Source organism: Dama dama, chromosome 18, assembly GCF_033118175.1.
Source record: "Dama dama isolate Ldn47 chromosome 18, ASM3311817v1, whole genome shotgun sequence".
In the NCBI taxonomy this organism is placed as follows: domain Eukaryota; kingdom Metazoa; phylum Chordata; class Mammalia; order Artiodactyla; family Cervidae; genus Dama; species Dama dama.
The window spans coordinates 73,716,523-73,772,638 of NC_083698.1; the positions used below are offsets into that span (position 1 = coordinate 73,716,523).

Here is a 56,116-nt window from a genome sequence, read left to right on the forward strand (position 1 = left end):
CCACCCTGAAGAGGATGGATGACAGAGGGCACCTGGAGGAGATGAGGGCAGGACCAACCTGGCATCACCACCAGAAACTGGGTCAATCCCAGGCACCCAGTCACTCCTCGGTCCTCATCTCAGGTGACCCTCCAGGCATCTGATAGAATCGCTCATACCTTCTGCTGAGAAAGCCTTTCCATTTGGACACCACCTTACCCAGTTGCCCCTGCCCCACCCCCTGCCCTGGGGGACAGTCTCTAACCTCTAATGTGGGGGAATCCGGGGTTCAGTGCTTGCACATCTTCTATATCTGGTGACTTCCTGGTCTCCATCAATCCCTAATGTGTAGCTATAGACCTCGCCTCTCCTGGGGTGCTGGCTGCAGCTGTCAGACTGGAATCCTGGCCTCTGTTTCTATTGAATTTCAGGGGACCTGGTCTGCAGCCCCACTCCTGAGCTCCCCACAGGCTGTCCCATCTCAGGACATGGAGCATGTCTCTGACCGTCAGATCTGACCCGCTTACCAGGTTGGTCTGTTCTACTCACATGCTTCAGCCTGGTCCAGTCACCCCACCTCCACCTCACCTGGATCAGAGGGGTCTCCTGGCTTCCTCTCTTGCCCCTCAGTCTGCTCTCCAGACAGCAACAGGGGCAGGGTGGTCTTGTGAATGGGATCACATTCCCGTATCCTCCAAGTTCTAGGTAGACGTCAGTCCTGCCTGTTGCTGATGGGCCTCCCTTCCTGTCCCGCCCCTGCTCACTCTGCCTGGCCACTCAGCTCTTTGCTCTTATTCCTAAGTGCCCAGCAAACATCCCTCTTCTTGTAATTCTTCCAGACCCCTTAGCCTTTCCCCTCCCATGGCTAATCATGTTGAGTTAGGGTTGGTTGGATCAATGAACTCTAAGTGCGTGTGTGCTAGGTTTCTTCAGTTGTGTCCGACTCTGTGACCCTATGGACCATAGCCCGCCAGGCTCCTCAGTCCATGGGATTCTCCTGGAAATAATACTGCAGTGGGTTGCCATGCCCTCCTCCAGAAGATCTTCCTGATCTAGGGATCGAACCTGTATCTCTTATTTCTCCCGCATTGGCAGGTGGGTTCTTTACCACTAGCACCATCTGGAAAGCCCCTAATGAACTCGAAGGGCCTTCATTTTAAGGACATCTCTTCTCCATCATTTTCAGGCTAATTTCCCATGGTGGGAGGGAGTCAGGGATTCTTCTCCACCCCTTGGTCTGGTCTTCCAACTCCAGATCCTGCCCACAGCCAAAAATGTTTTAAATATAAAAAATTTAAAAACCGTAAAAAATGTAAGCAAAGTGGAAGGGACAGAGGGAAGACAGCCACTGGAGATGGGCCAGAGGTTGGAGGGATGCAGCCTCAAGCCGAGGAATGCTGGGAGCCACAAGAAGATACAAGGGGTGGGAAAGATAGTCATCTAGAGCAGGGGTCCCCAATTTCCAGAACCTAATGCCTGATGATCTGAGGTGGAGCTGATGTAATAATAATAATAATAGAAACAAAGTGCACAATAAATGTAATATGCTTGAATCATCCAGAAACCATTCTCCCGCCCCCGCCACCATGGACCGGTCTGTGGAAACGCTGTCTTCCACGAAACTGGTCCCTGGTGCCAAAAGGTTGGGGACCGCTGCCCTAGAGCTTTCAGAGGGAACATGGCTTAGAATTCTGGTCTCCAGAACTGCTAGAGAATGCATTTCTGTTGTCTTAAGCTACCCAGTTTGTGCTTATTTGTTATAGCAGCCACAGGACCAAATACACCGGGAGCTGTGGGCTGAATTGTGTTCCCTCCAATTTTTCTGTTGAAGCCCTAACCCTCAAAATGACTGTATTTGGAGAAAGGGCTTTTAAGAGTAATAAAGTTAAATGAGGTCATGGGGTGTGGTCCTAATTTGATATGACTGGTGACCTTAAGGGAGAGGAAGAGATCTTTCTCTCTCCACGAGCACCCAGAGAGATTGTGTGGGCACACAGGGAGATGGTGGCCGCCTGCAAACCAAGAGGGAAGGCCTCAGAATGAAACCTGCCTTGCCACACCTTGATCCTAGATCGTGGCCTCTAGAACAGTGAGAAATGTTTCTTTTGTTTAAGCTGCCCTGTCAGTGGTATTTTGTTCTGTCAGCCTGAGTGGACCAGGTAGGCCAAACCCACAGAGATGCGGTGAGTAGCTCAGGAAAGCACAGGGCCAGCACTTGAGGCCAGAGCTTTGGACCAGTGGCCCACAGGCGCTCGGGTCCAGCAGCAGCATCAGCAGTCTGACCGCACGCCCTCTGGAATGCTGCTGGCAAGTCGCCGACAGGGGACGGGAACCGGCAGGGGGCGGGTTGGGCCTCAGAGCCAGGGCAGAGTCCTGGCCCCAACAGGCCAAGGATAGGCGCCAACAGCACTGAAGTGAACTTCAAAGAAGGTGCTCCGTGGGGAGGTTTTGCGAAGGTCACAAGGCCTGAAAAATCACCCCCAGGGGCCTTTTCTGAACTGGAAGTGGGAACAGGAAATAGCTAAATGAGATTCATCTTGGAAAAATGCAAGCTCATACATCTGGGTAAAACTAATCCAAAACACAGCATGAGATACCACAGTGCAGAGCAGGGGGCAGACTGCAGCCCTCAGGGCCGCTGAGTGGGCTTTTACAGCCTCTGATTTTTCCCGGGGCTGGTCTCAGTGTGGGCAGCAGGAGGCCGGGGACTTAGACATCTGGGAACTCCAAGCCAGGTTTACTGGAAAGAGAGGGCTGAGGTCTCCACTTCTCAGCTGGCTGGACAGTGACCTAGTGGTCCAGGAAGGGGTGAAGAGGAAAAGGGCAACCATCAAGGCCATGGCCTTGTGCGTTGGTGCCCAGGCCTCCACTGGGTGGCTACCAAGGATCACCCTTCATAAAGCCTCCCTGGGCCCATGGAAAGCCCTGTGTTCCTCATTTTTGCAAGCTGTCCAGTGTTTTAAGTATGATGGGTCATTAAAAGTTGCCTCTGCCTCCCCAGGAGAGAACTCAGGTACCCAAAATGGAGCCAGAGGCCATTAAAAGGAACAGGACTGGTTTCAGGGGGTAGGCTACTGCTCCCTGAGGAAAGGCAGCACCGGCAGATGGGGAAGTAACCCCTTACAAAGAACCTGTGAGCTCCCCCTTCCCACATGGCAGGAGGAGAAATGAGCATGGGAAATGAGAGAGGGGCTGCATCCCAGGCCTCCCAGCTTCACAGTGTGTGTGCTGGGCCCAGGAGGGCAGACTGGGAGCTGGTGGGGAGGCCCAGAGGGGACCTGGGCTCAGGCACCTGCCTCCCTCAGCCCTGTGTCCACTGACTAGTGAAGGGCTGTGGGGTATGGGGAGTGGGGGAGGGAGATGAAGGATATCAGATGATATAACAAAGAGATTCCAAAATGTAATGCCTGAAAATAGGAGAGACACACAGAACATTCAATGTTGTCAAGATGTCTGCTTTCCCAACCTGATCTAGAGATTCAATGCAATACCAGTCTTGGAAAAGGAATTGTGGGGTGAGATTTCTGTTTTCATTTTGTTGGGTATGGTTGCTAAATCGGCTTCCAAAAAAGTCCCTCCTACAAATTGCCAATTCCCTCATGTGTGATCAATTTGTAAACATTGGTTAATGTGACAGGTAAAAATATTCATTTAAATTTGCCCTTGTGTGGTGATTGGACCCATCAGGCAATCTGGTATGTGCTTTTCTGTTTTTAAAAGGAAAAAAAAACATAATTGTTTGGCTGTGGGACACAGGGGAATCTTAGTTCTCCCACCAAGGATGAAACCTGCACCCCCTCCAGTGGAAAGGTGGAATCTTAACCACTGGACCACCAGGGAAGTCCCTAGTACGTTTTTGAGAAGCCTTTCTTCTGTAAATTGCCTACTGGTGTTCTTGCTCATTGTATTTTCCTTATTTATCTGTGAACAATTTCTTAATTACAGGAATTAAATTCAAGATGTGTCATAGTATCCCCCCGTTTGCCTTTAAATTTTTAAATAATTTAAAATATGTATGTCAAACATCATTTTTTTCCTTTAGTGTCTCCAGGTTTATTGTGATACTTAGGGCTTAAAAAACATTCATCGGCTCCCCAGCACAATTTTTGTGTTGTTTCTTTCTTAGATTTGAATGTATGATCCATCTGGATTTTATTTTGGTGTTAAGCGCGAGGGAGGGAGCCAACTTCTATTTTTCCAAATGGCCGGCCAGCCGTCCTAACGCCGTTCGATTGAAAAAGACTGAAAAATCTTTCCCGGGGTTTGAAGCGACCACTCCACCAGCATACTTCAAGCTAGCGCGTTTGCCCGGGCCCGTGGTCCAAAGACCCCTCGCCGCCAGGTTTCCGCGGCCCATCTGTCCCGCCAGGTCTAGTCGGAGGAGGCGAAAAGAAGCGGGTGGAGTGGATATTCCGCTCCTGAGAACTATTCCACTCGTACGAGCCACCGACCGACCACTAACCCCCTTTCCTCACCCTTGCGCCCAGGACAACCCACAGACACCACTACCGCGACTTCACCTCCACCCTCCAAAGACAAAGCCCCCTGACCCACGTCGAGGAAGTCTCCCTTACCTCCCACCTCCTCGCTCTCAGCTCCCACCCTCAACCCTAGTCTCTCCTCCCGGGTGGTCCCAGGAATGGGAGGGGACTTTCTACGAGGGTAATTTAAATAAAAGGTGTGTGCTCTGGTTCTATTTGCATAGAGGCGGGGCCTCTAAAGCCGGCCTCCACCTCGCTCCGAACGACCCAGGGGGAGAGAACCACCCTGAGACTTAATTTGCAGGGGGCGGGGCCTGCCTCTTTAAGTGGAGCCGGGAGCCACTTCCCCTTCCAGTCGGCTTCCGCTAGCTGTCGCTTCCGGCTTCTGTGTGCCTTCCCCACGATTTCTTTCTGGCTTCTGTCCAGGCTTCCGCTGCTTTCGCTGGGCGCTGCGGGTGGCCGGGGCCCTAATGCTACCGAAACGACGGCGAGCGCGGGTCGCGTCCCCCAGCGCCGCCCCCTCCTCCGCGGCGCGCTTCCCGGGGGTCACTATCTACCTGGCCGAACCACACATGGGCCGCAGTCGCCAGGCTTTTCTCACACGCCTGGCTGTCTCCAAGGGTTTCCACGTCCTTAATGCCTACAGGTGCGCGGTCGTGGCGAAGCTCACTGCTAGGCGGGGGCACCTGCCTGGGGCCGCCTTTCCAGGGCTTGCTTTCCGAGGGGCGCGGGGCGGGTGCCGGCCAAAGGCCTCGCCTTACCGAGGAATGTGGCACGCCCATATCTATCACCGCGCCGTCGCGCCAGGCCGGCCGAGGGGCGCTGCTGTGTGGCGTGATGGCCTGAGCACAAAATGCCCGTCCTAGGAATTTTGCAGCTGACCAGCCACTTGTATACACGGTGTTACCTTAGAGCTGAGGATACGGAAAAGACTCCCAGGCAGCTGACCCCGGGGCGGAGGGGCACCTGAAGTTTTTGGATTCCAGGTTAACCCTGGCACTTCATGGTCATATGGCTTTTGTTAATTTCCTTTTTTGTAAAAGGGTGTTAGCAGTTATGTCCAGGAGTGGTTCTGTAGGACAAGGAGAGAACATGCCAGAGGCTTTGTAAAAGTCGTGTGGGTGTGTGTTGGGTTAGTAATGCTTCATTAGGTGAATTCATCTTGCCCTGTTAGCTAAACAGATCTCTCTCCTCAGAGCTGAGAAAGTGACTTAAGTGAGACTTCCAAGAGTAGAATTAAACCAAACAAAACAGTCACAGAAGCAATGCTAAAAGTAAGGGAGGAGGGTTCCAATCGTTTTGAAGTTGAGAGAGCAAAGTGAACCAGGGGCCAGTCCCCCTGAAGCTTAGTTAACCATACCCAGGGTTGTGGCAGACCCACTCAGGATGATGACAGCAGCCTAGAGTGTACTGGGCACTATCTAAGCCCCTTTGCTTATTACTAGCTCGTTTAATCTTTACAGCAAGCCTACAAAGTAGATATATTAATATCTCTGCTTTGCAGAGTTGGAAGTCAAAAGTACAGAGATAAATGATGTGCCCAAGGGCACAGAGCAAGTGTGGGGCAGAGCTGAAGTTCAAAGCCAAGTAGTCTGTCTCCAGCACTTGGAAGTATGACCCACCACCCCCACCCACCTTGCTTCCTGGACCCCAGGCCCCTGGCCTCTCCTTTCTCTGGGTTTGAGGGAGAAGAAGACAGACAAATTAACAAAAAAGGATTGGGCTTGTGATCCTAGCTAGAGCAGAGAGCCACAGCTCGGCAGATGCTGGAGTGATGGAGATGTTTGGCTGCCAGGAGGAGGGGCTGAAAATCTGGAGTGAACAGATGCTCACCAGGCAGAGGGGATAGTATTGGCGAAGGCTTGGAGATGTAGAATGGAGCAGGAAGAATGGCAGGCCTGGGAAAGGGCTTCAGGCCTCACATTGTCTTCCCTCCCCCCAGCCCGGAGGTGACACATGTGGTGATGGAGGGGACCTCAGCGGAGGAGGCTGTCTGCTGGCAGGAGCGCAAGACGTCGGCTCTTCCCCCAGGTTGTACCCGCCCAGCGCTTTTAGACATAAGTTGGTTCACAGAGAGCATGGAAGCTGGGCAGCCTGTCCCTGTGGAATGCCGGCACCGCCTGGAGGTGAGCTGGGTGGAGGCTTAGGGTAGAGCCACTGAGGAAGCCCCAGTGCTGGCCAGACCTCAGCTGGGACAGGTGACATGGCAGCAGTGCCTCAGTGTCCTTCCCGTGGGTTGGGCAGTGAGGGCCCCATCCAGACCACCACGGGGAAGGTCCCGGTGCTTCCTGGGTGAGCACAGTGGAGGGGTTCAGGTGTGGGCTCGGAACAGGGCTGCCTGCATTCAAATCCTGGCTCTGCCCATGAGCCACAAGGTCTCAGAGTCCCCAGCTGTGACGTGAGGGTGATGGGCACGCCAGGCCCACTTGATTGAGAGGAAGTGACAGGACACGTGCCCTGTGAGAGGTAGCATTGTACCGCTACTGCTGTTCTGGCCTCTACCCTGTGCCTCTAGCAGTTCTGCCCTCTCAGAGTTGGCTCCTGTCCTGAGAGCCCGAGGTGACCCCCCTGCCAGGAGAAGTAGGGCTCGGGGGGGCTGCCTGGTCCTCTGCCAACCCTGCAGCCTCAAAGCAGCCTGTGCATTGCCCATCCCTAGGTGGCTGTGCCCAAAAAGGAGATGCCAAGCCCAGCATGGATGCTGCCCTATGCCTGCCAGCGTCCCACACCCCTCGTGCACCACAATGCCAGCCTCTCGGTGAGTGTGGCTCTCCCGCCTCCCTGGGATGGAGCCAGGCCCTCCCGTGTCCCAGCCTTGGAGGGAAGGTTAGGGTAAAGCACCCCGCCATCCCTGCCTCTCACCAAGGACCCTTCTCTGCAGGAGGCTCTGGAGACGCTGGCAGAGGCCGCTGGCTTTGATGGCTGTGAAGGCCGCCAGATCGCCTTCTACAGAGCGGCCTCGGTGCTCAAGGCCCTCCCCAGCCCGGTCACAGCCCTGAGCCAGCTGCAGGGCCTGCCCCACTTCGGAGAACACTCCTGCAGGGTTGTCCAGGTTTGTGCTCACTGCATGTAGACAGGCAGAGCTGTGAGTGTGAATGAGGGGTGGCGAGGAGGCCTGGGAGCCTGGTGAGGGCAGGTGACTGGGTGGCTCAGAACCCAGCTGTGGCCACTGATGGTGCCCAGGCAGCAGCAAACCACCCCGTTCACCCACATTCCTCATGTGTAAATTGGGTCGGCACCACCTGCCTGAGGCTGACTGAGAGGTCTCAGCCAAGGGAGCTGCCAGGAGTCTGGCAGGCTGGTAGCTGACATCGTGGGCATTGGCCCAGACTGTCAGGGATGGTGGGAGAGGACCCCTGAGCATGAGCCCTTCTTTTTAAAATGTGAAGTTGTCCTTTTGTATGTTACCACTGAGCAAATTTATCATGACAGAAAAAATACTTTTGAATTCACCTCTGTGTGTTTTTTTTAAATTTATTTTATTTTTTGGCTGCATGGCATGTGAGATCTTAGTTCCCTGACTGAACCTGCACCCTTTGCCTTTAAAAGAAGTCTTATTGAATTCACCTATGTTTTAAAAAAGCAGTTGTTGACATACCCCGGGGCTTGTTGTTTATCTGAGAGGTGGCCCTTGTTCCTCTCCCAAGGGGCTTGGAGGATCCCTGGTATATTCTTCATTACAAGTTCCCTGGGATGCTGGCCCCACAAAGACGCCGCTTCCGGGTGTTAGGGGTTCTGCTGAGGCCTTGGGCCCCCCAGCCCTCTTCTTTCCAGTGAGGCTATGTCTCCTCTCACAGGAGCTGCTGGAACACGGAGTGTGTGAGGAGGTGGAGAGAGTCCGGCTCTCAGAGAGGTACCAGACCATGAAGGTATGCAGGGCAGCCCCCAGCAGGGGTCCGCAGCTCCACAGTGTTCCCCCAGAGCCACAGCAAGGTTACCACCATGTCAGACAGCAAGGGGGGTGGCAGGTCCCACCCTGGGGTCAGAGAGGGTCTTATTGAGGACACCTGATAAGCATGAGGCAGCCAAACAGATGGGCAGTGAGAAGATTGTTTTGAGCACAGGGAATTTTCTAGATCACTCAGCAACATCTGTTCTTATTTGACTATTGATGGCATATTGTCCAGGATATTACATGCCCTGGCATCTTAAACAGAGCACCCTGAACAGAACAGAACCTTTCTCTGGGTGCCACAAGGACGATTCAGTCTGAGGGGCTGCTCGTCCTTGCACTGTCTCTGCCTTTTGTAATCTCACATGCTCATTTGTTGGTGTCGTCTTGCCTGTGTCCACGGCACACCTTCTCGTTATTCCCACCCACTTCTGGTCTTGTGGATGCTCAGTCATGCTTCTCAGACACTCCAGTTTTGTGACTGGAGGTTGTCAGACCAGCGACTGGTCATGTAATTGGGGCTTCCCTAGCAGGATGTGTCAGGTGCCATGGAAGGTCACCCAGAATGTGAGGATCAATGAGGTGGGGAGCTTCAGAGAGGTAGAGGAGCCATGGATGAAGCAGGGGCTCAGGGGTGGGGCAACACAGGAGTCGTTGAGTGGAGAGGCGCTGAGAGGGTGCAGAGCCATCTGTCTCTTCCTGGGTACCCCTGAGTCCCAGAAGGCATCCAGGCCAGGAGAGAAGGGTGAACAATGAGAGGTTTATTGTTATAAACGTTGATTAGGTTATTTTCAGCATCTTTCCTCTCAGGAGTCTGTTGGTGAAAGTGATCCTGTTCATGCTGTTGGTTCAGGGGATAACACAGCCCAGTCTGCAGGAAGTAGGACTCAGGGACATGAGCGCCACCCAGCTGTTCTTCTCTGTGCACGCCAGCAGCCTCCCCATGAAGGTGCCCCTGGCGTGTACTGCAGTCTGTACCACTGCAAGGTTGCCCTTTTGTTTCAGCCCCAAAAGTTCCTGAGGAGGGACTCTTAAGTGGCTGACCTCGGGCAGGTGCCCACCCCTGACGAATGAGCTATAGTCAGTGAAGAAACAGTGAGTTTCTAGGGCCCACCCTGCGTGTGGAAGACCCATACAAGGGCAGGCGGCCACCCCATGAGAGGTCAGCTCCAGCAACATAGTTTCCACTGGCCTGGACACCTCTGCTGACCCATGGCCAGGCAGTGGCACTTGCTGTGTTTGTTCCTGGAACAGAGCCATAGCCAGCCCCCAGCTATTCCTTCCAGATCCTGGTAAAACAACCCCTTAGCTGTTAACTGCCTGTTTTTTCTGTTTTAAGAGGCAGAGCCACAGTAACAAGTCCCAGCTACTCTTGGGTGGGAGCAGTATGGTTTTCCCAGTGAGTGGACAGACTGTTAGGATGACTCCTTTGATGATGTTGGAATCATGGGCTAGAACTGTACAAGTTGTGAGGAGAGATCATTTTCAAGGAGGGGCCCGCTCCTTCCCTGCCGTCCCCCGACATGTTTGCGTCAGGGCCAGGCTCAGGGTTTGAGTCCTGCCTGTGCACCCACTGTGTGGCCTGAGCAGATTATTTAAACATGAGAAATGTGAGTAGGGTGCCACCTGCCAGACCACATGATGACTTAATGAGGTCATTTGTGCAGTGCCACAGGGGTGCTGTCCTAGGACATGCCTTGCATACATCAGTGGCGCCCATCCTCATCTTGCACCAAGAGCTTTGCTCCTGACCACACTGTACTCATCCTCTAAACAGCTCTTCACTCAGATCTTTGGGGTCGGGGTAAGGACTGCTGACCAGTGGTACCGAAAAGGGCTCCGGACGCTGGACGACCTCCGAGAGGAGTCCCAGAGACTGACCCAGCAGCAGAAAGCAGGTGAGCTTTCTGAGAGAGGGCAGAGCCCTGGGCTTCCCCAAAGCACCAGGGCCTGAAAGCCTCCCACACCACAGAACCCTTAGCTCTGATGCATGGCATGTGCTCATGGCTGCCTGTGTGGCAGGGAGCAGGGTGAGTGTGAAAACAGGCATCTCTATTTGGTGGCTTCCTGAACCGGTGGAGTCAGGACCCATTGCAAGCCCTTCTCAGTGAATGATAATGGTCACAGTAGCTGCCTTCTGGTTAGACTTGGACCTGAACCAGGAATGGACCCTGTACTCCTGATTTCATGGGAGGGAGAGCAGGTCAGAGGAGCCCAGGCCCTGGACACACTTACCAGTGTGGTGCTTGGTGGCCTGGCCTGCTGGCTGTTGCTCAGTGGGGAGAGGTTCGGTGAGGACCATGCTAGTGGGAGGTAGCACTATGCAATGGAAAGAACGTGAACTTGAGAGTTGACTAGGCCTGGATTTGAGTTCCATCTCTGCCGCTTACTAGGTAGGAGACTGTGGCCCTGAGATTTGACTTCTCTGAGCCTCAGTTACGTTCTCTCTAAAGCATGGGATTCTGTGAGCTCTTTGGCGTGGAACCAGCATGTAGCAGGTGTTGAGCAGATTCTCCGTCTCCATGTGGCCTGGGTTGGGGGCCTTTCTGAAGGAGCCCCACAGCCCAGCACTCCTTGCCTCTTTGAACCTCCTCCCAGGGGCTGGGGGAGGGGAGGCCACCTTGGGGTCCTGGGAGAGCTGTCTGGTTGGTCAGCAGGAAGTGAGACCAGAGAGCCGTGTGTCCAGTGGAGCGTTATGAAGTGACATCTGTTGGTTCCACTTATTCACCCCTCCCCAAGGAATGGCCAGCAGTGCTTACTGAGCTCGCCCTGTGCCAAGGGCCCTAACTCCCACCCTTAGTCCCCTCCTAACACTGTGTGGAAGGTGCAGTGATTTCTCTGACAGGTGAGAAGATGGATTTGGGTTCAAGTGAGGTGTTCTTAAGTGGCAGGGTCATCTTCTTCACATCTAATACCTCCTAGTCCCATTTTATGGATAGGAAAACAGAGAAGTTGAAAAAGATAGTCTATATCTTGATTGTGTCAATGTCAGAATTCTGGTGTGGTGTACAATAGTCCTGCAAGATGTTACTGAGAGCACAGAGGACCTCTATTATTTCCTTCAACTATATGTGGATCTACAATTATTTCAAAATAAAAGTTTAATATTTAAGAGAGAGGAGGGGTGGTGGTAGATAGCTGGAGAGGGCTGGGTTGGGCCAGTGAGGAGAGCGGTACTGTCCACAGGACTCCAGCACCACCAGGACCTGAGTGCCCCGATCCGGCGGTCAGATGTTGAGGCCCTGCAGCAAGTGGTGGAGGCAGCCGTGAGGCAGGCCCTTCCTGGGGCCACTGTCACACTGGCTGGAGGCTTCCGGAGGTAAGGGGACTCGACACGCTCTCCGGCTCAGCTCCAGGCCCTCCTCAGGGAAGGCGTCTGAGGTGGGACCACTGAGGCGGGCCTTCCCTCACTGAGGGGTTTTGGGAGAACATGGAGGCTGTGAGTCAGACTGGCCCCCTCAGGGGGAAGTTGCAGGGCCACGACGTGGACTTCCTCATCACCCACCCCCAGGAGGGCCAGGAGGCAGGGCTGCTGCCCAGAGTGATGTGCTACCTGAAGAAGCAGGTGAGGGGCTTCCCGCTTCCCCTGCTGAGAGTCCTGCTGGGATTCCAGCCCCTGGTTTCTCAGTCCCACATGGCAGTGCCCGGCCATGTCTGCTCTCCTCCAGGGCCTTGTCCTGTACCACCAGCACCAGCACAGCTACCAGGGAGACCTGACCCAGCAGAGCCACACCATGGATGCCTTTGAGAGGAGTTTCTGCATTTTACGCCTGCCACAACCCCCAGGGGCTGCTGTGGGTGGTGCCCAGAAGCCCTGCTTCACCTGGAAGGCGGTGCGGGTGGACCTGGTGGTTGCCCCTGTCAGCCAGTTCCCCTTTGCCCTGCTTGGCTGGACTGGCTCCAAGGTAGGGAGTGTGCTGCTGGGGCTGGCCGTGGGAGCTGGGGTTGGTGGTCCTGCTGAGACGTGGTCACTTTTTCCCCAGCATTTTGAGCGGGAGCTACGCCGCTTCAGCAGGAAGGAGAGGGGCCTCTGCCTGAACAGCCATGGTCTGTTTGATCCGGAGCAGGTGTGTTGCTGTGATGAGAGGTCTGGGGGCTAGAAAACAGCTTTCTCTTTGGCCCACAGTATGAATCAGCCCCAGGTCCCTCAAGCCTGGAACCCACAGGGCCCTCAAGAGGCATCTACCACAGGGCTGGGCTCTGCCAGCATTTCTAGCCTCCTCCCCATACCTTTCTCGGGGAATCTGCTGCAGTGGAGGGAACGGCCCCCAGGCCCTAATGCCTGCGTTCTGTTGCAGAAGACGGTTTTCCACGTGGCCTCAGAGGAAGACATCTTCAGACTCCTGGACCTTGAGTACCTTCCCCCAGAGCAGAGAAATGCCTGATCCTATCAACCCCACCTCTACTCTGGAAATGGAGGGGGTCATTTGAGCCAGACTCTATTGATGTTTTTGGCCCCTAACTATTTCCAGTCAGAAGATGTGCTGCTGCCCCAAGTCCTTACCCCTTCCATGTGGGAGCCCTGTCTGTGAACCACCACTCCCCCACCTATACCCAGTTCAAGATGTAATGAAATTAGCATGTGGAACAAACAAAGCTGTATTTTCTGAATGTGCTGCTGGTGTGGGTGACTGAGGAGCACGGTGCCTGGTTCTGCCCAGAGGTCAGCTTTGGGGTGTCAGTGAGGGTGGAGGATGTTGACCCAGCAAATAGACTTCCAGTTATTTCTCCAACAAAAATGGGTTTATTCAGGATCAGCGGAGAATCAGTCTGTAACCATGGCAAGCCATGTGCAAGTCCCCAGCAAAAATGGAGAGGAAAACTTTTATAGAGGGGAAAAAGGAATTTGGGAGGCCTATAGGTAAACATGAGTCCATGGCTTTTTGTTGGCTGAGTCCTTGTCAGGAAAGAAGTGGAAGTCTTTCTTTCTGTTGGGCTCTTGCTATCATTATAGGGCATGAGTGCTCACCCTTCTGGTCTCCTAACTCTTGAGGTTTCTGTTTATTTTTTTTTAACACTTCCCCCTTTCGATCAAGATCTTTTTCTGAAAGCATCACTAATCTGAGTCAGGTTTTCTAGTTTCAGGGTCTTATTGACCTTCTGTGCAAGGAAAGGCTTTTCCTCGGTGTAGTGTCCCACATCAGGGAGAAAATGCACAGATTGGAGATCTGTTGAGGTCATATTTAAGAATCGAGGGGTAGGAGGGAGAACTCTTAGGCACTTTTTATCGGAAGTATATGTTACCAAGATCCTCGATGTTAAAGAGCCTGTGTAGCATTATGTCATCAAAGGTTTGGTGACAAATTTCCAACAGGCCTGGTCTAGGTATCTTTGGAAAGCTGTCTCAGCAGATGTCATCTGCTTCAATTCAGGGAAATCTACTTTCAGGTCACCAGATGATTTGAAGGTCCGGACAGGGTTTGGTGCTTTCCTTAGGTGTATCATATGAAAATAGGAGTTGTATTCCTTGGAGTTTTGCAGCACAGGGGGGTTAGCAGTACTGATAGCAGCCTCCTTCTCTTGGTGTCTTTTCCAACAGATGAAATTGCCAGGTTGCAAGATATGATGATCAAGGTCTTTCTCTCCCAAGCGTGCACTGTGAAAAAGATTGTTTTCCCAAAACATGACTTTGTTTTGTTTTTTCATTAAAATATTTATTCATTTGGCTGCTTCAGGTCTTGCTGTGGCATGCAGGACCTTTCGCTGGGGCGTGTGGGTTCCTCTCCAGTTGTGGCACTCGGGCTATAGAATGCACAGGCTCAGGAGTTGCAGTGCATGGGCTTAGTTGACTTGTGATATGTGGGATCTTAGTTCCCCAACTAGGGGACCATGTCCCCTGCATTGGAAAGTGGATTCTTAACTACTGGACCCCCAGGGAGGTCCTAAAACATGCTTATTTAAAAAAAAAAAACAATTAGGCCTTTGTAGTATTGATGTACCCCTCCTTTTTTTAGTTGGGGTCAAAAGAGGCAAGAGTCCAGTGCACTGCACATCCTGTGATTATCTCAAAGGGTGTGAGAGCTCAACAGGAGGTGGCTCTTTGATTTAGAGAGACCAACAGCAATGCTTTTGTAAAAGGGATTTGGAGGGTCTCTACAAGTGTTGCCAATTGAATCTTAATAAAGCTCTTAGGTTATACCTGAATGGTCTAGTGGTTTTCCCTGCTTTCTTCAATTTAAGTCTGAATTTGGCAATAAGGAGTTCATGATCTGAGCCACAGTCAGCTCCCAGTCTTGTTTTTGCTGACTGTATAGAGCTTCTCCATCTTTGGCTGCAAAGAATATAATCAGTCTGATTTTGGTATTGACCATCTGGTGATGTCCATGTGTAGAGGGTCTTCTCTTGTGTTGTCAGAAGTGTTTGCTGTGACCAATGCATTCTCTCTATTAGCCTTTCCCCTGCTTCATTCTGTACTCCAAGACAAATTTGCCTGTTACTCCAGGTATCTCTTGACTTCCTGCTTTTGCATTCCAGTCCCCTATAGTGGAAAGGACATCTTTTTGGGGGTGTTCTAAAAGTTCTTGTAGGTCTTCATAGAACTGTTCAGCTTCAGCTTCTTCAGCATTATTGGTTGGGGCATAGACCTGGATTACTGTGATATTGAATGGTTTGCCTTGGAAATGAACAGAAATCATTTTGTTCCTTTTGAGATTGCATCTAAGTACTGCATATTGGACTCTTTTGTTGACTATGATGGCTACTCCATTTCTAAGGAATTTTTGCCCGTAGATATAATGGTCACCTGAGTTAAATTCACCCATTCCAGTCCATTTTAGTTTGCTGATTCCTAAAATGTCAATGTTCACTCTTGCCATCTCCTGTTTGACCACTTTGCCTTGATTCATGGACCTAACATTCCAGGTTCCTATGCAATGTTGCTCTTTACAGCATCAGACTTTACTTCCATCACCAGTCACATCCACAACTGGGTGCTGTTTTTTCTTTGGCTCCGTCTCTTCATTCTTTCTGGAGTTATTTCTCCACTGGTCTCCAGTGGCATATTGGTCACCTACTGACCTGTGGAGTTCATCTTTCAGTGTCCTATCTTTTTGCCTTTTCATACTGTTCATGGGCTTCTCAAGGCAAGAATACTGAAGTGGTTTGCCATTCCCTTCTCCAGTGGACCACATTTTGTCAGAACTCTCCACCATGACCTGTCCGTCTTGAGTGGCCCTATAGGACATGGCTCATAGTTTCATTGAGTTAGACAAGGCTGTGATCTATGTGATTTAGATTGGTTAGTTTTCTGTGATTGTAGTTTTCAGTCTGTCTGCCCTCTGATGGAGAAGGATAAGAGGCTTATGGAAGCTTCCTGATGGGAGAGATTGACTGAGGGGGAAATTTGGTCTTGTTCTGATAGGCGGGGCCATGCTCAGTAAATCTTTTATCCAATTTTCTGTTGATGGTCGGGGCTATGTTCCTTCCCTGTTATTTGACCTGAGGCCAAAATATGGTAGTAAAGATAATGGCAACCTCCTTCAAAAGTTCCCACCACACACTGCTACACTCAGTGCTCCCAACCCTGCAGCAGGCCACCACCAACCCACACCTCTGCTGGAGACTCCTGGACACTCATGGGCAAGTCTGGGTCAGTCTTTTGTGGAATCACTGCTCCTTTCTCCTGGGTCCTGATGCACACAAGGTTCTGTTTGTGCCCTCCAAGAGTCTGTCTCCCCAGTTCTGTGTAAGTTCTGGCAGCTCTATGGTGGGGTTAATGGTGACCTCCTCCAAGTGGGCTTATGCCATAACCATGTCTACTGCACCCAGAGCCCCTGCCCCTGCAGTAGGCCACTGCTGACCGGCACCTCCTCAGGAGACACTCAAACACAGTTCTGTCTTAGTCTGTGTGGGGTCTCTGTGTCCTGGTGTGCACGAGGTATGTTTGAGCCCTCTGAGTGTCTCTGGAGGGTGTGAGCTTTGATTCTAAACATGATTTTGCCCCTCCTGCCATCTTGTTGGGGCTTCTCCTTTGCTCCAGCGCCACGCAGCCGCTGCTCTAGCACCTACCGTCTTGCTGGGGCTTCTCTGCTCTTGGATGTGGGGTATCTCCTCACAGTCACTCCAGCTCCATCCCCAAGAAAAAGAAATGCAAAAAGGCTAAATGGTTGTCTGAGGAGGCCTTAGAATAGCTGTGAAGAGAAGAGAAGAGAACAGCACATGACAAAAGGAAAGAAATACCCATTGAATGCAGAGTTCCAAAGACTAACAAGGAGAGAGAAGAAAGCCTTCCTCTGTGATCAATGCAAAGAAATGGAGGAAAACAATAGAGTGGGAAAGACTAGATATCTCTTCAAGGAAATTAGAGATACCAAAGGAACATTTCATACAAAGATGGGGCACAATAAAGGACAGAAATGGTAGGGACCTAACAGAAGCAGATTTTAAGAAGAGGTGGCAAGAATACACAGAAGAACTATACAAAAAAGATCTTCTTGACCCAAATAATCATGATGGTGTGATCATTTACCTAGAGCCAGACATCCTGGAATGTGAGGTCAAGTGGGCCTTAGGAAGAATCACTACGAACAAAGCTAGTAGAGGTGAGGGAATTTCAGTTGAGCTATTTCAAATCCTAAAAGATGATGCTGTGAAAGTGTTGCACTCAATATGCCAGCAAATTTGGAACATGCAGCAGTGGCCACAGGACTGAAAAAGGTCAGCTTTCATTCCAATCCCAAGGATAGGCAATGCCAAAGAATGCTCAAACTATCACACAATTGTACTCATCTCACACGCTAGTAAAGTAATGCTCAAAATTCTCCAAGCCAGGCTTCAGCAATACATGAACCATGAAATTCCAGATGTTCAAGCTGGATTTAGAAAAGGCAGAGGGACCAGAGATCAAATTGCCAACATCCGTTGGATCATCGAAAAAGTGAGAAAGTTCCAGAAAAACATCTACTTCTGCTTTTATTGACTATGCCAAAGTCTTTGACTGTGTGGATCACCACAAACTGTGGAAAATTCTGAAAGAGATGGGAATACCAGACCACCTGACCTGCCTCTGGAGAAACCTGCATGCAAGTCAGGAAGCAACAGTTAGAACTGGACATGGAACAACAGACTGGTTCCAAATAGGAAAAGGAGTATGTCAAGGCTGTATATTGTCACCATGCTTATTTAACTTATTTGCAGGGTACATCATGAGAAATGCTGGGCTGGATGAAGCACAAATTAGAATCAAGATTGCCGGGAGAAATGTCAATAACCTCAGATATGCAGATGACACCACCCTTATGACAGAAAGTGAAGAAGAACTAAAGAGCCTCTTGATGGAAGTGAAAGATGAGAATGAAAAAGTTGGCTTAAAACAAACTCAACATTCAGAAAACTAAGATCATGGCATCTGGTCCTGCCACTTCATGGGAAATAGATGGGGAAACAGTGGCTGACTTTATTTTTGGGGACTCCAAAATCACCACAGATGGTGATACAGCCATGAAATTAAAATACACTTACTCCTTGGAAGGAAAGTTATGGCCAACCTAGACAGCATATTAAAAAGCAGAGACATTACTTTGCCAACAAAGGTCCATCTAGTCAAGGCTATGGTTTTTCCAGTAGTCATGTATGGATGTGAGAGTTGGACTATAAAGAAAGCTGAGTGCCAAATAATTGATATTTTTGAATTGTGGTGTTGGAGAAGATTCTTGAGAGTCCCTTGGACTGCAAGGAGATCCAACCAGTCCATCCTAAAGGATATCAGTCCTGGGTGTTCATTGGAAGGACTGATGTTGAAGCTGAAACTCCAATACTTTGGCCACCTGATGCGAAGAGCTGACTCATTTGAAAAGACCCTGATGCTGGGAAAGATTGAGGGCAGGAGGAGAGGACGACAGAGGATGAGGTGGTTGGATGGCATCACTGGCTCAATGGACATGTGTTTGGGTAAACTCCAGGAGTTGGTGATGGACAGGGAGGCCTGGCGTGCTGCAGTTCATGGGGTCACAAAGAGTCAGACACAACTGAGTGACTGAACTGAACTGAATGCTGTTAGTGTGTTTGATCAAACCAGAGAATTGAGGGTGGTAAGTACAGTAAAAGTGTTGTAAAACTGGCCAAACTGTGCAGACTTGTTGAAGCACCTGGACAGTGAAATGAGTTCCTCGATCATTATGAAATTTACAAAAAGTTTCCCAGGTAGGCATAAATCTATTCCAAAAGTACTTTAGTCATAGAAGAGGGTAGTAACCTATCTATAATGGAAGCTTTAGCCCAGTGTGCCAACATAACAGACCATGACTAACAGATACCTATATCCATGATCTGAAGGAAGTTGCATGAAATCCATCTGCCAGAACTCAGATGATCCATCAGCAATCTAAAATTTCCAGGAGCAGTACAAACAGGCTTCCCTGGGTGTATTTTAGACAAAGGGGACTGTGAGATAGGTACTTTCTGGGGCTTTGTTAATGTTTCCCCAACAATATTGACTCATGAAACCTATCGTTTTGTCAGTGTGAAAGAAAGTGAAAGTCACTCAGTTGTGTCTGATTCTTTGTGACCCCATGGACTATACAGTCCATGGAATTCTCCAGGCCAGAATACTGGAGTGGGTAGCCTTTCCTTTCTCCAGGGAATCTTTCCAACCCAGGGATTGAACCTAGGTCTCCTGCATTGCAGGAGGATTCTTTACCAGTGGTTTAATGCATGTACAGTGGTGAAGAGTGGGAATTTCAGTCTCTGGTAGGACTGGGTAATTGTTTGGTCTGAACCAGAGTTTTCTCTTTTTATCAAACCAACTGTCATTGAATTTCCAATCTTGTTTCTCTTTTCCTGGGGCCAATTTTTGGGCTTCTTGGGCTTAGAGTTCTCATTCAGGGGAATAACCCTTTGGACCAAGACAGAAGTTTAGCTGCTGTTCCTTTAAAGACAGAAATCCTTGCAGAAATTTTAGCAAGGTGATTTACCTTAGTTTCCAGAGAGTCAAGTTTAGAATAGCCTGGATCTTACTAATCAAGGATGAATAAAAGTGTTGCATCCATCAATTCCTGAACATTGGGGCCATTTTAAATTTTATTTCTGCTGGAATTTGGGAAACCACATTGCTTCCACAATATTCCAAAATCATAAGCTACTCCAAAAATGTATCTATTATCAATATAAATATTGGCGGTTTTGCTCTTGGCTGAAGTACAAGCCTGTGTAAGAGCACATCATTCAGCCTGTTGGGCCAAACTGGAAGTGCAGGTGAAGTCGCTCAGTCGTGTCCGGCTCTTTGCGACCCCATGGACCATAGCCTACCACTCTCCTCTGTCTGTAGCCACAGGTAAAGATGCTGCCTCAACAACATCAAAAGAAGTTGCGATAACATACCCAGCACAGTATCTGCCATTGTCTCCTTTTAAATAAGAACCATCAGTAAACATGAAAAGTCAGTGTTTCCCAATGAAATTTCCTACAGATCATCATGAGTCAGGAGGTGGTCCGTCAAGGTTAAGCCATTGTGGGATACTTCATTGGTGACAGAAGAGTAGCAGGGTTCAGATTATCACAGTGTAGAAGAGTTATGTGAAGAGCAGCTAACGAAAGGACTCCATTGGAGGTGAGATGACTGGCTGAGAAATGAGTGTGATGAGAATTCGTGAGGACTATTGCATGAGGTTTGGAAAGGAGGTCCCACGATGATTTTCTCAGCAGCCTTAACAGTAATGACAGTGGCCATGATTGCTTTAGGGAAGAAGGGTATTTCTGTGTGACAGGGTCCAGTTGCTGGCCATAGTGGCCTATGGGTTGATGGTGGTCCCCATGTTTTGGGGAGAGTATCCCAAGGGCAGTCCCTTCCTTTTCATATACAAAAAGGGAATCTGATCATGGGGATGCCCACAGGCAGGTGGGTTCATCAAACTTTCCTTTAAGTCCTTAAAAGCTATGTCATTTGGTTCTTACCTTAAAATTGGGTTGTGGTTTTGCTTTGGTAAAACATACAGAGGTTTGGCCATAAGAGAAATTTGGAACTCAGTTTTGTCTGTATTCAACTAACCCAAGAAAACCTCACGGTTGGTGCTTCCTTTTGGGTTTAGAGAAACTTAGGATACCAGGAAGTCTAACTGGATCTAAATGTTGTCCTTGTTCTGATATCAGATGCCCTAAATAATGAACCTAGGTTTGGGGCAGATTGCTGTTTATCTTTACCACCTTATGTCCCTTTAAGGCTAAACACTTCAGGAGGTGGATGATGACTTCTGCAAGAAGGTTTGAGAAAGAGAGTAGAGAAGCAAATCATCTACATATTGTATCAAAGTTTAACCTCTCGGAAACTTTGTATCATCAGATCAGCCTTCAGGGTTTTTGAGAAATAAGGAGACTCAGTAAGCCGGCAGGTATTACTGTTCAAGTGGATAGTTTTTCTTCTTCAGTGAAGGCAGAAAGGTATTTAGTTGTTTCAGTTGGAATGTTACAGAAATGTACTGTATAAATCAATTACAGTAAAGAATTTACCTTCTGTAGGAATGGCTGTTACTAACACATGAGAAAAGCAACAAGGTGTCAAGGGTTAACAGTGTTGTTTAGTACTTCCATGTCTGGACAAACCTATACCCTTGGCTTTTAGGTTTCCTTACCTGTAAAATGGGAGTGTTATAGGAGCTAATACAAGGGATAATGAGGCCTTAAACTTTGTATCTTCTGTTATGGCCTTTATGCCTGGAATGGCTTCTTTACGTATATGGTGGTGATTCTGGGAAGAGGTTTTGAGAGATTTGTTTGAATCTTGATGGGGGACATCTGTGAATTTTGCCAATATCAGCTGGAGATTTTGCCTATAAGGAGGATGGTAGCTGATTCAATAGGGGAAGATAATCTGTGCTTATAGAATCAGCTCTAGTATCATCAGAGATGGAGCAGAGATATTGAAGAGTCATTTAATTCACCTTGTTGATTACTTTGATGAGTACTGCCAAATTCTGAAATCATTTCCCCTTTTAAGGAGAAAGAAATTCTGGCATGATACTTCTCTAAAAAGTCTTGCCCTAATAAATGGATAGAGGGGGAAGAACTAAGGAGAAAAGAGTGTATTTCTCAAAGGGCCTAAAACAACATGGAATAGATTCCTTAGAGATCCCTGCTATTTGAATTGTTTACTCGAAGGCAAGGGCTGCTTTTATGGTAGTGGGGCTGATCAGTGAGAGGGTGGCTTCAGTGCCAGAACTGGAAGAGATTGACCCCAATCTGGAGAAATATTTCTCTAAGCCAGTTAAGAGGAAGGATTGGGAAGAGCCTCTAGAGTTCTTTGGAGTCCAATCATTGAGAATTGGGAGGATGTTGAAAAGGCTTCCCTGGTGGCTCGGAGGTTAAAGCGTCTGCCTCCAATGCAGGAGACTGGGATTCGATCCCTGAATCGGGAATATCCCCTGGAGAAGGAAATGGCAACCCACTCCAGTATTCTTGCCTGGAGAATCCCATGGACTGAGGAGCCTGGTAGGCTGCAATCCATGAGGTCGCAAAGAGGTGGACACAACTGAGCTACTTCACTTCACTTCACTTCACTTGAAAAGGCTAATTAAAAGACTGAAGGTGCCTGAAGCACTTAAATTTGTAACAATCTCTTTCCCAAAGTCCTGAATCTTTGCAATAATAGCAGAAACTAGGAGGGTTTTTGTTTCATTTAGGAGGCTTCATTTGCTGGAGTTGAAGATAAAGGATTTTAGCTGTCTCCATTTTAGGTGACTCTTCTACAGTGTGAGAGAGCTGGTTTGCCAGATTAATTAAATCTGGAATGAACATTTCCCCTTCCATCTTGGTCCTTTTTGCTAAAAGGGAATGGTCCTGCTTCAGCCCACTAATAAACATGGAGTTAAAAGCTGCTTGTGTAGGATTAACATCTGAAGGAAGATCAGAATTTTCTTTAAAAACAATCTGAAGTCAATTGGAATAGTCATGAACACATTCATTAGGTTATTGTGTATAAGCCTGCATTTTATTCCAATCAGCAGGCTTTGGAAGAGCTGTAGGCATTGCCCCAGGAAACCACTTAGCGACTGCCTGAGCCTGATCATAGAAGTTAGGAGGGTAGGCTCCCAGTTATAATTCTAAAGGCCTTTGAGGATATTCCCAAGTAGCAGTTTTCATCCAATGCTGGGCCTAGCCTTCGTGACAAGCTATGAACTAGCTGATTCAGTTAAAGAAAACAAGTTGCTGAGTTTGAAGGACTGTATTAAATTCCTCAGCAAATCTGTGAGGCTCTCCAGTTACTTGAGAAGAAATCTTTGACTATGTCTCAGAGTTCAGCTTTAGTCCAGGCAATATATAAAACAGAGCGTTTATCCTCTGGATCCTCAGGAGGCTTAATTTTAAAGGGACAGGTTCTGAAAAGTTCAAAGGAAAAGGGAATGGGAAGAGTTTTAGAGACAAGGGGAAGTTCAGTGGGAGAATACGTGCTGGGGAACTGAGGGGCAGGAGCAGGTGCAGATGGTCTAGGAGAGAAGCAGGAAGATGGCATTGGAGATGGGACCTGAGCACAAGCAGCTGAGGGAAGAGAGACAGGATGGCCCTGGAGGCATAGCCTGAGGCTTGGGGAGCCAGTCTGTCTTTTTGATCATTTGTTTGCCTCAGTCTTATATTAGATCAATTTTAGTCAATTTTAGGCTGCTGATAATGTTTGGAAGCCTCAAAATACCAATCAAAATAGGCATTCCATTCAGTTTTGGAAATTTTAGGGCTCTGATAGTCCCATTCGGTTTTAAGAAAAGTAAGTTTGGGGATTTCTAAAGTTCCCCATAATGGCCACATGATGTTCTAGATTGCCTTAGGTTGGTTGGCCTAGCTAGAAATTCTCATGAGGAAGGTTTACAATTTTTAAGCACAAAATCAGCCAGAGTCCTTATAGAAGGGTGCCCTCAAAATATTTAGGTAACTGGAATCCCATTTCTCAGAAGTTTTTTCCTAGAGTAAGAGAAGAATTTTTTAAAAGCCTCAACAGTTCAAGCAGCTTATAGCTTAAACAGTCTGCTTGAACAGTTCAGATGTCTCTAACAGCCTGCAGACCGAATACCCAGCCAGTTCTAAAGGAATAGGTTGGTCCTAGTGGAGCCAGGCCGAAGGCTTCTCAGCAGAGTTCCAATAAAACAACCTCTGTCTATTCCAGAGGAATGGCCTGAAGGCTGAACTGGCACAATCCCAATGAAATAGCCTCTGTGCTCAAAGGAATGGGCTGAAGCCTAGCCAGTTCCAGTTGGAACAGTCTGACTTCAAAATCAGACTGAAGTTCCAAACAAGTACTCGAGTACAGAACAAGGCCTTAACCAGAAAGGATAAAACCTTGAAACAGATCCCAGGTAAAGCTTGGAGAGCTTCAAAATGCAAAGAGGGTGGAGGCTCAGATACAGGAGAAAGAAGACCTTCAAATTCCAAGGTCAATGAGAAAATCATCAGTAATGGGCTCAGGTAGGCACATCACCCGTTTACTTACCAGCCCATCAGAGGTCTTTAGATCCCAGTAAAAGCCATCAAAATGTTGACCTAAAACAGACTGTCAGTTACTTCTCCAGCAAAATTGGGTTTATTTGAGATCGGCAGAGAATTGCAATTCAGGGTCTGCAACCACAGTGAGCTGCAGGCAAGTCCCCATGTGACAAGGGAAGGAGGCAGGAGAAATGAAGTTGGCAGGGCTTTTAATTGGCTGGGTTGTTGTCAGGATTGAGAAGAATCTTCTTCCCAACAATCTTCAACAGTCTGCTATTGTAGAGTGTGAGAGCTCCCCCTTCTGACCTCCCAGCTCTATTTAACTGAAGTTTCTGTTTATTAATTTTTTTTAACAATGGCATCATAGCTGAGTGACCCTGGGCCAGAGGCCTCAGGCTTTTCCTCTATAGAGTGGGGACCTGAATGGGGCTTTGTTTCTGGGGTTCTTATAGAGCCTGGATGGCAAGTGCTTTGCACAATGCATGATTCAGCTTCTACCTTCCAGGTCTGTGACCTGAGGAGTAGAGGCAGTTTTCTTGCCTGTTAGGAGTCTGTGTTTGGTCTGGGGCACTAAAGGGTGTGCTAGGGCATCTGGAGAAAGGGCCCAGGGGTAGCAAAGTGGGAGGAAGAGAACTTTCAATGCAGAGCCATTGCCTTCTGCCCGAGTTAAGCTCACATCTCCCAACCAGGCTCCCAGGCTTCCTGTTTCCACCCTTGTTCCTTTAAGGTCTGTCCTCAGAAGTCTTAAAAACAGGTTACATGGTGGTGTCTTTTACTTCTAGAGCAAAGGCCTCCAGCATTTCCCCACCTCTCAGTAAAGCCAAAGTCCTTACAGTGGCCCCTGGGGCTCTAGTATTTCTGTGTCCATACACCCCCACTGGCCTTATCTCCTGCACTACCCCTCTCTCAAGTTCCAATGTCCTGTGAGGAGCCAGGTGCATTCCTGCACTCATTGCTTTCCCATTTGAACTGTCCCAGACACCCACAAGGCCAGGGGGTGTTTCATCCTCTCACTGGGGTGCTGGCCATGTGTTGTCCTCTGTTTCTCAAATCCCCAGGCATGCTGCTTGCCTCAGGGCCTTTTCCCTTGCTGCACTATCCACCTGGAATTAGTCTTGCAATTCAAAACTTTATTGAGCGAGGACTTCCCTGGCCAATCACCCCATAAATTTAATTTGTAAAATTAACATTCAGGAAAATGGACTCTTTCAGTATAGATTTTAACACATATTTAGACCCCTTCACCTCAACCGAAATCAAGACATCCCCTTATTCTGTCCCATTGTGGTCATGTGTCCCTGCTCACCTGGTTGTTCTGTGTCCCTATAGTTTTGCCTTCTCCAGAAGGTCATATAAATGGATCCTGACTGTATATAACCTTTTGAGGCTAGCCTCTCTCACTCAATATGTCTTTGAGATTCACCTAGGTTGCTTTTATTTCTCTTTCTTGTTGCACAACATTCCATGCCATAGATAGTCCACAGTTTACCCATTTACCTGTTGAACATTTGAGTTGTTTCCAGGTTTAGGTGATTATGAATAGACTTCCTATAGAGGTTTTGTGTGAACAGAGCTTTTCATCTCTCTTGGGTGAGACATAGGATTTACAAGGTTATACAGTTAGTGTTTGTTTAACTTTGTAGGAATCTGTAGAACTGTTTTCCATAATGCTTGTTACCGAGTCCAAGCTCACTCTACTTGCCACACAATAGGCCAGTAAATTCGAGACAGAAGGTGTTGAGACAAGGAATACTTTATTTGGAGAGCCAGCTGATGGGGAGATGGCAGACTAAAGTCTGGAAATAACCATCTTGTCGGGGCCTGAATGCCAGGTTCTTTTATGAATCAGAGATGGGGGGTGGGGGGGAGGCAAGGAAACAAAGTAAAAAGACCATTTAATTATTGCAAATACCTCCTAAAATGGCAAGCCTCAGGCAGGGGGGTGTGTTAGTTTCACATCCTTACATTCATTTCACGGGTAGGGTGAAATAGAATATTTCCTGTCATTATCAGTAAACAGAGATGCCACAGCTATCTGCAGTTCTGGCCCCCAAAATGTGAATTTCTGAGCCATGCCCGTAAGTAGCAGACGAGGGGCGCCATTTCCCACATGAAGAACTCAAGCGTGTCACAGTCCTTCACAGGTGGGCAGAGTCAGGCTATCTCCCTGTGAGCCAAACAAAGGCCCAAGTGTCAGGCTGTGGGGTGGGGGACAGGCAGGGCTCCCTGAGGCAGGCCATTATGTTTGCCTATAGTAACAAAAGCGGCAAAATGATAAAGTCACAGGAGTAGATCCAGTATGGAGTCAAAATTAACCCTTCCAGGTTACACTTATATCACCAGTGAGGAGAGCCACACGTGTAGGTTAAACATGTACCAGATGCCAGATAGTCTGTATCCTTGCCAGCACTTAGTATTTTGAGTCTTTAACCGCCCTAGTAGGTGTATAGCAGGGATGGGTTTCTGGCTGTGTCAGATCTTAGTTATAGCACGCCGGATCCTTTGTTGCGTCATGCAGGATCTTCATTGTGGTGCAGGGGCTCTCAAGTTGTGGTGTAGGGGCTCAGTAGTTGCAATGAACAGGCTTAGTAGCCCCATGGTATATGGGATCTTAGTTCCCTGACCAGGGATCAAATCCATGTTCCCTGCACTGCAAGGCAGAGTGTTAACCACTGGACCACCAGGGAAGTCCCACTCACTGTGGCTTTAATTTACATTCTTCAAATATCTTACGATGTTAACCATCTTTTCACTGGCTTATTTACATCCGTATATTCTCTCTGGTGCAGTATCTATTCAAATTTTTTGCCTATTTAAAAAAAATGAATGGTTAGTTTTCTTATTGTCAAATTTTGAAAATTCTTTATGTATTTTATATAAGTCCTTTGTTAGTTATGTGATTAATAAATATTTTCTCCCAGTGTGTAGGTTATCTTTTTATTCTCTTATCAGTGTTTTTTTTTTCAGTATAATTTTTCAAAGCCAATACATTAATTTTTGATGAAGTCTAGTTTACCAGTTTTTTTTTCTCATTTTTTTCCCTTTTGAATCATGCCTCTAACCTCAGGTGACTCCAAGTTATAAACATTTTCTCTGTTTTCTTCTATAGTTGTACAGTTTATATCTAGAATTCATTTTTAGTTAATTTTTGTTTGAAGTGGGAGGTTTAGGTTGAATTCATTTATTTGCTTATGGATGCCCAAATTTTCTGACACTATTGTTTGAAAACACCATCCTTTCTCTACTGAATTGCCTTTGAACCTTTGTAAAAAGTCAGCTAGCTATCTCTGTGGTGCAGTTTCTGGACTCTATTCTGTTCCATTTATCTCTAGTGTCTTTTCCTTTAAAAATACTGTGTAAACTCGATTAACTTGAATTTTAGAGTAATGCTTAATATCAGGTAGTGTGAGTCCTCTCATTTTGTTCTTTTAAAAATTGTTTTGGCTATTTTATTGCCTTTGACTTTCCAAAGACATTTTAGAATCAATTTGTCTATAAAATGCTGTTTTGGAATTTCAATTGGAATTGCCTTAAACCTATAGAACAATTTGAGGAAAGTTCTTTGGCCTTCTTTGATTTCTTTCATGAGTGAAATAAATAGATTTTCAACGTATAAAACCAGTACCTGTTTTGCTGGATTTATACATGTTTCATTTTCTTGAAGCTGTTATAGAATTTTGTTTGTTTCAGTTTCCAGTTGTTTATTGCTAACACATAGAAATCAATTGATTTTCATATGTTCATCTTGAAACTTTACAACACTCACTTTAAATTTTAAAAGATTTTTGGTAGATTCCATTCTGTTATCTACATAAATAATCTTGTCATCTGTGAACAGAAACAATTTCATTTCTCCTTTCACAATCTGGTTGCCTTTTTTCTTTTTCTTGCCTTATTGCACTGACTTGAATTTCCAGTTCTATGTTGCTTAGGTATAGCGAGAGTGGGCATCTTTGCTTTGTTCCCAACTTTTGGTTTCAGTGTTTCACTATTAAGTAAAATGTTAAATGCAGAGCTTTTCTAAGTGCCTTTTATAAAATTAAGGAAACTCACCTTTACCATTAGTTTTCTGACAGTTTTTATAATGAATGGTTGTAAGGTTTTGCCAGATACTTTTTCTGCATCATGCCCTCATAGCTCAGTTGGTAAAGAATCTGTCTGCAATGCAGGAGGCCCTGGTTCAAATCCTGGGTCAGGAAGATCTGCTGGAGAACAGATAGGCTACCCACTCCAGTATTCTTGGGCTTCCCTTGTGGCTCAGCTGGTAAGGAACCCGCCTGCAATGTGGAAGACCTGGGTTTGATCCCTGGGTTGGGACGATCCCCTGGAGAAGGGAAAGGATACCCACTCGAGTATTCTGGCCTGGAGAATTCCATGAACTAAGCCCATGGGGTCGCAAAGAGTCGGACACAACTGAGTGACTTTCACCTTCACTTTTCTGCATCAAGTTATATGATCATGATTGTTTTCGTCTTTAGTGGTTAACATTGGTTGATTTTTGGAATATTGAGCCAGCTTTGCATTCCAGGGGTAAATCCCATTGTGTATCCCACCAATACACAGCCTTGGTGTATTATTATTTTTTGTATACTCCTCGGTTTAACTTGCTAGTATGTTACTGAGGATTTTTGTGTCTGTGTTAATGAAGGATATTGGTCTCTAGTTTTCTTATACTGCCTTTGTCTGGTTTTAGTATCATTATTGTTGACTTTATAAACTTTTTTTGGAAGCATTCCCTCCTCTTTTATTTTTTGGAAGATATGTAGAATTATTATTTTTTCTTTAAATGTTTAATAGAGTTCACCAGTGGAAACTTTTGGCCTGGAAAGTTCTTTTTTGAAAGGTTTTAACCTATGAATTCAGTTTCTTTAATAGATACAGACTATTCAGGTTTATCTACTTACCTTGGGTGAATCTTGGTAGTTTTTTACTTTAAAGAAATCAGTCCATTTTATCTAACCTATTGAATTTATGTATGTAGGGTTGTCCATAGTGTTGTATTCTCTTATTGTTCTTTTATTATTGTTGTCTGTAATGATTTGTAGTAAGAGAGTTCTTTTTTTTGTCTCAATGACTTTTCACATTTATTACACGTTGATATAGTATTTTTGACACATGATTTGTAGTAAGAGAGTTCCTACAAGCCATTTGCAAGCTGTGTTCGGCAGTGTTCTTTCAGTGAATGAATGTACTCATTTTGTAACACATATACTGAAGTGTTTAATAAGACTTGTACACAAATGTAATGCAAGGACTGAAGTGTTTAAAAATATTTGTAATAAATGTGTTTCTTACAGTTGTTGTCCAGTCACTAAGTTGTGTCCAACTCTTGGCAACTCCATGGACTGCGGCATGCCAGGCTTCCCTGGCCTTCCCTATCTCCCGGAGTTTTCTCAAACTCATGTCCATTGAGTTGATGATGCCATCCAACCATTTTATCCTCTGTTGTCCCTTTCTCCTCTTGCCCTCAATGTTTCCCAGCATCAGGGTCTTTTCCAATGTGTTGGTGCTTTGCATCAGGTGGCCAAAGTATTGGAGCTTCAGCATCAGTCCTTCCAATGAATACTCAGGGTTGATTTGCTTTGTGATTGACCAGTTTGATCTCCTTGCTATCCAAGGGACTCTCAACAGTCTTCTCCAGCACCGCAGTTGGAAAGCATCAATTCTTTGGTGCTCAGCCTTTCTTATGGTCTAACTCTCACATCTGTACATGACTACTGGAATACTAACCTTTGTCAGCAAAGTGATGTCTCTGCTTTTTAATATGCTGTCTAGGTTTGTCATAGCTTTTCTTCTAAGGAGCAAGTGTCTTTTAATTTCATGGCTCCAGTCACTGTCTGCAGTGATTTTGGAATCCAAGAAAATTAAGCCCTTCGCTGTTTCCCATCTATTTGCCATGAAGTAATGGGACCAGATGCCATGTTTCTTACAGTACTACTTGTAAATTGCATTCAGATGAGTGGTTATACTCCAATTAAAAAATAAAACAAAATAGCCAATGACCAGTGACTTAAACAATCATATCTAGGTAATAAAGCTTCCATAAAACCCCAGAAGGCCAGGGTTCGGAGAGCTTCTGGGTTGAGGAACACATGGAGATTTAGCGAAGCTACTCATTCTTTCCCTGTACCTTTGCCCTGTGTGTCTCTTTCATCTGGCTGTTCCTGAGTTAGATCTTTTTATAATAAGCTAATCTAGAAGTAAAAAAAAAAAAAAAAGAATTTCTCATCTCTAGTCTTTTTTAAAAAATTATTTTGGTTGTGCTGGGTGTTCATTGAAGCATGCTGGTTCTCCCTTGCAGTACATGGGGGCTTCTCTCTAGTTGCAGCATGCTGGCTTCATGGGTTGCAGAGTACACGTGGGCTGTAGAGTGAGTGGGCTTCAGCAGTTGTGGTGCACAGGCTCTAAAATGTGTGAGCTCAATAGTTGTAGTGCATGTGGGCTTAGTTGCCCTGCGGCCTATGGGAACTTAGTTCCCCAGCAGGGATGGAACCCATGTCCCTTGCACTAGATGGCAGATTCTTAACCACTGGACCACCAGGGAAATCTCTAGAATAATTAATATTGTTAAAATGTCAATACTACTAAAAGCCATCTATAAATGCAATCTCTATTAAGAGTCCAATGACATTTTTTTTGACAGAAAAACTGTCCTAAAATTTATATGAAACCAAAAAGGCCCAATTAGCCAAATGAATCCTGAGAAAGAACAAAGCATAAAGCATTACACTTCTTGATTTTAAGCTATACTATGAAGCTTTAGTCATCAAAACAGTATGGTATCGGCATTAAAAAAATAGGCCAATGGAACATAATTGAGAGATCAGAAATAAACCTAAGCATACATAGTAAACTAATAATTGACAAGGGGGTCAAGAATACTCAGTGGAGAAAAGAGAGTCTTGATGTTGGAAATAGTCACATGTTAAAGAGTGAAATGACTTCTAACTTACACCATTCACAAAAAAATTAACTTGAAAGGAGTAAAGACTTAAATGTGAGTCCTAAAGCCCATTAAACTCCTGGAAGAAAACAGAGGGGGAAAAAAAAACTCCTTACTATGTATGGCTGAGTCCTTTGTTGTCCACCTGAAACTATCACAACATTGTTAATTGGCTATACCAATATAAAATAAAAAGTTTAAAAACAAAACAAAATTCCAGACATGGGTTTTGGTATTGGTATTTAGGAAATCACATCTAAAGCTTATGAAACAAAAAATCAAAAAGTGAGACTACATCAAACAAAAAAGTTGGAGAAGACTCTTTGAGAGTCCCTTGGACTACAAGGAGATCTAATCAGTCCATCCTAAAAGAAACCAGTCCTGAATGTTCATTGAAAGGACTGATGTTGAAGCTGAAACTCCAATACTTTGGCCACCTGATGTGAAGAACTGACTCATTTGAAAAGACCCTGATGCTGGGAAAGATTGAAGGCGGGAGGAGAAGGGGACGACAGAGGATGAGATGGCTGGATGGCATCACCGACTCGATGGGCATGAGTTTGAGTAAACTCCAGGAGTTGGTAATGGTCAGGGAGGCCTGGCATGCTGCAGTCCATGGGATCACAAAGAGTTGGGACACGACTGAGTGACTGAACTGAACTGAACAGAAAGAGACCGTAAACAAAGTGGGGACAATTTATTCAATGGGGAAAAATATTTGCAAAAGATATATCTGATTAGGGATTAATAAACCAAAATATATAAAGAACTTGTGAAAAAGTTGGCTTAAAGCTCAACATTCAGAAAACTAAGATCATGGCATCTGGTCCCATCTCTTCATGGCAAATAGATGGGGAAACAGTGGAAACAGTGTCAGACTTTACTTTTTTGGGCTCCAAAATCACTGCAGATGGTGATTGCAGCCATGAAATTAAAACACGCTTATTCCTTGGAAGGAAAGTTATGACCAACCTGGATAGCATATTAAAAAGCAGAGACATTACTTTGCCAACAAATGTCCATCTAGTCAAGGCTATGGTTTTGCCATCTCACATCATGTATGGATGTGAGAGTTGGACAGTGAAGAAAGCTGGGTGCCAAAGAATTGATGCTTTTGAACTGTAGTGTTGGCGAAGACTCCTGAGAGTCCCTTAGACTGCAAGAAGATCTAACCAGTCCATCCTAAAGGAGATCAGTCCTGGGTGTTCATTGGAAGGACTGATGTTGAAGCTGAAACTCCAATACTTTGGCCACCTCATGAGAAGAGTTGACTTGGAAAAGACCCTAATGCTGGGAGGGATTGGGGGCAGGAAGAGAAGGGGACGACAGAGGATGAGATGGTTGGATGACATCACCAACTCGATGGACATGGGTTTGGGTAGACTCCGGGAGTTGGTGATGGACAGGGAGGCCTGGCATTCTGTGATTCATGGGGTCTCAAAGAGTTGGACATGACTTGGTGACTGAACTGAACTGAACTGTAGAACTCAATAGCAAAAATAAAAATTAAAGTAATCCAGTTTAAAATTGGGCAAAGGACCAGAATAGACATTTATGATTTGTGTTTATCATTCTCTTCCACAGAACCATAGAATTTTAGGGTTAGAAGAAGACCTGTTTACTAGGTAACTTCTACTTAAGCTTCACTTCCCCACTTGAGTCCTCTCTTGTATGAATTCATTGTCTTCTCTTTTCTACTGTATGCACGTAGGTGGTGAGCAATAAATAACAATGGCTGTCGTTTTCTTTAATTTGGGTGATATTTCTGTCATTAGTATACATGGAAAAATAAGCTTTTTTGTAGGCCTCAAATCATACTTTTGTTAAATGGTTGCCTGTATTATAAATTAATATAATTATAGTTTTTCTTTAAAAACAGCTTACTCCTAGAGCATAGCTTGTAAACCCAGGCTTGCCTAGAGTGTTGACAGCCTGCCAAAGCGATAATCACAGACAGATGGCAGATGTAGGAAGCCGCATTTTCACATTCTTAACCAATGACTCTCCAAAAGCTCAAACATAAGAGACAACTCAAGAGTTGTTCTTTTTTTTTCCAGTTTCCATTTTTTTCCCAGCCCTTTTTCTAAAAAAAAAAGAAAACTTTTTTTTAGATTAATGAATTAAAGAAGTAATGTATATTATTCCTCAAATTTATAGTGAGCAAAATTATTTTGTTCAAGTTTTCTTAATACTAACTTTGCTTTTTCTTCAGACACAATTATTCCAAACAGTTGGTTCGGTTCAGTTCAGTCGCTCAGTCGTGTCTGACTCTTCGTGACCCCATGAATTGCAGCACGCCAGGCCTCCCTATCCATCACCAACTCCTGGAGTTTACTCAAACTCATGTCCGAGTCGGTGATGCCATCCAGCCATCTCATCCTCTGTTGCCCCCTTCTCCTCCTGCCCCCAGTCCCTCCCAGCATCAGGGTCTTTTCCAGTGAGTCAACTCTGCATCATGTGGCCAAAGTATTGGAATTTCAGCTTCAGCATCAGTCCTTCCAATGAACACCCAGGACTGATCTCCTTCAGGATGGACTGGTTGGATCTCCATGCAGTCCAAGGGACTCTCAAGAGTCTTCTCCAACACCACAGTTCAAAAGCATCAATTCTTCGGCGCTCAGCTTTCTTCACAGTCCAACTCTCACATCCATACATGACCACTGGCAAAACCATAGCCTTGACTAGACGGACCTTTGTTGGCAAAGTACTGTCTCTGCTTTTTAATATGCTATCTAGGTTGGTCATAACTTTCCTTCCAAGGAGTAAGCATCTTTTAATTTCATGCCTGCTATCACCATCTGCAGGGATTTTGGAGCCCCCCAAAATAAAGTCTGACACTGTTTCCACTGTTTCCCCATCTATTTGCCATGAAGTGATGGGACCAGATGCCATGATCTTAGTTTTCTGAATGTTGAGCTTTAAGCCAACTTTTTCACTCTCCTCTTTCACTTTCATCAAGAGGCTTTTTAGTTCCTCTTCACTTTCTGCCATAAGGGTGGTGTCATCTGCATATCTGAGGTTACTGATGTTTCTCCCAGCAATCTTGTTGGTTAGTTTTAAAAATGATGTAAGATAGGGGCTTCCCTGGTGGGTCAGTGGTATATAATCCACCTGCCAATACAGGAGACATGGGTTCGGTCCCTGATCCGGTAAGATCCCCCATGCCACAGAGCAATTAAGCCCATGCACCACAACTATTGAGCCGGTGCTCTAGAGGCTGGGAGCCACAACTCCTGAGTCCACATGCTGAAGCTACTGAAGCCCAAGCGCCGTAGAGCCTGAGCTCTGCAAGAAGAGAAGCCACTGTAAAGAGAAGCCTGTGTGCTGCAACTAGAGAAAAGCCAGTGCAGCAACGAAGACCCAGCACAGCCAAAAATAAGTAAGTTCTTTTAAAACATAAAAATTATGTAAGACTGACTTCCCTGGTGGTCCAGTGGTTAAGATTCCATGCTTCTTCTCCAAGGTGGCAGGGTTCAATCCCTGGTCAGGGAAGTTTCACATGCAATGTGGCCAAAAAAAGAAAAAGAAAAAGTCATATAAAGGAGATTGGGGGATATAAGTTTTGAATAAATTTCTAAAATGAAAATGGCAATCCATTGTGAGTATCCTTAAAAACTTCTATGTGTGCATTGCAGAGTAGGTGTAACTTCCATTCACTAGTATAAGACTTCTTAACACAGCAAGCAAGCAATAACACAACAAGCAATTCCTTCTTAGGAATATCTTTATTACTAGAGCTTTTAAATACTTCTGTACAGTTACTACAGAATAGCCACCAGGGAAGCCCAAGAATAGTGGAGTGGGTAGCATATCCCTTTTCCAGCGGATCTTCCCAACCTAGGCATTGAACTGGGGTCTCCTGCATTGCAGGCAGATTCTTTACCAGCTGAGCTACCAGGGAAGCCTTAGGTATAAGTCTAATCACAGACATAAGACTGTTCTCAATGCAATAAGTAAGTACTACTCTTGAAAACATCTTTATAGCTAGGTTATTACTTCTCTACATGCATTACAAAGTGAATTTTAAAAAAGAAGGAAATCTTTGCCATTTATGTTAACATGGATGGGCTTTGAGGGCATTACACTAAGGGAAATAAGTCAGACAAAGAGGGACAAATACCTATGATCTTACTTATATGTGGGATCTAAAACAAACAAACAAACAAACCCAAGTTCATAGATATAAGGAACAGATTGGTTGCCAGAGGCAGGGGATGAGAGGAGAAATGGATGACCGGGGTCAGAAGGTGCAAACTTCCAGTTGTGAATAACTACTGGAATGTAATGTACAGCATGGTGACTATAGTTAATAATCCCGTAGTGTGGGTCTGAAAGTTGCTAAGAGTAGATCTTAAAAGTTCTCATCATAAGAAAAAATAGAACTATGTGTGGCACTGGATGGTAACTAGAGTTGTGATCATTTCACAATATATATACAAATATCAAATAATGTTGTACAACTGAAACTCATATTATCTGTCAACTAAAAATAATTTAAAACAGGTATAACTTTCATTCACTGATAACAACACTTTGAAGTGTAAGCTACAAGTACTTTTAGGGAAATATCTCTATTATAAGTGTACTTACACACTACCACACATGTACAGAGTGGGTAGGACTTCTCTGGTGGTTCAGTGGTTAAGAATCTGCCTGCCAATGCAGGGGAAATGGGTTTGATGCATGTCCCCTGGTCAAGGAAGATTCCACATGCCTCGGGGCAACTAAACCGGTGCATCACAACTACTGAGTCCGCATGTCGAAGCTACTGAAGCCTGTGCACCCTAGAGTCTATGCTCCACAAAAAGAGAAGTAGCATGATGAGAAGCCCATGCACCACAACTAGAGAGCAGACCCCACTCACTGCCACTGGAGAAAGCCCACTGACAGCAAGGAAGACCTGTGTGTGCATGCTAAGTTGCTTCAGTTGTGTCTGACTCTTTGTGACCCTCTGGACTGTAGCCCACCAGGCTCCTCTGTCCATAGGGATTCTCTAGGCAGGAATACTGGGGTGGGTTACCATTCCCTTCTCCAGGGGATCTTCCCCACCCGGGGATTGAACCCGCGTCTCTTAAGTCTCCTGCATGGGCAGGTGAGTTCTTTACCACTAATGCCACCTGGGAAGCCATAACACAGCCAAAAAATAAAATAAATAAAAAGAAAACTCTTAGCGTGGGTAAAACTGATATGACACTGTATTCAGCAAGCAAGGTGCATTCTTAGAAAATCTTTATTACAGTTTTTCCTAAACATGTAAGTGCAGGCATTACAAAATAGGTATAACTTCCACTCACTGAATGAAACGGTTCTCAATACAGCAAGCACAAGAAGTTCTAGATAAGTCTTTATAATTAGGGATTTTTTAAAGTTTATTTTTTTATTGAACTAAGTTGATTTACAATATTGTGTCAGTTTCAGGTGTACAACAAAGTGATTCAGATATACATATTCTTCTATATACATCTTTTCTTCAGATATTTTCCATTGTAGGTTATTACAAGATATTGAATATAGTTCCCTGTGCTATACAGTAAGTCCTTGTTGGTTATCCATTATATATATAATAGATATAGTACATAGATATAATAATACCTAATATATAGATAAAATATATATATTATATATAATTAGGAACATGGGATTAACAGATACACATTACTATGTATGTGTGTGTATATATATATATATAATATATATACACACACACGTGTTCCTAATCCATGTTTCTAGTTAATTCCTCCCCCCACCCACTCCTTTCCCCTTTAGGTAATCACACTTTGTTTTCTATGTCTGTGAGTCTGTTTCTGTTTTATAAATAAGTTCATTTGTATTATTTTTTAGATTCCACATATAATTGACATCACATAATATTTGTATTTCTCTCTCTGACTTACTTCACTTAGTATAATAATCTTTAGTCCATCCTTGTTGCTGCAGGTGGCATTATTTGATTTTTTACGGCTAAGTAAATAGTCCATTGTATGTATGTCACATTGTCTTTATCCATTCATCTGTTGATGGACATTTAGTTTGCTTCCATGTTTTGGCTATTGTAAACAGTGCTGCAGTGAACATAGGGGTGCATGTATTTTTTTTACTTATAGTTTTCATCTTTTCTAGATATATGCCCAGGTTGCTAGATTGTATGGTAACTCTATTTTTAGTTTTTTAAGGAATCTCCATACTGTTCTCCATAGTAGCTGCACCAATTTACATTCCCCCAACAGTGGAGGAGGGTTCCCTTTCTCCGCATGCTCTTCAGCATTATACATAGTGATCTTAATAGTTCTCTCCATTCATTGCAGAACAAATATCGCTTCCATTCACAGAGATAACTGTTCTCAGCACAGCAAGCAAGTAGAATTTTTAGAAACATCTTTATTACATGTCCTTAAACACTTCTCTACATGCATTGCACAATAGGGGCCACTTTTATTCACATATAATCCTGTTCTCAAGGCAGCAAGCAAATGGTTAGAAACATTTTTATTTTAAATATTCTTAAACACTTCTCAGGTCAAGGAGACCCAACCAGTCCATCCTAAAGGAAATCAGTCCTGAATGTTCATTGGAGGGACTGATGTTGAAGCTGAAACTCCAATACTTTGGCCACCTGATGCGAAGAGCTGACTCATTTGAAAAGACCCTGATGCTGCGAAAGATTGCAGGCAGGAGGAGAAGGGGACAACAGAGGATGAGATGGTTGGATGGCATCACCAACTCAATGGACATCAGTTTGGGTAAACTCTGGAAGTTGGTGATGGACAGGGAGGCCTGGTGTGCTGCAGTCCATGGGGTCACAAAGAGTCGGACATGACTGAGTGATTGAACTGACTGAAACACTTCTCTAACGCCATGCAGAACAGCTTAAAGCAACAGCTCCTAACCTTTTTGTCACCAGGGACTGGTTTCATGGAAGAAAATTTTTCCACAGACCAGACGGCTGGGGGATGGTTTAGGATGGTTCAGGCACAATACATTTACTGTGCACTTCATTTCTATTATTATTGTGTGTGTGTGCGAGTTGCTTAGTCATGTCTGATTCTTTGTAAGCACACGGACTGTAGCCTGCCAGGCTCCTCTGTCCATGGAATTCTCCAGGCAAGAATACTGGAGTAAGTTGCCTTTCCCTTCTCCAGGGGATCTTTCCAACCCAGGGATTGAACCCAGGTCTCCTGCAATGAAGGCAGATTCTTTACTGTCTGAGTTACAAGGAAAGCCCTGTTATTACATTGTGATACATAATGAAACAATTATATAACTCACCATATGAAGAATCAGTGGGAGCCCTGAGCTTGTTTTCCTGAGCTCAGGTGGTAATGTGAGCAATAGGGAGCAGCTGTAAATACAAATGAAGTTTCACTTACTTGCCCACTGCTCACCTCTTGCTGTGTGGCCTGGTTCCTAACAGGCCACAGACCAGTAGCAGTCTGTGACCTGGGGATTAGAGACCCCTGTGTATCACTCTTAGAAAACATTTTTTATTACAAGGATTCTTAAACAACATGTCTAAATGCTTGGCAGAATGCCTACCATTTCCATCAATGATGTAACACTATTCTCAATGTAACAGGCAGGTAGCGTTATTAGAAGTCTCTTAGAAGTGTTCTTAAAAATTCTGTACGTGCAGTTACAGAATAGGTGCTACCCTTTCACTGATAAAACCATGTTCTCAATGAGGCATGCAAGTAGTGTTCCTAGAAATACATTTTTGGTTTGTTTTTTATTTTTTTTTAATTGTATTGAAGTCTGGTTGATTTATAATGTGTTAATTTCTGCTGAACAGATAAGTGATTCAGTTGTATATATATATTCCTCTTCATATTATTTTCCATTATGGTTTATCACAGGTTACTGAACATATTTCCTTGTGCTATACAGGAGGACCTTGTTTATTCATCTTATATACAATATTTTGTGTCTTCTAATCCCAAGCTTCTAATCCACCCTCTAACCCCCTCCCCACTGGTGAACTACAAATCTGTTTTCTGTCTGTGAGCCTTTTGTTTGTAACGCCTTTATTACAAGTGTTCATAAACACTAATCTACAATGCATTGCCAAATATATGTCTCTCATTCACTGATAAAACTCACTGGTCAATGCAAAGAGCAAGTAGTGTTCTTTGAAACATCTTTTGTACAAGTGTTTTAGAACACTTTAACATGATTTCCAAATGAGCATAATTTCCATTAAATGATATAATACTGTTCTCAGGGCAGCAAGCAAGTAGCATTCTTAGAAACATGTTCTTTTTTATTTTTTATTTTTTGTTGAAGGGTAATTGCTTTACAGAATTTTGTTGTTTTCTGTCAAACCTCAACATGAATCAGCCATAGGTATACATATACCCCCTCCCTTTTGAACCTCCCTCCCACCTCCCTCCCCATCCCACCCCTCTAGATTGACACAGAGCCCCTGTTTGAGTTTCCTGAGCCAGACAGCAAACTCCCGTGGCCATCTACTTTACATGTGGTCATGTAAGTTTCCATGTTACTCTCTCCATACATCTCACTCTCTCCTCCCCTCTCCCTGTGTCCATAAGTCTATTCTCTATGTCTGTTTCTCCACTGCTGCCCTGTAAATAAATTCTTCAGTACCGTTTTTCTAGATTCCATACATATGCATTTGAATACGATATTTATTGCTCTTTCTGACTTACTTCACTCTGTATAATAGGTTCTAGGTTCATCCACCTCATCAGAACTGATTCACATGCATTCCTTTTTATGGCTAAGTAAGATTCCATTGTGTATATGTATCACAACTTCTTTATCCATTCATCTGTCGATGGACATCTAGGTTGCTTCCATGTTCTTAGTTTAGTCACTCAGTCATGTCCGACTCTTTGGGACCCCATGGACTGCAGCACGGCAGGCCTCCCTGTCCATCACCAACTCCCAGAGCTTGCTCAAACTCATGTCCATCTAGTCGGTGATGCCATCCAACCACCTCATCCTCTGTCATCCTCTTCTCCTGCCCTCAATCTATCCCAGCATCAGGGTCTTTTCCACTGAGTCAGCTCTTCGCATCAGGTGGCCAAAGTATTGGAGTTTCAGCTTCAACGTCAGTCCTACCAATGAACACCCAGAACTGATCTCCTTTAGGATGGACTGGTTGGATCTCCTTGCAGTCCAAGGGACTCTCAAGAGTCTTCTCCAACACCACAGTTCAAAAGCAACAATTCTTCAGCACTCAGCTTTCTTTATAGTCCAACTCTCACATCCATACATAACTACTGGAAAAACCACAGCCTTGACCAGATGGACCTTTGTTGGCAAAGTAATGTCTCTGCTTTTTAATATGCTATCTAGGTTGGTCATAACTTTCCTTCCAAGGAGTAAGTGTATTTTAATTTCATGGCTGCAATCACCATCTGCAGGGATTTTGGAGCCCCCCAAAATAAAATCTATCACTGTTTCCACTGTCTCCCCATCTATTTGCCATGAAGTGATGGGACCGGATGCCATGATCTTAGTTTTATGAATGTTGAGTTTTAAGCCAACTTTTTCACTCTCCTCTTTCACCTTCATCAAGAGGCTCTTTAGTTCTTCTTTGCTTTCTGCCATAAGGGTGGTGTTATCTGCATATCTGAGGTTACTGATATTTCTCCTGGAAATCTTGACTCCAGCTCATGCTTCATCCAGCCCAGCGTTTCTCATGATGTACTCTGCATGTAAGTTAAATAAGCATGGTGACAATATACAGCCTTGACATACTCCTTTTCCTATTTGGAACCAGTCTGTTGTTCCATGTACACTTCTAACTGTTGCTTCCTGATCTGCATACAGATTTCTCAGGAGGCAGGTCAGGTGGTCTGGTACTCCCATCTCTTTCAGAATTTTCCACAGTCTGCGGTGATCCACATAGTCAAAGGCTTTGGCACAGTCAATAAAGCAAAAATAGATGTTTTTCTGGAACTCTCTTGCTTTTCATTGATCCAACGGATGTTGGCAATTTGATCTCTGGTTCCTCTGCCTTTTCTAAATCCAGCTTGAACATCTGGAATTTCATGGTTCATGTATTGTTGAAGCCTGGCTTGGAGAATTTTGAGCATTACTTTACTAGCGTGTGAGATGAGTACAATTGTGTGATAGTTTGAGCATTCTTTGGCATTGCCTATCCTTGGGACTGGAATGAAAACTGACCTTTTCCAGTCCTGTGGCCGCTGCTGCATTTTCCAAATTTGCTGGCATAGTGAGTGTAGCACTTTCACAGCATCATCTTTCAGGATTTGAATTAGCTCAACTGGAATTCCATCATCTCCACTAGCTTTGTTCGTAATGATGCTTCCTAAGGCCAACTTGACTTCACATTCCAGGATGTCTGGCTCTAGGTGAGTGATCACACCATCATGATTATCTGGGTTATGAAGATCTTTTTTGGATAGTTCTGTGTATTCTTGCCACCTCTTCTTAAAATCTTCTGCTTCTGTTAGGTTCATACAGTTTCTGTCATTTATTTAGCCCATCTTTGCATGAAATGTTCCCTTGGTAACTCTAATTTTCTTGAAGAGATATCTAGTCTTTCCCATTCTATTGTTTTCCTCTATTTCTTTGCATTGATCACAGAGGAAGGCTTTCTTCTCTCTCCTTGTTAGTCTTTGGAACTCTGCATTCAAATGGGTATTTCTTTCCTTTTCTCCTTTGCTTTTCTTTTCTCAGCTATTTGTAAGGCCTCCTCAGACTGCCACTTTGCTTTTTTGCATTTCTTTTTCTTGGGGATGGTCTTGATCCCTGTTTCCCGTACAATGTCAGGAACCTCTGTCCATAGTTCATCAGGCACTCTGTCTATCAGATATAGTCCCTTAAATCTATTTCTCACTTCCACTGTATAACTGTAAGGGATTTGATTTAGGTCATACCTGTATGGTCTAGTGGTTTTCCCTACTTTCTTCAATTTAAGTCTGAATTTGGCAATAAGGATTTCATGATCTGAGCCACACTCAGCTCCAGGTCTTGTTTTTGCTAACTGTATAGTGCTTCTCCACCTTTGGCTGAAAGAATACAATCAATCTGATTTCGGTATTGACCATCTGGTGATGTCCCTGTGTAGAGTCTTCTTTTGTGTTGTTGGAAGAAGGTGTTTGCTATGAGCGGTGCGTTCTCTTGGCAAAACCCTATTAGCCTTTGCCCTGCTTCGTTCTGTACCCCAAGGCCAAATTTGCCTGTTACTCTTGAGAAGGAAACGGCAACCCACTCCAGTATTCTTGCCTAGAGAATCCTGTGGACAAAGGAGCCTGGTGGGCTGCTGTCTATGGGGTCACACAGAGTCAGACACAACTGAAGTGACTTAGCAGCAGCAACCAGGTATCTCTTGACTTCCTACTTTTGCATTCCAGTCCCCTCTAATGAAAAGGGCATCTTTTTTGAGTGTTAGTTCTAAAAGGTCTTGTAGGTCTTCATAGAACCATCCAACTTCAGCTTCTTCAGCATTACTGGTCAGCACATAGACTTGGATTACCATGATATTGAATGGTTTGCCTTGGAAACGAACAGAGATCATTCTCTCACTTTTGAGATTGCATCTAAGTACTGCATTTCAGACTCTTGTTGACTATGATGGCTACTCCATTTCTTCAAAGGAATTCTTGCCCACAGTAGTAGATATAATGGTCATCTGAGTTAAATTCACCCATTCCAGTCCATTTTAGTTTGCTGATTCCCATCTGGTCCCATCACCTCATGGGAAATAGATGGGGAGACAGTGGAAACAATGTCAGACTTTATTTTTTTGGGCTCCAAAATCCCTGCAGATGGTGACTGCAGCCATGAAATTAAAAGACGCTTACTCCTTGGAAGAAAAGTTATGACCAACCTAGATAGCATATTAAAAAGCAGAGACATTACTTTGCCAACAAAGGTCCATCTGGTCAAGGCTATGGTTTTTCCAGTGGTCACGTATGGATGTGAGAGTTGGACTGTGAAGAAAGCTGAGCGCTTTTGATTGATGCTTTTGAACTGTGTTGTTGGAGATGACTCTTGAGAGTCCCTTGGACTGCAAGGAGATCCAGCTAGTCCATCCTGAATATTCATTGGAAGGACTGATGCTGAAGCTGAAACTCCAATACTTTGGCCACCTCATGGGAAGAGTTGACTCACTGGAAAAGACCCTGATACTGGGAGGGATTGGGGGCAGGAGGAGAAGGGGACGACAGAGGATGAGATGGCAGGATGGCATCACTGACTCGATGGACATGAGTAAACTCCGGGGGTTGGTGATGGACAGGGAGGCCTGGTGTGCTGCAGTTCAAGGGGTCGCAAAGAGTCAGACACGACTGAGCGACTGAATTGAACTGAACTGAAAATGTCAATGTTCACTCTTGCCATCTCCTGTTTGACCACTTCCAATTTGCCTTGATTTATGGACCTAACATTCTAGGTTCCTATGCAATATGGTTCTTTTACAGCATCGGACCTTGCTTCCCTCACCAGTCACATCCACTACTGGGTGTTGTTTTTTCTTTGGCTCCATCTCTTCATTCTTTCTGGAATTATTTCTCCACTGATCTCCAGTAGCATATTGGTCACCTACCGACCTGGGAAGTTCATCTTTCAGTGTCCTATCTTTTTGCTTTTTCATACTGTTTATGGGGTTCTCAAGGCAAGAATACTGAAGTGGTTTGCCATTCCCTTCTCCAGTGGACCACATTTTGTCAGAACTCTCCACCATGACCTGTCTGTCTTGGGTGGCCCTACAGGGCATGGCTCACAGTTTCAAGGCTGTGATCCATGTGATTTAGATTGGTTAATTTTCTGTGATTGTGGTTTTCAGTCTGTCTGCCCTCTGATGGAGAAGGGTAAGAGGCTTATGGAAGCTTCCTGATGGGAGAGAGAGACTGAGGGGGAAATTTGGTCTTGTTCTGATGGGCGGGGCCATTCTCAGTAAATCTTTAATACAATTTTCTGTCGATGGGTGGAGCTGTGTTCCCTCCCTGCTATTTAGTAGTAGTAGTTAGTTTAGTCGCTCAGTTGTGTCCTACTCTTTGCGACCCCATAAACTGCAGCACGCCGGGCTTCTGTCAATCACCAACTGCCAGAGTTTACCCAAACCCATGTCCACTGAGTCAGCGATGCCATCCAGCCATCTCATCCTCTGGCATCCCCTTCTCCTCCTGCCCTCAATCTTTCCCAGCATCAGGGTCATTTCCAATGAATCAGCTCTTCGCATCAGGTGGCCAAAGTATTGGAGTTTCAGCTTCAACGTCAGTCCTACCAATGAACACCCAGAACTGATCTCATTTAGGATGGACTGGTTGGATCTCCATGCAGTCCAAGGGACTCTCAAGAGTCTTCTCCAACACCACAGTTCAAAAGCATCAATTCTTCAGTGCTCAGCTTTCTTTATAGTCCAACTCTCACATCCATACATGACCACTGGAAAAACCATAGCCTTGACTAGATGGAGCTTTGTTGTCAAAGTAATGTCTCTGCTTTTTAATATGCTATCTAGGTTGGTCATAACTTTCCTTCCAAGGAGTAAGCGTCTTTTAATTTCATGGCTGCAATCACCATCTGCAGTGATTTTGGAGCCCAGAAAAATAGTCAGCCACTTTTTCCACTATTTACCTGGGGCCAAACTATGGTGGAGGCAATGAAGATAATGATGACCTCCTTCAAAAGATCCCTTGCATGTACTGGTACACTCAGGGCCCCCAACCCTGCAGCAGGCCACCACCGACCGACACCTCCGCTGGAGACTCCTGGACACTCACGGGCAAGTCTGGGTCAGTGTCTTTTGGGGTCCCTGCTCCTTTCTCCTGGGTCCTGGTGTACAAGGTTCTGTTGTGCCCTCCACGAGTCTATTTGCCAGTCCTGTGTAAGTTCTGGTAGCTCTATGGTGGCGTTAATGGTGACTTCCTCCAAAACGGCTTATGCCATACCCAGGTCTACTGCACCCAGAGCCCTTGTCCCTGCGGCAGTCCACTGCTGACCTGTACCTCCACAGGAGATGCTCAAACACAGTTCTGTCTCAGTCTCTGTGGGGTCCCTGAGTCCTGCTGCACACAGGTTTGTTTGAGCCCTCTGAGTGTCTCTGGCGGGAATGGGGTTTGATTCTAAACACAAATTTGCCCCTCCTACCGTCTTGCTGGGGCTTCTCCTTTGCCCTTGGGTGTGGGGTATCTCCTCCCAGCTGCTCCAGCAAAGCGCAGCCACCGCTCCTGACTTTGAACGTGGGTTATCTCCTCACAGCTGCTTGCTCCAGCAAAGCGCAGTCACTGCTTCTGACCTTGGACGTAGGGTATCTCCTCATGGCTGCTTGCTCCAGTGCCACGCAGCTGCCGTGTTCTAGCTATTGTAAATAGTGCTGCAATGAACAATGGGATACATGTGTCTTTTTCAGTTTTGGTTTCCTCAGGGTATAAGCCTAGGAGTGGGATTGCTGGGTCATATGGTGGTTTTATTCCTAGTTTTTAAAGGAATCTCCATACCATCTTTCATAGTGGCTCTATCAACTTTAAAAATATGGAATGCTTCACGAATTTGCATATCATCCTTGCACAGGGGCCATGCTAATCTTCTCTGTATCGTTCCAATTTTAGTATATGTGCTGCTGAAGTGAGCACTAGAAACATGTTTATTATGTGTTCTTAATTGGGAAAGATTAAAGGCAGGAGGAGAAGGGGACGACAGAGGATGAGATGGTTAGATGGCATCACCGACTCAGTGGGCATGAGTTTGGGTAAACTCTGGAAGTTGGTGATGGGCAGGGAGGCCTGGCATGCTGCGGTTCATGGGGTTGCAAAGAGTTGGACATGACTGAGCAACTGAACTGAACTGAACTGAAACAGGTCTGTACATTCTTTGCAGAATGAGTATAACTTTCATTAAATGACTATCACTTTTCTCACTGCAGCAGTAAGTGGCATTCTTAGAAACAGCTAGATTACAAGTTTTCTTAAACACTTCTCTACATGAATTACAGATGGTTATAACTTCCAGTCAATGATATAACACTGTTCTTAATGCAGGAAATAAGTAGTTCTCTGAAGCATCTTTATAACAAGAGTCTTTAAACATTTCTCTAAATGCATTGCAGATGGGTGCCACTTCCATTCACTTGGAAAATCAGAGTGTTTTCACTAACCACTAAATTCGATTAGGATTAATTATAACTGGCTGCAGTTGCTGACTGACAGTGCACTCCGAGAGAAAATTAAGACCATCACAAGCTTCTCTGTGCTTTGGGCAAGCAGCTCTCTTAGATAGTTAGATCTCAGGAAGAATTCGAAGGAACCCAGATTTTTGCATCTGTCCATACATAGAAAAGCACTAAAATCATTCACTTGAGATGTCTGTTCTTTGTGACTAGCAGTAATCTTTTAGCAAGATGTGTGCTAGACTCTGGGCTTCCCAGGTGGCACTAGTGGTAGAACCCGCCTGCCAATGCAGGAGACATAAGAGATGGGGGTTCAATCCCTGGGTCAGGAAGATCCTCTGGAGGAGGGCATGGGAACCCACTCCAGTATTCTTCCCTGGAAAATCCCATGGACAGAAGAGCCTGGTGGGCTATAGTCCATAGGGTCACAAAGAGTCAGACACGACTGAAGTGTCTTAACATGCACACACATGCTAGACTCTAAGTGTCCCATAGCCAAAAATTACATATAAGCTAGCTTCCCTCCGTAGCTCTTCAGAGCAGTTCCCCCAGAACTACTGGGAGGCTGTCTCCTGGGCTATCATCCCCAGTAAGTTCCCTGAATAAAACTTAAACTCACAACTCTTTTCTTTTTCTTGGCAGCACAGCATGTGGGATCTTACTTCTCTGACCAGGGATCGAACTTGTACCCTTTGAATTGGAAGTGCAGAGTTTTAACCACTGGACTGCCAGGGAATTCCCTTAAACTCACAACTCTTATGTTGTGCATTTTTTCTTTAAGTTGATGTACTGATAAAACAGTGTTGTAAGGCAGCATGCAAGTAGGATTCTTAGAAACATCTTTTTAACTGGTGTTCAGAAAGACTCCTGGACTGCGTTTGAGAATGTGTACAATGTCTTTTCATTGGCAGGGCACTGTTTTCAATACAGCATGCAGTAGTGTTCCTGGAAACATCTTTATGACAAGTGTCCCTAAAAAGTTCTATTCATACAGTGTGAAATGTGTGTAACATTTGTTTTCTTTTTTTAGTTGTAATTAATTATTTTATTTAAAAAAAATTGAAGTATAGTTGACGTACAGTGTTGTACTAATTTCTGCTGTATAGAAGTGATTCACTTATATATATATATATATACATTCTTTCTTATAACATTCACTTCCTGATATGACTTTTGCCAATGCAGAAAGCAAATTGTGTGCTTAGAACAATCTTTCCAAAATTGTTCTTAATTCCATCCATGCCTTAATGAATGGGCATAATGTCAATCACTGATGTAGTATTGCTCTCAAGTCGCCTACCAAGCATTGTTTTTAGACATATCTTTATTTCATGTAGTTTTAAACACTTCTTGACATACATTGCAGAAATGGTGCCATTTCCATTCACCCAGGAAACACTGTTAACTTGGCAAGCAAGTAGCATCCTTAGAAACACCTTTATTACAAGGGTTCTCAAAACCTCTCCACATGCCTTGCAAAAGGAGTGCCCCTCCTTCCATGGATATATTACTTTTCTCCACACAGAATGTGTTAATAAGTGGTGTTTCAGAAATGATCTTATTACAGTGTTTAAAACACTTTTGTACATGCTTTATAGAACTGGTATAACCTCCTTTGACTGATATAAAACTGTTCTAAACACAGCAAACAAGTGTTTCTAGAAAGCGTTTTTATTACAAATGGCCTTAAACACTTCTCTACATGAATTGCAGAATGGGTGACAGGTCCTTTCTTGCGTATAAACAGTGTTTTCAATACAGCATCAGGTAGCATTTTTAGAAATGTCTTCTCATTAGTGTTCTTTCACTTGTCAACATGTGCTGCAGCGTGGGTGCGTCTTCCATTCACTGATACATAACACAGTTCTCTCTGCAGCCAGCAAACAGCATTCACAGTAACACCTATTTACTTTATTATAGCTATTAAACATTTTTTACATGATTTGCTGAATAGATATAAATTCCATTAAATGATATAATACTGTTCTCAACACAGCAAATAAGGATTGTTACCAGACACAGCTTTATTACAAATATGCTTGTAAATTTCTCTACATGCATTGCCACATGGGTACCACTACCATTCACTGTTTTAACACTGTTCTCAATGTAGCCACAAGTAGCACTCTTAGAAACATCTTTATTACAAGTGTTCTTTTTTTTTTTTTGGATAGCTATTATTGCCTTAGATGCTTCTTTAAAAATTGAAGTATAGTTGATTTATAATGTTGTATGTATCAGGTGTACAACAAAGGGATTCACTCATACATACATATACGTCTATTTTTTCTGGCTTGTTTTCCCTTATAGGTTTTATTACAAAATACGGAGTGTAGTTCCCTGTGCTCTACAGTAAGTCCTTGTTGTTTATCCATTAGACGTTAAATGTTTATCCACATTATGCAGTGTGTGTGTGAACGTTAACCCTCAGCTCCTAATTTATCTCTGCCCCTACTTTGGTAATCACAAGTTTGTTTTCTATGACTATGAGTGGATCTATTTCTGTTTTATATGTAAGTTTCACTTGCATAATTTTTTTAGATTCTACATATGTGTTATCATATGATATTTGTTTTTGTCTGGCTTACTTCACTTAGTATGATCATCTCTAGGTCCATCAGTGTGGTTGCAAATGGCATTATTTCATTCTTGCTTATGGCTGAGTAATGTTCCATTGTATATATGTACCACATCTTTATTCATCTGTTGATGGATACGTAGGTTACTTCCATGTTTTGGCTATTGTAAATAGTGCTGCTGTGAACAAATAGGGCACATATATATTTTCGAATTATGGTTTTCTCTGGATATATGCCCAGGAGTGGGATTGCTGGTTCATATAATAGTTCTGTTTTTAGTTTTTAAAAGAACTGCTATACTGTTCTCCATAGTGGTATCAATGTTCTTAAACACACCTCTTCATGCCTTGTAGATGGTGCCCACTCCCATTCACCAGTGTACACTGTGCTCAATAAAGAAAGCAAGTACCGTTCTTGAGAAACGTCTTTTTTTTTTTTGCAAATGTTCTCAAATACTTCTCTCAATGCATTGAGAAATGTGCACCACTTCCATTTACTGTTACAACTCTGTGGTCACAGCAGCCAGAAAAAAATGTACTTAGGAACATCTGTATTACAGGTATTCTTAGCACTTCACATGCATCGCAAAACCTGTTCCATTCTCACATATAACTCCGTACTCAATGCAGCAGCAAGTAGTTGTTTAGAAAAATCTTTATTATAAGCATTCCCAAACATTTCTGTACATGTAGTGCAGAATGGGCATAACCTCCATTCACTGATATAACGCTGTTCTCAATGCAGCAAGTGTTAGTGTTCTGAAAAATTGCTTTAAGACAAGTGTATTTAAACACTTCTGTATATGCACTGTTGATGCCTAGAACTGCCACTCACTGATAGAAACTGTTTTCAACTCAGCAAGCAAATTGCAGTTTTAGAAACATCTGTATTATTATAATTGTTCTTAAACTCATCTCTCTATGCATTGGAGAAAGGTTATAAGCTTCATTCACTTATATAACACTGTTCTCAATGCTGCAAGCAAGCAGTTCTCATAGACGTTTTTATTACAAGTGTTTTAGGTGGTGTGGAGCTTTTTCTCTCCCTTTTAATTAACAACTATTTGGATATCCTTAACCAAACAGAAGTGCCTCTGCACATCACATTGTACCTGGACATCCAGGAAGTTCTTACATATCAGATCTCAGTCATGGAATCCATGGAGTTGGCAAGCCACCCCTACCCCTATGCCCTGGGATTGGGTAAGAGGGGAGCTGGTTAGTACAGAACTAGGTGGTTACTCATGGGCAATAAAGAATTTGAGGAGGGCCAGGGTGGCTCAGTCGGTAAAGAATCCGCCTGCAAGGCAGGAGACCCAGGTTTGATCCCTGCGTTGGGAAGATCCCTGGAGAAAGGAATGGCAACCCACTCCAGTATTCTTGCCTGGAGAATTCCATGGACAGAGGAGCCTGGTGGGCTTCAGCCCATGGGGTCGCAAAAAGTCAGACATGACTGAGCAACTAAAAAAAGTCTGCATAAGGGGAGAACTGTGTCATGCCATCAGCATGAGGTAGAGTTTGGATGCAGAGGAAAGGGTAGCACTTGCCAAGGGAGCCTCCTTCCCTACGGCAAAGATGTAACAGGCTGGGCTTCCTGCAGCCGCAGCAGCAGCAAAGTCTCAGGCAGAGTAGTTTGAAAGCAGCCTCTTGATGGAGGACAGGTAAAGTGAAAACAGTGACTGCCTGGCTCCTCCTGCTGGGCAGGTTATGCTTGGAGGACCTTATTTCTCTCCAGCAGCACTGCATTTTCTGAGGCAGGACCTCCATGATGGGGAAGGGAGAAGAAAGGAAGCACGTGGTAACATCTGTGGGCTTTAAACATGCGCAGGTCCTGCCGGCTGCTTCAGGACTTCAGCAGGACCACCCACAAGCCTCTGGGGAGTATCCACTGGAAGATCTCCCCCTGGCCCCGCTGGCGTCTCAAAGCTCCAAGTGCTAAACCCACACGTCTCTGCCCCTAGTCCCCGCCCTCAACCCTGCAGCCAGCTCCTCCCGTGTGCTCCCAAGTGTGGCAGTGAGAACAGGTTAGGTAATCTGAATACTCTCAGAAACATGGACCAGGGTCCGCGGACAAGTGAGAATCAACAAACTGAGGCTACAGTGCCACCTTCTGGAAGACAAAAGAGAGGTTTCCTGCAGCCAGCGTGCGGAGTTATGAGAACAAGAGGAAACTCAGAAGGAAGAATTCTACCCCAGGAGAGGACGAGAGTGGAGCAAGTCTACCCCTTAGAAACCTGGGATCCCTGGAGAAGCAACACCGAAGAACAGTACCTCATCAAAGATAACCAGTAAAGAGACTTCAAACGCTAAAGCAGCAATACAGAAACACAAAGAACTTTAAAAGTCGAGGAAATAACGCCATCACCAAAAGGAATCAACAATTCTCCAAGAGCTGAGCCCAAAGTCCCAGCACACTGCAATCTATAATCAGATAGATTTCAAAGAATTCAAAATAGTGGTACTGAAGAAATTCAGTAAGCTACAAAAAGAATTAAAACAGCTCAGTAGGACTTCCCTGGTGGTGCAGTGGATGGGAACCCACCTGCCAATGCAGGGAACATGAGTTTGATCCCTGGTCCAGGAAGATTCTACATGCTGTGGAGCAACTAAGCCTACATGCCACAACTACTGAGCTTACACTCTAGAGCCCACAAGCCACAACTACTGAAGCCCATGTGCCTAGAGTCTGTGCTCCACAGGAGAAGCCACCACAATGAGAAGCCCACACACTGCAGTCAAGAGTAGCCCTTGCTCGCTGAAACAGAGGAAGCCTGTGCAAAAGCAACAGACCCAGCACAGCCAAAAAAAAAAAAAGCTCAATTATATTAGGAAAAGATACATGAACAAAATGAGCTACTTATGAAAGACATTGAAAATATAAAAAAGGGCCAGACAAAAATTCTGGAGTTGAAGAATTCAGTGAATGAGTTGAAGAATGAAATAGCATCTGTAATAAAGCAGAGGGAAGATAGAATAAATGACTTAGAAGAAAGGAATTTTGAAATAAAGAGTTATACCAGAACAAAGATAAAGAATAAAAATGAGGGGAGGGGGCTTCCCTGGTGGATCGGTGGTAAAGAATCCATCTGCCAGTGCAGGAGACACAGGTTTGATCCCTGGACCAGGAAGATCCCACATGCCTCGGAGCCACTAAGCCCGTGCACCACGACTATTGAGACGGTGCCCTAGATCCTAGGATCTGCAACTACTGAGCCCATGTACCGCAACTACTGAAGCCCTCACAGCCAGGAGCTTGTGCTCCACAATTAGAGAAAGCCCATGCAGCAACGAAGACCCAGCACAGCCAAAATTAAATAATTTTTTTTATATGAGGGGAGAGAACCTATATGTTCTATGGGATTCAATCAATAGGGAATACATTTGAATAATCATGAATCCAGAAATTTGTAGTTTGTGGGTTCTTTTATTGTTTTAAATAAATATTCACTTACACACCTAATTTCTATATTCCTTTCCTTAAAGGACCGCCTTCCACAAAATGGATAAGTTGGAGGTCCCTGCAAATGCTAGATCCAAATCTTGGGCTTCAAAGTTAACCACCCTTTATAAATACAACCCTTCCTCAGTTTAAATACAACCCTTCCTCTGACACTCCTACAAAAACATCTTGGCAATACCAATCAATCATCATTGAGAAAATACAATCTTATATTATTTTTATTTATGCTCTGTGTTTTCCATCTTGCTAGCTAGTCTGCACGCCCCATTATGAACCTGTTCATCCAGTCACTTGTGCACTGAAGAAACAAGTCTTGGATTTGTCACTCCTTCATTGTTCTTCCATAGACCCACATTTCCTAAGTCCAAGGTTACTAGTTGCCTAGGAGATGCCTGCTATTTGATAATGATTGTGACGATACTCATCCTGGGCTTTAAAAAAGCCCCCCCTCCCAAATTCACTTTTGATGTCTCAAACTCCTCCTCTCTCGGGCCTCTATCCGGAACTAGGAGTGACTGTCTCTCCCCACACCTGCTGGGTGTTTTAAAGATCAGTGAAATTGGTCTATCAAACATGTTGAAATCCAGAAACTGTAGCCAAGGAAATGTGAGTCAGAGCCCCCCAAACTGTTTCTTCACTTGGAATTTCCTACCACTCTAAAGTAATCTTTCTTTCAATGATTACAGAGGAACCAATCCAAGTGTTTTCCCACTGTTGTTTGAGTCTTGGGAGGTCAGGCCAGGTGTGTAGGAGCCTCTATGACACACCTTGAGGTAGGGGGCGGGGTTGGGCTGCAGTTTTGCTGCCTCATTGGGCAGTGGGATAATCAATCCCAGCAGCCTGACCCAATCAGAGAGCGGGCAGGGTGCTCCAAGCAAGCAGCCAAGGGCTGATTCAACAAAGATGCTTAGAATCTTTAGATGAAAGTCCTTGCCATTCTGAGAACACAAAGCCACCACAGGATTCTGAAGTAGGAGAACCAGCCACTGTCACAAAGAACCCAACAGTAATTTCCCAGTGTAAATAATATGCTACCATTTCTGTGTATTTTTTTTTAAAGGGACAGAATAACATGTGGCAGAATTCATTTTTGTTTGACTGTGGTTGGACACAGAAGACACAAATTTAAACATTATGCCAAGTGAAAGAAGCCAGGCACAATTGACCATGCTGTGCTGTACTTAGTCGTTCAGTCGTGTCCGACTCTCTGCGACCCCATGGACTATAGCCCACCAGGCGGCTCTGTCCATGGGGATTTTCCAGGCAAGAATACAGGAGTGAGTTGCTATGCCCTCCTCCAGGGAATTGTCCCAACCCAGGGATCAAACCCAGGTCTCCTGCACTGCTGGCGGATTCTTTACCAGCTGAGCTACCAGGGAAGCCCCACAATAGGCCATACATTGTATGATTCCATTGTATCCTTCCATTGTATGATTCAATGTTAAGAGTAGGCAATGTTAACTTATGCTTATATTGCATGTAAGTTATATGCAATGTTAACTTATATGCTTATACTATGTTAATTTATATGCAATGTTAAGAACTGCGAACAGCCAGATGTTCAAGCTGGATGTAGAAAAGGCAGAGGAACCAGAGGTCAAATTGCCAACATCCATTGGATCATTGAAAAAGCAAGAGAGTTCCAGAAAAACCATCTATTTCTGCTTTATTGATTACACCAAAGCCTTTCACTGTATGGATCACAACAAACTGTGGAAAATCCTGAAAGAGATGGGAATGCCAGACCACCTGACCTGCCTCCTGAGAAATCTGTATGCAGGTCAGGAAGCAACAGTTAGAACTGGACATGGAATTGACTGATTCCAAATTGGGAAAGGAGTGCATCAAGGCTGTATAATGTCACCCTGCTTATTTAACTTATATGCAGAGTACATCATGAGAAATGCTGAGCTGGATGAAGCACAAGCTGGAATCAAGATTACCGGGAGAAATATCAATAACCTCAGATATGCAGATTGACACCACCCTTATGGCAGAAAGTGAAGAGGAACTAAAGAGCCTCTTGATGAAGGTGAAAGAGGAGAGTGAAAAAGTTGGCTTAAAGCTCAACATTCAGAAAACTAAGATCATGGCATCCAGCCCCATCACTTCATGGCAAATAGATGGGGAAACAGTGGAAACAGTGGCTGACTATTTTTTTGGGCTCCAAAATCACTGCAGATGGTGATTGCAGCCATGAAATTAAAAGACGCTTACTCCTTGGAAGGAAAGTTATGACCAACCTAGATAGCATATTAAAAAGCAGAGACATTACTTTGACAACAAAGCTCCATCTAGTCAAGGCTATGGTTTTTCCAGTGGTCATGTATGGATATAAGAGTTGGACTATAAAGAAAGTTGAGTGCTGAAGAATTGATGCTTTTGAACTGTGGTGTTGGAGAAGACTCTTGAGAGTCCCTTGGACTGCAAGGAGATCCAACCAGTCCATCCTAAAGGAAATCAGTCCTGGGTGTTCATTGGAAGGACTGACGTTGAAGCTGAAACTCCAATACTTTGGCCACCTGATGTGAAGATCTGACTCATTTGTAAAGACCCCAATGCTGGGAAAGATTGAGGGCAGGAGGAGAAGGGGACAACAGAGGATGAGATGGTTGGATGGCATTATCGACTCAATGCACATGGGTTTGGGTGGACTCCGGGAGTTGGTGATGGACAGGGAGGCCTGGCGTGCTGTGGTTCATGGGGTGGCAAAGAGTCAGACACGACTGAACAACTGAACTGACTGATGTGAAGAACTGACCTGTCAGAAAAGACCCTGATGCTGGGAAAGATTGAAGGTGGGAGGAAAAGGGGACGACAGAGGATGAGATGGTTGGATAGCATCACTGACTGGATGGATATGAGTTTGAGTAAGCTCCATGAGTCAGTAATGGACAGGGAGGCCTGGCGTGCTGCATTCTTTGGGGTCGAAGAGAGTCAGACACGACTGAGCGACTGAACTGAACTGAACTGAAGAGTATGCAAATCCATAGAGAAAGAAAGGAGGTTAGTGGTTGCCAGGTATAATGTTCAGGCCACTGAAAATGGCTATTTTCTTGCTCCCTGTACATCCCCTGCTTGACTGGGCCCTGCTGCACTCACAGGACTATAAAATCCTCTTAATTATAGGGCTTAATTAGTAACTGCCTTTGTGCTTGCCCCCTGCCTGGCCCTGGTTTCCCTGGTAACTGATAAGCCAACCTGACGTCAATTCCCCTATAAATGGCAGCCTCTCCCGAGTAGCAAAGGTGGCTGCCATGTCCTTCCTATCGTCTGCTGCACATGGTGGGATATCGCTCCAGACACTTTGATTTGGTCATGTAAGACCCCCTGTACAGTAAGCTGTTGATGTCTCTGTCACTTGTTCCTGGGCTCTTGCTATGGTCTTGAGGTTAGGCCAATACAAGACTTGCAGGCCTGCAGGGTGCAACCAGCCAGGAAGCTAAGGAAACCCCCGTGAGTGCCAAGATGTCGGTAAATAAGGATGGGAAACAGAGGACTGTGGGGGAAATCCTGAGGTGACCATCCACTAACATGTGAGACCTGTAAGTCTAAGTCTCTTTCCAGCCTAAAAGTAACAGCCCTCTGCTCATGGATCTTCTGACTGCCTGGGATGGCTGGTGGATACAGACAAAACACGAGGACCTGGATTATCTATCAGCTACTTGGGTGTTATCTGTTTGGGTAAGACAAGCCTACCCCCGACCCATCACCCCTAAGCAATTACAGACACATGCTTTAGGGATATTAACTCAGGGACAGGCTTGTGAACTGGACATGGCCAGTCACCCAGAAGGGTTTGGTTGGGGCCTGAGGCAACGGCAAAATAATAAAAGTATTCTTTGACTTCTGGTCCCAGCTATGGAAGGGGGCAGGGCAATGATATGGCAGGATGGGCCAGCTATATGCGTCTACGGTGCCTTACAACAGGTTGCAAGACATTACAGAAGGTCTACACAAGACTGCACAATGCAAAAAGCCACTGTTTGGGGTCTAGAACAGCTGTGTGTGATGTACAGGACCCCTGTGGACATCAATAGTGACCAAGGAACCCAGTTTTCTGACCATGAAGCTCAGGAATGTGTTGATAAAAATAATATACGCTGGTATTTCCACCTGCCTTATGACCCCACTGCTGCCAGGCTAATGAAAGGATGAATAGACTTTAATAGAGAACAAAACCCTCTTTCAACGTGTGGCCGAGGAGGCTAACTCAAGGGTGGCTCAGACAGTAAAGACTCTGTCTGTAATGCAGGAGACCCAGGTTTGACCCTGGGTTGGGAATAT

General features: G+C 44.9%; 1 protein-coding gene, 1 long non-coding RNA gene and 1 other non-coding gene across 6 annotated transcripts; 1 reads left to right on the forward strand and 2 right to left on the reverse strand.

Annotated features, from left to right (window-relative positions):
• The first annotated feature begins 4,826 nt into the window (after nucleotides 1–4,826).
• POLM (DNA polymerase mu) lies at nucleotides 4,827–12,891 on the forward strand. Of its 4 annotated transcripts, none has more exons than XM_061165629.1 (12): nucleotides 4,973–5,106; nucleotides 5,327–5,466; nucleotides 6,403–6,586; nucleotides 7,117–7,215; nucleotides 7,339–7,509; nucleotides 8,255–8,326; nucleotides 10,127–10,247; nucleotides 11,536–11,668; nucleotides 11,812–11,914; nucleotides 12,018–12,254; nucleotides 12,333–12,416; nucleotides 12,648–12,891. In XM_061165629.1, the coding sequence occupies exons 3-12, from the start codon at nucleotides 6,425–6,427 to the stop codon at nucleotides 12,732–12,734; spliced, it is 1,269 nt and encodes a 422-aa protein (XP_061021612.1). In that variant the 5' UTR covers nucleotides 4,973–5,106; nucleotides 5,327–5,466; nucleotides 6,403–6,424; the 3' UTR covers nucleotides 12,735–12,891. The 4 variants fall into 4 exon arrangements, with proteins under 4 accessions (XP_061021608.1, XP_061021609.1, XP_061021612.1 ...); XM_061165628.1 differs by having other exon boundaries at nucleotides 5,327–5,446; XM_061165625.1 differs by lacking the exon at nucleotides 5,327–5,466 and having other exon boundaries at nucleotides 4,827–5,106.
• Nucleotides 12,892–14,326: 1,435 nt separating this feature from the next.
• On the reverse strand, nucleotides 14,327–24,987 carry LOC133072401 (uncharacterized). The gene is made up of 3 exons (XR_009696728.1): nucleotides 23,759–24,987; nucleotides 16,357–16,478; nucleotides 14,327–15,786 (listed from the first exon to the last, which is right to left on the reverse strand). It is a non-coding gene; the product is annotated as an uncharacterized LOC133072401 (long non-coding RNA).
• A 20,164-nt stretch (nucleotides 24,988–45,151) lies between these two features.
• LOC133073142 (U6 spliceosomal RNA) lies at nucleotides 45,152–45,258 on the reverse strand. The gene has a single exon (XR_009696852.1). It is a non-coding gene; the product is annotated as a U6 spliceosomal RNA (small nuclear RNA).
• Nucleotides 45,259–56,116: the final 10,858 nt, after the last annotated feature.

Excerpts from the sequence above, each read along its gene's own strand:
- POLM (XM_061165625.1), top strand. The coding sequence starts at position 4,931 with ATGCTACCGAAACGACGGCGAGCGCGGGTCGCGTCCCCCAGCGCCGCC. Across the intron at positions 7,216-7,338 it reads ACCACAATGCCAGCCTCTCG|GAGGCTCTGGAGACGCTGGC; the intron begins GTGAGTGTGGCT and ends CCTTCTCTGCAG. Across the intron at positions 12,417-12,647 it reads GTCTGTTTGATCCGGAGCAG|AAGACGGTTTTCCACGTGGC; the intron begins GTGTGTTGCTGT and ends GTTCTGTTGCAG.